Source organism: Felis catus, chromosome C1 (genome assembly GCF_018350175.1).
Source record: "Felis catus isolate Fca126 chromosome C1, F.catus_Fca126_mat1.0, whole genome shotgun sequence".
Taxonomy (NCBI): domain Eukaryota; kingdom Metazoa; phylum Chordata; class Mammalia; order Carnivora; family Felidae; genus Felis; species Felis catus.
Window position 1 is genome coordinate 66,225,510 of NC_058375.1, and position 72,089 is coordinate 66,297,598.

General features: G+C 36.0%; 2 long non-coding RNA genes across 3 annotated transcripts; both read left to right on the plus strand.

Annotated features, from left to right (window-relative positions):
• The first annotated feature begins 212 nt into the window (after nt 1-212).
• LOC102899341 lies at nt 213-17,023 on the plus strand. The gene is made up of 3 exons (XR_006584420.1): nt 213-498; nt 1,478-1,632; nt 16,813-17,023. It is a non-coding gene; the product is annotated as an uncharacterized LOC102899341 (long non-coding RNA).
• A 2,880-nt stretch (nt 17,024-19,903) lies between these two features.
• On the plus strand, nt 19,904-52,676 carry LOC123379664. 2 transcript variants are annotated; one of them, XR_006584421.1, is made up of 5 exons: nt 19,904-20,015; nt 35,294-35,427; nt 37,993-38,074; nt 44,284-44,409; nt 52,141-52,676. It is a non-coding gene; the product is annotated as an uncharacterized LOC123379664 (long non-coding RNA). The 2 variants fall into 2 exon arrangements; XR_006584422.1 differs by having other exon boundaries at nt 35,294-35,404.
• Nucleotides 52,677-72,089: the final 19,413 nt, after the last annotated feature.

Sequence of the window (72,089 nt, forward strand, 5' to 3'; positions counted from 1 at the left end):
TATTCATTCATTAATTCTCCAGCCAACATTACTGAGTGTCTACTATTTGCCATATTCTCTGTAACACTGGAGATTCAAAATTACAGCATGACAAGCAGAAATATCCCTAACTCATCCTATAGGCTGATTCTGGATTTCTTGGACAATGAGCTAGCTGGGACTTGAAGATGCTCCTCTACTTTCTTCATCAGAAGGGGCCGTATCTAATTTGGCTTCCCATGGGGCCACAGGGTGCCCAAGTACTTTCCCAAACAACTCTTGTCAACAGTTGATATCAGAATTCTGACCTCTGTCAACCAAATTAACTGAAAATTCCTTCCTCTACAACTGACAAGGTTATTGTCCTACTCCTCACTACCAAAAGGGAAAGCAGGGCCCTCCCTACTGGGTCTGTACTTCATGCATAGCAGAGAGACCGGGACCAGCCGTCCCCTCTTGGAGGGGATGTGTGCCTTCTTGGTTATTGCTGAGCATGGGCTTCTGAGTTTACCTAAATAGGTACTGTTCAGGACACGCTGTGTCCTGGGTTTGGATTCCAGTGAAGGGGATTTGGCCCTCCATTCTCCCTTATGTTTTTTTAGAGTTTGTTTATTTATTTATTTATTTATTTATTTATTTATTTATTTAGTGAGAGAGAGAGCATGAGCAGGGAGTGGCAGAGAGAGAAAGGAGAGAGAGAGAGAGAGAGAGAGAGAGAGAGAGAATCCCAAGTAGGCTCCTCACAGTTCAGCACTAACCCTAATGCAGGGCTCAAACCTATGTACCACGAGATCATGACCTGAGCTGAAACCAAGAGTCAGATGCTTAACTGACTGAGCCACACACATAGTCCTGTTATCCCTTCTTATAGATAACCTGAAGAAAATAGCTTTTTCACAGGGAGGAAGACTCCTGGAAGCCAAGTAATCTGAATTTAGGTACTAGCTGCCTAACATCGGGGGTTGTAGGGCTTTTCGGAGCTTGTTAACTCCTCTAGGTGGCTGGGGTGGGAGAGAAAACTGCCTTCTGATGGGAGAAGAAGAATCCTTAATTCAAAGTCGCTTGCTAGGTATCCCAAAATGAATCCTCAGGGTAACTTTCAGGCAGTCCTGATCTTCTTACCACAAAACTAGACATGACATGTTACTGACCTCAGTAATTCATTAAGCAGGGATAAACCAACCATTTTAATACAAATAAATAACTGTCAGTATGGTACAAAGAATGTAGACTGCCATGAGGGTGTGGCAGGGACTGCTGGTTGCTTCCCTAACAAATATATTTTCCATCTTTCCTAATAATAGTAGCCTTTACTTGAAGCTGTGAACTTAGCCTACCAACATAAAAATTGCATTTTCTGATCGACCTTACAAGTGGTTCTGCTGAGACTAAGTTCTGGCTATTGGGGTATAAGCAGAGCTCTGGATTTTGCTTTTAAAGCCTTGTTTAAATAGCCTATTTTTTTTTTCTCCCTGCTTCTTCTTTCCTGTTACTTAAGACACTGTGCTTAAATCGGAACTCTAGCAGTTATCCATCAGGAGAAAAAGTTGCAGCCTGGGGATGGTGGAGTGATAAAACAGAGTCATCCCTGAGGACCGTAAAGCCAAAACCACCTGGGAGAACTGGCAAAATTGGCCATGCCTAGCCTTTAAGGTGAGAACAATTACCTCCTATCTTAAGTGAGCAATTGTTGTTTTGGGGATTTACTCTTAAGCATAATGTTTTTAGAACTATCGATGTTGGATTTGAGGGAGCTGAACATGAGGACAGTTTTGGCACATCAGATTAAAGGCGTGGCTACCAGGGCATCTGCAAGTGTATTCTTTGTACCTACGTAATGCTGGGCCTCCCCCTAATTTGCTTTTGCATCTAGTTGGTAATGATCAGAGACTGCCAACAAAGGAAGTCAGAGGCTCAGGTAGGAGTTAACATTAGGATAAGACAGGGGGCCCTGAACCACAGTTTAGGGAATTACATACCATACCACACACACACACACACACGCACACACACACACACATATGAATATATACATATATATGTATATGTGTATATGTATGTGTGTGTGCATGTATATTTCTATAGACACAAATAAAGCAACTTTTTGAAAGTATAACTTCTTTTCATAGCTAAATACAACAAAAATACTTAATATTAGAATCTTTACTTTCATGTTATTTTTTTTTTCACTAATTTATTGAGTCCAGAAATTAAAACAAAGTTAGGGTACATACGTATTTTTTCAATATTTATTATGAGATAATAACTTCAACATTAGATGTCTCTTTATCTTAATTCTTTGAGTATGTTGGGTTTATTATAATAGATCTTCAAGTTGTAAATTAAACTAAAGAGATCCTCCTTGATTAAAATATGAATGCTACACAAAAGTACCTCATTGTGGCAAGTGCAAATCCAAGTGATTTAACTGCTTGTGACTATCCTTTGAGTGCTTCGCTTAGTCTATTAAAAATAATGACAAACCTTCAAGATTTCAAAGAAATCCTTAAGGACTTTGTTTAATCAAAGGGTTACTGAAACATTTCTGGAGAGTCGACATGGTGGCTTTTATAGATTATGAAGACGGTCATTAAAAAATAAGATGGTATTTATCAGAGTAACATGAGAAAAAGCATCCCAGCATGCTGTAAGTGATAATGGGAATGTTTATTAATTTGTAACTATCACACGGTGTTTTGTAACACAATCCTGGGCTTTGAGTGAAGCAAATGTGGCTTATTGATAAAGTCTTTTGGTTTCTAAGTGGTTGACATCTTAAGTGAAATACTTAGAACTAATAGCTTTATTAGTAAAATTGTCAGTTCTGGTTTTCCTCTCAAATGCAATTATTAGATAATATTAGCTTACTGATATTGATAGATTTTCATACAAAAGTAAAAAAAAAATGGTAACATTTAGATATTTATAAGAGGTCTCTGCAGTTCTTATCAAGTACATTAAATCTTTTGTTATACTTAACATTTATTTTGCGTTATCATAATGAGCTTTTTTAAATAATTTTTTTAATGTTTATTTACTTTTGAGAGAAAGAGACAGAGCACAAGTGGGAGAGGGGCAGAGAGAGAAAGGACACAGAAGCTGAAACAGGCTCCAGGCTCTGAGCTGTCAGGCACAGAGCCCTATGTGGGGCTCGAACTCAAACCATAAGATCATGACCCGAGCCAAAGTCAGACACCCAGGCACCCCATAATGAGCTTTAAGAAAATTCACGTTAGAAATGTGTTGATATTGATAAGGTTGATCAAAAATTAAATTTAGGGGACAACATGAAGAAAAATCTGAGGTATACTTTTCAGTTATAAACAAACTAGAGACTCAGTATAGTGGTTTAATAGGAAACATAGTAAGAATAATCTAAAAGTCCTGGGACACCTGCGTGGCTCAGTCGGTTGAGCGTCCGACTTCAGCCTAGGTCATGATCTCACAGCTCATGAGTTCAAGCCCTGCGTCGGGCTCTGTGTTGACAGCTCAGAGCCTGGAGCCTGCTTTGGATTCTCTGTCTCCCTTTCTTTCTGCCCCTAACCCACTCGCATCCTGTCTCTGTCTCTCTCAAAAATAAATAAACATTAACAAAAAATTAAAAGTCTTTCCACATTATGAGTGCACATTTGTGATGAGGGATACCATTTCTTGTGTGCTTTCTGATTGTTTATGGAATTTAATTTCTTCATTCTCTATGTCTTGACTTTATTTCTCTACTTTGATTCTTACCCTACTTTGATTCTTTATTTATATAGAATGTGCCACATTAGACACTAAGTTCCCTCCAGGACAAACCCTGTCTTGTGCAGCTATAGATAAGTAACTTTGAGTCCTATTGTATGCATACTCGTTGTTGCCCATTATTAAAATCTATTATGGGAATATTGCTACAGCAACAATGCTTAGGATGCCTTGACACAGGTGGCCTAGTACTACAATTAGTTCAACAAACAAACAAAAACAAAACAAAACACTTAGGCTGATCTGGACAGCAATCTCTCAGTGTTTATAAGCAGCTTTGAAAGCATTCTCATTTTTTACTAAGTAGTTCCCATTCTTGACATAGATTCTAAAATAAAAATAAACACCCTTAGATTTTGACAAGGTTTACACACTGAGGAATTTACACCCACTTTGTAGCATTCAAATATTGCAATCAATTTAAATACTCAACAGAAAGGAAATAATTAAAGAAATCACACCACAACTAGTCAATGTTATTTTATACATTCATATGAAATTGGTGATAGTAATAGAGTAAAATGGATATTTTGGGTTTTTTTGTTTTGGTTATTTCAAGATGCTGATATACGTGCTAGTTTTTATTAAAACATAGTTTTGAATTCATAAAAAAATGAGAGTAAATATGTGATACATTTCAAATACAATAAATTATAGCTATATTGTAAGTCAGGGAGTAGAATTGTAAATTTAAATTTCCCACTCAAATATTAATTAACATAATAAAATATTTTTGGTGAGTCAAAGAAGAATATAAAGAAAAGATTTAATTCTAAAATATTTAAAGGAAAATGATATTGGATCTCTTTTTTTTTTAACGTTTATTTATTTTTGAGACAGAGAGGGACAGAGCATGAATGGCGGAGGGGCAGAGAGAGAGGGAGACAGAATCGGAAGCAGGCTCCAGGCTCTGAGCCATCAGCCCAGAGCCCGATGCAGGGCTCAAACTCACGGACCGTGAGATTGTGACCTGAGCTGAAGTCGGACGCTTAACCGACTGAGCCACCCAGGTGCCCCTTGGATCTCTTTTTTAAAAGCACTATTCTAAAAAAAGTGTAATATCATCAATGTTAACTCACGAGTATATTTTTGTGTAGATTGTTCCCTGTTGCTGTAAATGTGCATTTTGACTCTATACAAGTCAAGAGAATGATGCAGAGACAGGCTATAAAATAACTCCAAATACTTTATTCTAAATCTTTCATCTTTACATAATAGATCCCTTAGTTGATAACTTTGAAAAAATCATTTAAAATAAGATTTTAAAGGGTCTTTTTTTTCTGGCTCTGCAAACTTTTTACTGATGGCAAGCTGTATATTTTGTTTTTGTTACATGAACAGTTTCCTGGTTTGTCTTTTTATACATTTTATCATGAGTAAATGGAAGTTTTGAAGCAGCCTTAACTATATAACAATTTCCATATTGTTATGTTTGTATTCCATTTATTTGGAATGTTTTTGAAGTAGAGTAAAAATTATTTTTGAAAAGAGTTGCAAAACATAATACATTTGCCTATTTAGATTCATGGGCACAGAACTGGCTAGGCTTATAGAATAGTAATTGATTTGTCTTTTCACATCAATAGTATAATAAAGTCAGTGATTTTCACCAGAATAAAGTAATGATACAGATTTCAGATTTTTAAAATGCTAGCATGATGACATAATGCTAAAAAACAGACCAGTGTTTAATTTTTAAAAATAGCCTTGAATACTGAAATAACTGAACACAAGAGTATTGCAAACCGTATTTTAAATGTTATCTATAAAGACTGTTCAATGACATAGAGGATTAATATGATATAATTACAAGTAAAGAACAGAAGGATACAAAATTTGCAAACACAATAGTATTAACAATAATGAGTACTATGTAGTAAATGTTTCTCATGCACCAGCCATTCGAAAGCACTTAGTGGATATAAATTCATGTACATTTTGAGATAACTCCATGAGCCAAATGCATTACCATTTTAGAAATAAAGATCTGAGGCTTAGCAAAAATAGAATGTGTCCAATTTCATCTATTGGTGATTGGTGGAGTCTGGATCACATCTGATAGCCCATGGTTTCACCTGTCATTATCAGTGTTGTTTTGCAGGCAACCCCTAAGAGATTCATTTAGCAGTGCAAACTCAGTATGTGGACACACACTTGTAAACGCTCACATAACTTTGTATATCTCAGTATGTAGTTTTCAAGAGTGCTATATACTAACTTAAGTCATCATTTTTAGCCTGTGTCCTAATTGGGTATTGCATTTTGGAGAAGTAGATCCTCCTCTTCCTGTCAGAGCAACAGGAAAACAAACTTCCTCTTGTCAGAAGTGGCCTTAAGAACTAGCCAAATATCTTAGTCAGTTTTTGTCAGAAAAACATGAATGCCAATTATGGAAAAATTGGAGTTGTTTTTATGCAAAATCACCTGGTATTCTAACAGATAAAACTAAACTGTGTTCAACTTAACTTTTTACTTACTCGGAGGTCTGTTTTCTGACTAACATCCTAGCTGACTCACAAGAATATCACTGTTGAAAATCAAACGTGTTACAGGAAACAAATTGCTTAGTGGATAGAGGTCAGAAATGAGTATATCTGGAGTTGCATTCTAAGGAAATTCCTGGCCCTATCCTCAATACTATTACTGCACAACCCCATAGAGGCAAAATCATGGCAGAATTTTAGATATTCGTAGTAAAACATTTGCTTCTTCATGTCTTGAATATTTATTGAACACCTATGCAAGGTAATAATGATATAACGGCAAACAAGAGGATGAAGCTTATCTATGTCTTTGTTGTTTATTCTTTCCATGTTTAGACTGTATCACCAGCACCTAGAACTACTTTCTTAGATATGCCATTTGAATGTCTAAAAAAAACTTCCTCTCTTCTCTTCCTCTGTCTCTCAAACAAAAAAAATCCGAAACTGTTTCTGCTTCCACATTTGATTTAAGGACAATTCCATCCTAACTGTTACTTGAGGCACAAGCCTTAAGATCACCCTTGACTCCTCTCTCTCTCACCCAACATATAACCCTTCAGCAAATTCTGTGAGCTTTACATTCAGAATCCATTTAGAATTATTTTACTTCTCACTGCCACCACCAACTTGACTGTGGTCCAAGCCACCATCATCTCTTTCCTGGATTTCTCCATAAAAATGGGCTTTCTTTACTGGACTTTCAATTCTCACCTTTTGTGCTCGCATAATCTGTACCCAATACAGCATACAGAGTGATCTTTTAAAAATGTTACTTGAATAATGACACTCCTCAACTCAAAACCATCTAATGGCAATCTGTGTTCATTCAGAATCAAAGCCAAAGTCCTTCTACTGACCCACAGGCCTCATATATCTGCTCTCCTTTTTATCTAATGTTACCTTCTATCATTTCTTTCTCCCTCTTCACTATTCATTTCAACTGTAGTAGCACTGGCCCCATTGAGGAATTTATTCTGACAGTCTCCCATCTGAAAATGTTTTCCTCCTGGTTTTCACATGGCTTTGTCTATCTCTGAGCACTGACATATTGCTTTTGCACTTCAGGTTATTTGCTGAAATGTTACCTTATAAGTGAGACCCTTCTCTGAACCGCAGTCCTAAATTTACCACTCGTTTCTCCCCATTCTCTTCTTTATTTTTTCTCAACAGCACTTGCACCCATTTGAGAAACTTTATATTTAATTATTTATTTTGTTTATATATTATTTTCCTGATGTATTTTAGGAGCCATGGGAATAGAAACTTTGGTCTAATTGGAACTCTTGACTGTTGGACCCACTGCATGTAGGACAGCACCTGCTCTTTAACCAACGTTCAGTAATATTAATTGAATGGTTGAATCAATTAACCAATCATTAAATCCATCAAATCGGAATAGTAAATGAATATAGACCCTGCGAATGAATAAGAGAGACAAGATTATTGCTTTCTGGAGTTCACAGTCTAGGAGGAGAGATCATTAAACAAGCATCTATATGTAGTATATGTATACAGACTCACATATATAAAAGCATGAAGCAGATCCATAGAAAATTGAGCATGTTAGGGGCGCCTGGGTGGCTCGGTCAGTTAAGTGACTGACTTCGGCTCAGGTCATGATCTCGCGGTCCGTGAGTTCGAGCCCCGCGTCGGGCTCTGTGCTGACAGCTCAGAGCCTGGAGCCTGTTTCAGATTCTGTGTCTCTCTCTCTCTGACCCTCCTCCATTCATGCTCTGTCTCTCTCTGTCTCAAAAATAAATAAACGTTAAAAAAAAAAAAAGAAAATTGAGCATGTTAGTTGCCCTGCCAGGGCTGCCTGCTATAGATTTCTTTGTATTAGGGACCAAGGCACTTTCTGAAAGAGCACCTCACCTAAAAAAGCAGGGCATCAGGCAGATAAATACTCGTCATTAAGAAAGTTATGAAACAGTCCCCAAGACCACGCTCATTTCTGACATTACCTGCAGATTTCAGGGGTTCCCTAGATCACCCTCAGATTTGATAATTCACTAAAAAGATTCACAGAACTCCCTGAAAGCTGTTAAACTCACAGTTAGAGTTTGCGAAGGATACAGATTAGAATCAGCCAATGGGAAGAGAACTGTGAGGTTGAGTCTAGGAGAGATTCCTCTTTGGAGTTTCTAGTTGTCTTCTCCCAATGCAGTCATGGATAGTGTCAACCCTTCCTAGCAATGGTATGAAGATATGCAGAGTGTAGCCAAACAGGAAAGTTCCCACAAGCCTTCGTGTCCAGAAGATTTATTGATGTTCAGTCATGTAGAGATGGTTGGCTACCTGCGTGACTGAATTTACTCTCCAGTCTCTTTGGTTGTCACACCGATTCCGCATAACCCGAAGTCCATACCATACATCACATTGTTATCATAGACTGTTTGATGTGGTCGAAAGCCTTCACATAAAAAACACAACACAACACAAGGAAACAAAATGAAACAAAACAAAATTTCGTCACGCAAGAAATTCCAAGATCTAGGGGTCTACCTCTTTGGAACCAAGGACAAAGGCCAGACTTCTCTTTCAGTCAGGTAAAAAATCTTTACATATACACAAAGCTCCACTTGTATAAGGGAAATTTTCTTCTGAGTATAGCGTTTTTTTTTTTTCTGTTTTTCAGATATTTTTCCTAGTCCAGTGCCTGTGCCTACCCAGAACCTTGACCATTTTCTATAAATGCAACTCTCTTTATTTGGCAGCTTCTTTTAATATCACTATATTCTCATGTAAGAATGGGAGCAGTCATGTTGCTATAAACCCTGTCATCCTGACCATAGTTGAGTGGAGGGTAATATCCAATTAAAGACCTTTCTCAGGACTTTTAAAATTGGAATAAAAAGGAAAGCTTGAACCTCCCCAAGTTTCAAGGCAAAAGATATAAACCATAGGACTTCTGGTCAACAGACAATTCTAGTGGACGTAGGCTCTGGAGCAAAGTTATGTAGATATAACTTATGACTTTGCTATTATAAGCTAAGCAATTGTTCCCAGGCCTCATTTTTTCATCTTTAAAATTAAATAATGATAATATATTGCTTCTAAGATTGTAACAAGTATTATATGTATTATATGCAAGAGAATTAGCACTTTCAATAAGTCCTTTGTGTTAGCTATTGTTATTGTTGCCAGGAAAGATATGTGTTTACTAGAGGAAAATAAAGGAAGCATTCTCTCACAGAAAAAATGAAATACAAATAATTTTACAGATGAGTTTTATCAAATTTTCAAGAAATATATCATTTTAAGTAATCTTATACAAAGATTTAGAGAATAGAGAATAAAGAGGCAGCCTATTCTATAAGCCCTATATAACATTAGTACCAAAACTAAGCAAGGATAGTATGAAAACATGGTAACAGTCTAATACACCAATAAAAAAAAAAAAAAAAAAGACCAGTTTGGGTTTAGCCCAAGAATAAAACTTCAGAAAATCTTTAAGTGAATTTACCATATTAGCTGGCTAGAAAAAGAAACTAACACAGTGTAGCCAATAGATATAGAAAATAGCCATTTGCTAAAACTCAATACTCATTCCTGTTTTTTTAAAAAAATGTATAATAGAATAAAATATTCATATTATAGCAAATATCATTGTTGTGGCAAAAAGTATAAAATTAGGGGGAAAAAAGACAAAAAATGACTTATTATCACTTCTTCCAAACATTATACTGAAAGCCTGGCCAACAAAATAAGAAAAAGAAATATAATCTATTAGGACTGAAAAGAATAGGCAAAGCTGCTATTATACACATTATTTTATAACATATACATTGTTAGAAATAGTAAGAAAGATTGACAAAGTGGCTAAATATGGGATCAATATATAAAAATTGATTGCAGTTTGCTCCAATTAAAAATACCATTTACACTATCAACAAAAAAAAACCCAATCCACTTTAAAATATATCATAAATTATGGGGCGCCTGGGTGGCGCAGTCAGTTAAGCGTCCGACTTCAGCCAGGTCACGATCTCGCGGTCCGTGAGTTCGAGCCCCGCGTCAGGCTCTGGGCTGATGGCTCAGAGCCTGGAGCCTGTTTCCGATTCTGTGTCTCCCTCTCTCTCTGCCCCTCCCCCATTCATGCTCTGTCTCTCTCTGTCCCCAAAAAAATAAATAAACGTTGAAGAAAAAAAAATTTAAAATATATCATAAATTATGAAATTTTAATGTAAGTAAAAATTTTAATGTAATGTAAGTCTTTATGGAAAATTTAAATAGAATGATGTAATTCTGTCACTTCTCCTTAAAAATGATCTATACGTGTCTCCTGGGTGGCTCAGTCGGGTGAATGTTGGACTTCAGCTCAGGTCATGATCTTGGGGTTTGTGAGTTCAAGCCCTGCATAGGGCTTTGTGCTGACAGCTCAGAGCCTGGAGCCTGCTTCGCATTCTGAATCTTCCTCTCTCTTTGCTCCTATTCCACTCTTGCTCTCTCTCTCTCCCTCTCTCTCTAAAATAAACATTAAAAAAATGGACTATAGACTCAATTAAATTGGACACAAAATCTCAAGAGAGTTTTCAAAAACCAAAAATAAAATAGTCTCCGCTCTACTGGGACGCAATATAGATTAGCAGCAAGTAAGCTTAGCAATATCAAGTATTCGTGGGGTGTAGATCAAGTTACCTTTTATATTTTAGTGTATCCACTTAGGAAGAAAAAAATCTACCCTTTATCAATTGTATTCCTAGATGTATAATTAGAGAAACTCTTGTAAATAAACCCTGGGAGACAGAAACAAAAATGTACATAGTTTGTAATACTAAAAACAAGCAAAAACCAAAATACTAGAAACAACCTACCTGAATATAGGGAAGATAACTGATAACTAAGACGAAGTTTATCCCCATAATGGAATATTTTTCAGTAATAAAAATTAATGAAACAAAAAGTGAAATACATTGATAAGTTTTAGAAATGTAATGAGGAGAGAAAAAAAAAAGTCACGGTAATTGACATAAAGTATGATGCCATTTTTTTGTAAATACCCCCCAAATATGAACTTCCTGTGCAAGGATAGTGCTAAAACCATAAAAAAATGAGGGAATCATACTAAAAAAATTCAGGATAGTGTTTACTTCCAAATGAGAGATAAAAATAAGACATGCAGAAGGAACCGACAATATATATGTTGTGGTAGCTAGTTTATTCTTATGCTTTACAGCTTGTATATGCTTACACATGGTCTTTCATCTGTTTCAAATATTTCTTATTTAAAATAATGAATAAAAATTAAACAAAAAGAATGAAGTAGTATGTGAATAATGCTTGCTACAAATAAAAGAGGGTCTATACTCTAGAACTATTAAAATCGTATCACGTATACTCTAGAACTATTAAAATAGTATCACGTAACTTATTTTTCCTATGCTGTTGACCCATGATGTTCTCCCTCTCTTTAAAACTCTTAAAGCATTTATCATGGTTATATCCACTTAGCAGGCAGCCAGTGAATATTAAATGGTGGCAATTATGACGTTTATGCTTATGTTAGTTTCTGTTGTATTCTTTGGGCTGATGTTACCTGAACAATTTGTTTCCTCATTTAACTATCCTGGTGAGGTTGAATTGCAATGAGCCACACTGTTTTTCAGTCCATGTCAATACAAGTTCCATGATTAATTACACATAAAGAAGAACTTGCTTTTAGTTCAATAAATTACACATCTGACCTTTTTATTAAGAGTCCATATATTCTTTAAGTTAAGCACCTTTAAACTAAGAATTACAGTGTGCTTTATGAGTATTAACTCATTGGTTCCCATAACATTTCAAGAGAGGTTGTTAAAATTACGATCCTGAAATAACTTTAAAAATGTTCATTTTTATGAATGTGTATAACGGAAGGAGATTAGTGGTCAGTTGTTACAGGTGTATTTTCAGGTATTTTTAAAAATGTGTTATTAACCCTTACAAATACTTTGTATTCAGTTAAACAAAGCAGTCTTAACATTTCTTGACAAATCTTGAAATTTTATGAGTTTATGATAAGAAACGTTAGAAAACACCATCACAGTTTACTTCAATACTCAAAAATAAAATACTGAAATACTTACCTCTACAGGCAAGAGGGACCACACTCCTAGGCTAATTGCCAACATGTTTCTTCCTCTGTGTCATACATTCACACTTACTGTTTAAAAGTATGGGCTTTGTGTTCAGAAAGCATGAGTTTGAATCTCACTTTTGCTACTTACAAATAATTGATCTTGGGTAGCTCGGTCTGGGTTCTATTGGGAAGTACAAAGATCAGCTTCAGAGTTCTGTATTAGCCTCATAGTTTTGCTATGATGATTAAATGAGATAATACATATGAAGCACACTTACTGCATGTAGCAATTTTCAATAAATGGGAGCAATTTACAATCATTATTTTATAATAGACTGGCAAATATTATTGTGAAATTCTTCCAGCTGGCCTTCTGTTGATAATTGTTTTGATTAATAAGAAAATGGAGAAGTAATTTTAGATATAAAAATCTATCCTCCAGAATGAAATAAAATTTATCTCAAAGATTGTATTTAGGACCAACACTAGATAAAATTGTGAAATAGGCAAATTGGGTCTCTATTCTAACTTTGCTTTCAGTCTTGCCATTCTTTTGATTTGTACCATTGACCAGGCCCTTGCTTCTAGTCCTCTTCCAAACATCAGCTACCCTTCTCTACATTTGGCACATTGTTACATCGTGCAATAATGCACATAGCATGTATTCTTACATTAGCTAATAATAGCTGAGCCTGTGCAAGTATATTTAAGCTTTTGTATCAAGACATAAAGGAGTGAATCACTTAGGGTGAAATTATAGGACTAAATAGATCAGTAAAGGATAGATTCTCACTTTGAGCTGCCTGTTCTATTTCCTGACTTTGGTGAGTAGCTAGGGCATATTTATCTGTACCTATGTTTGATGTTTGGAATCTCTTGGCCACTTAGTAAAGCTGTCAAAGTTATTCTGTCTGCAAATGCAAATGTAAGTGAGTAAGCTTTGGACTGTGTTCAGTTCCACTGACTCCCAATTTTTTTCCTATTTCTTCTTTTTACAAAAATTTAAAAACGTTTTATTTATTCTTGAGAGAGAGAGAGAGAGAGAGAGAGAGACAGAGAGAGAGAGGGAGATAATGAGCAGGGGAGGAGCAGAGAGAGAGAGAGAGAGAGAGAGAGAGAGAAAGAATCCGAAGCCGGTTCCAGGCTCTGAGCTGTCACACAGAGCCCAACACGGGGTTCAATCTCACAAGCCATGAGATCATGACCTGAGCCAAAGTTGGAGGCTCAACTGACTGAGCCACCCTGGTGCCCCTTTTCCTATTTCTTGTTAAAATGGCACCAAAACCGTGGCGACTCATAGCACTGGATCTTCTCAAAGTAACATGAGCCGCAGACTAGAAGAGGAAATGTCTGTCTTTGTGTGCCCATTTTTGTGTTTCTCCTAAACTTTTCCAGAACCCTGCTGCGTATGGATTCCCCCTTAATGTTGTACAGAATCGCTTCACACTGCCATTCCTGAAGGGATGCTGTTCAGAGGAATGAAGTCTCCCTTCCACCTTGGGCAGAGGCAGGGCTGGCTACCACTAGGGGGAGCCTTTTATGCCCACCTTCTTGTCTCCCCATTCCCCGCCCTTGGCAGGATTCTCAAAGGATTTCTCACAGACTCAGGTGCTTAATTCATGTTTCTGTCATGGCATGTTAAACATATTTTTATCATACCATGTCTACGTTGTATTCAAATTGAATATTAACAGTCTTGTCAACACAGCATGGGCTCCTGAGAGCATGGGCTGTGTCTGTCTTATTACTGCACCTCCAGAGGAGGCTTTTCATGTCTAATGAAGTGAGTGAAAGACTGAGGGAGTGAATGTTTCCCCCTGACCAAAGCATGTTTCCATTCTGGAATTTTGTCATTTATCAGAGTTTTTTGTGCATATTTATCTCTAGAGCTCCTCTTGAACACATGCAGCCTTAAAATAACTCTTTCTGAACGTCAACAGCTTCTGATAAGAACAATGAAATGAAATAAAATTGAATTAGTAGAAAATTCTCTGCTGTTTAAGCATTTGGATCTTGAATTTAGACTTGTATTTATTTGTAAAACGTTTGAGCAGAACCCACTAGTGACACAGGCAGTCTGGGAGAATCAGTGCTTCCCAGAAAATCAGCCAAGTACTCCCCCAAAATGTAGATGTATAAATGCAGACCGAAAAATGCAGGCGATTACTGACTAAATCAGAGTTAAATTTCCTTCTTCCCTAAGTTTTACCCGATGTATTCTGATAACTGTGTATTTTTTCACTTCTTCATCTTTTAAGTGATAGTTTAATTTCAAAATATTAAAATCCGTAATGAAATGCTTACTAGTTTTGTAGTCATAATTTCAAACTTGCTGACTTCCTTTGCGATATATACTGTAGTTCAAATGTTTCCTCTTAAATTGCTATCTAGTTCCTGATAAATTGCTGTGATAAAAGTGCTTGGTCTGGTGGGAAGAAGTGACTATTCGTTTTGCTAATGTACCTCACATCTGTCATTTTCACTCCTAAAATACTTTGTTACACTACAGAATATAAAGCTTATAGAGTAGGCCTATGAAGTATGTTTTCATTTGAAGAGTCACTATCTATGATGTAATTTGGAATACTGGAATGATTAGATCAGTCTTTTTTCTTTTCTATCACCACTAAGGAATAAGCTTGCTAAGTATAGAAATGTCAACTTTCATATTCCTTGATAAAATGAGCACTATTTCCAGGATTTATTTTAGACCCAGATTGCAAGGGTGGGGATTGATTCTTAGTGCCCATTTATATACAGTTCAGTAATTCTTTGTGGTTGATAAGCACTACTTATTTTCTATGAACTTAGAAAAAGTGCATTTGCAGAAGGAAAAAATGTCAGGAAATGTGGGTGGTACCCTGTTAATTCAATTAATTTAAGACTGAGAGTATATAAAAGAAGGAAGCAGATATCAACTTTTGAAAAAGGAATCTACAGTACTTGGCATGGTGCTCATAAATAATAGGTATTCAAGTTCCTTTTTAGTAAGTGAATGTTGAGAAATGGATGGTATAAAATGTGTTTTTTTTTTTCCAAAAGAAAGCTTTGCTCAGCATATTAAAAATATTTGGCAGGGAAATTCAGAAAAGAATATCTTTGCGAACAAAATATATTCTCTTTTAATCTTTCTTTTTATCAAATGACTCAGCCAAAGGAAAAGATCTAAATAAGATGTCGAGTATAGAGACATGAGTACAGTAAATCATCTTAATACTTTCAGCAAAGTATACATTTATAGTACTTAACCTAGGAAATATAACTAAATCAAGATGGAAGCATTTTAGAAATTATGTGAAGGCTGACTGGGACTAAAGACATTGAAATATATATCTATTTAAATATACATGTAAAAGTATTTTTGTCTTTATATCCCACTGAGAAATTGCGATTTAGGCCAGATTCTACCCAGTCCGAAGTTTGAATGGTTGATGAGCCATCTTCATGAGGTACATAATAATAACCCAATATGTATGTATGTATGTATGTGTGGGTGTTTTATAATATATAGACTGCTGGTTTTGAAAGTGGGATGTTGATACTTATACTATGAGGCATTTTAGGAAATAAAAACAGGGACTAATCAGATCTGACAAACATTTAACCAAGAAACAAAAGTAATCAAGAATTCATTCTGAAACAAGATTTTACATAATATATCATCGTTAATTATAAATCACACCCAACCATATAGATGCTCTGAAGTCACATCAGTAAGGAAGCAGTAAGATATTATTCTTTACATCTTTGTTTTGTCTTTATTTTATTTTATTTTTAAGTAAAAGAGAAGAGAGAGTGAGACAGAATCAGAAGCAGGCTTGTGCTGTCAGCGCAGAGCCTGACACAGGGCTCAAACCCACGAACCACAAGATCATGACCTGAGCTGAAATCAAGAGTCAAAAGCTTAACCGACTGAGTCACCCAGGTGCCCCTGTTTAGTCTTTTAAAGTCTACTTTTGTACATGTTTATGTTATATTTAAGAGATTAATCCTGCATGGTATTATATACAAATATACATATATGGCAGAATACTAAAAGAATGTAACGGATATGTGACTCTAATGACAGAATTTTGGAGGCAACTGATAGACTATAGAGGTTTGATGGAGCTTCAGAACCTGGGAGGGTTTAAGAAGAGAAGTCAGGGAGCTTCAAAACTTCCTGAAATTGTATGCAAATCTAAGCGCATGTGCTGACCCATAAAGAGAGCCTGCAGAGCTGTCGTGACATTATCATGGAAAACAGTGACTCATTTTCACTTAAAAACAGCCACATGTTATCAATCCCTTATAGATTTGGAGTGAAAAATATTTAAATATATTGGGAACTAATATTTGGTATATATTAAGATGTTTGAATAAATTTTTAATAAATTGGATTCATTGCAAAATAAATAAGGCTTCATAGAATGATATAGGTTGCAAATATATATAATTATACCAACTGGTGGAAATGCATCAAATAACAGGTGTGACAACTGATAGCTAAAATGATATTTAATAGAAATTCATATGGTAGAATTTCATTTTTTCTTTTCCATTTAGTCATCAAAACTACATGATAGACAGTATAAAATGAAAACAGATGAAATGAATTTCCACATGGGTTCTGCCAAGTTTCATCTTCTCAGTGAGTCCTGAGGAAGTCCAGAATCCATTCCCGCAAGTATGACTGGAATCTGCAGAATCTGTGAATTACTTCTTCATTCTGCCAACTGACAAACTGCTAAATGTGCAGGAACACGAGGCAATGGAAGGCAAGTTAGTTTATTAGGGTATCAGGATTGTTTTCCTTCCTCACCTCTCCCCTGCCTTTCCATTTCCCTTCCTTATCTCCTTGCAGGTCGCCCACTCTCCCTCCCTTTCAGTTTGCTTTGTAGTTTAAAAAGTTATAGTACTTTCAAAAGCTATGACCATGATATTTTATTTTCACAAATTGTGTAAGAAAAGGACACATTAAAATGCAATACATTGCTCACTATGTTCTGAGTTAAGAGACAATTTCACTGTACTAAAATAAAGAATGGAGTCCACCCAGGAGAAAGTTTTAAAGTTGCACTGGAAAAAATGAATTCTTAGCCAGTCATAGTCTCTCCTCAGTCTATATGCTAATAACCTTTGGCAGTTATATACTGTTACTTCCTGTCACTCAATCGAAAACAAAAATTTACAAGTTATCATAAACTTTCTAATTGAGCTTATTGAAAGAAGCAAATAGTTTTCACTGTGTCTTAATTTGTGGGACCCATTAGCTACCTGCATTACATTGTAATATATTATTTTTCACAGGAAATCAGTAATAGGGCTTAAAGAAAATTTTCAAGAGTTAGCATTCAAATGTCTTTGACATATAAATGATACACAGTTGCTATCACTGTATTTCAAGTTTTATAAACTGCATGAAACTAATGACATATTATAAAACATGGAAATTTAGAAATAGAACTGTCATGATTATAAAATATTATGCATTTATCTTAAGGCAACTTCAAGAAATGATTACTTTTGTGAATCAAATAAATACTAATGTGAGATATCTAAAGGCAATTGGTATTAATAGTATTGACAGCATAAGTTCCTTTCTATTAAGTGAACTGATTGGCTTTAAAATAAAATATGAATATAATTAAAGCTGATTCTAATCAACTCTAGAGGTTTTATAATTAGAACATGATTTACAAATATTTGAACTGAGAGAAAAATGAATACTTTTGAATATTATAATAATTATATGTATTTTTCAATTCTGATATACTTTTAAAATGCAATACAATGTACTAAAGAGAAGTGTCTAATACCTAAAAATTGAAACAATCATTTCCCCACTATTTGCTAAAATATTTAATGAAGAATAAACAAACAAGGTTAGTTTTCCTGCTTTTATGTATTAATTTTAGAGATTAGAATATTTCAACCTTTGTGTATTTTAGTCTATCCCTTAACTCATGGGAAATTTTATTGTTAATAGATACCAAAATGCTCTATGATCAATGATTTTTTTTCATTTTTGAGAGAATCTTTTCTAAGAATCCTGAAAGACTCCTTCTCTTGCAATGAAAAAAAATCTGTATTCTAGCCCCAGTTGGGCATCTTATGTTTCTATCCACGGCACATTATGCAACTTCACTTAGCCTTTGTTTTCTTACCTGTAAAATGGGGATTGTACAGTCTGTCTTGGCTCCCTCATAGCTTTTTTTTGAGGAGGTGGAAGGTAGGGATCATTTGCAATGATGGATATGAAACAATGTTTGACTTAAAAAGTACAATCTACCATCTGCATTGCTATGTTATTAGTGATTTATAAAACTATGGATTTCTGATTGTGACAGCGAATGTGGAAGCTTATTGTTGGATACATATTTGGGGACCTAAAATCCAATCCATTTATTTTCCAGACCAAGAGAAACTGACTCCATGATTTGTTGAGTGACTAGATCTTAAAATCCTTTACTTCGCTCACTTTATTATGACATATCAACTTTGTTAATTCCTTATTTTATTATTATCAACAGACTTCCATTAAGGTTCAGTTCTCTGATAAATCTAGACGTTTTATCTGGCTTATGCAGGGTGGTTTAACTACCCAAAATGCATTAAGATGGGATGAAAGTGTATCTGTTAAATCGGGGTTAAATTTGGGGTTAAATGGGGTTAAATTACCCACAAACACTAATCATCACCATCCGCAGAGTAATCTATTATATTCATATAGAGCTTTATTTGGCAGTGTACTTTACAACTTGAGTCAATCCTCACAAAAATGGTACAAGATAGAAATTTTGGAGAGTGCCAATGTTTTGTCCAAAATTCTTCATGCAGCAAAATTGTTTTTTGTTTGTTTGTTTGATGTTAAATTTACTGATCTCCAACAACACAATAAATTAGAAGCTGAGTAGTTTCAAAGTAAATTAATTTAAAATATTGAAATATCATTTTATAGGTATACTGCAGTATAATTAAAATATGACTTATTCCTGTCCAGAATCTAATAGTGTCTTGTCTAAATGAATTTCCTAGAAGTTGTTCTTAGATGTGCTTAGCTCCTGCATATTCTCAGTTCTATCATGCCATGTTGGACCTTAAATTAGGTAGTTCCTAAAGAAAATTTTGGCACAGATATGACACTCTAAAAATGAAGGTACTGTTTGGACACCAGAGAAACTTAATTTTGGAAAAGGCTAAGAACTTGACTCTTTCTGCTTTTATTCTTTTATTAAATTTAATACAAATTTCATCCTATCAGATAGGCTGGGTGGACTTCTCTACTGTTGCATTTGAATTAAAAAAATTTTTTTAATGTTTACTATTTTTGAAAGAAAGAGAGAGAGACAGGGACAGAGACCAAGCAGGGAAGGCGCAGAGAGAGAGGGAGGCACAGAATCCGAAGCAGGCTCCAGGCTCTGAGCTGTCAGCACAGAGCCTGACGCGGGTCTCAAACCCAGGAACCCTGAGATCATGACCTGAGCTGAAGTCAGATGCTTAATCGACTGAGCCATCCAGGAGCCCCATCTACTGTTGCATTCGAATGATGTTTTATGAAATGTTAGCTTGAGAGCAAGTGGAGTGTTGTTATGGGAATTATATTAGTTCTTTTTGTGATTTATTAAAACAACTGAAAATTTTTCCTGCCCACTTTAAGGTACACAGCATTTGTGGATTTTTGCTACCAGGAATGGTTTTGACTGTGTAATAAGAGATATACAGTTGCTCTCCTCTATCCATGGGGAAAAGTGCCAAACAAATGACAGGTATGACACTAAATAAATATTCACAGCATTTGAATCCTAAATGATTTATTTTTGAGTAGCAATCGAGTTATGTTGTCAAAAGAAATGTCATTCTGCGATGATGAATTCTTAATCTTTGAGTTTTTCCTAAACCCTTTCCTTTTCAATCTGAATTTTAACTTAAAGAGATTTTTGAATGCGAATAAAAATGTGTCCAAATTTATTATCGGGGTCTACGTTTTACACATGATTTTCTGAGCATAAGTTGTTTTTAGAGATCAAAATGATGGTGGAAAATAATTTTCTCTTACCTATTGCATAGCGAAGTAAAAATAAGATTATTTGTTATGACAAAATACCAGCAAGTGTAATCTCATAACATTACATTGTATTTAACTGCTTTGTTTAACTGTGAGTAAGTTTTGGGGCTATGTATAAAATAATTGCTTAATTAATTCTTTAAAAGGCAAAGCAATCTTTTTGTAAAAACAGCCCTTTCTAGATTTTTTACATGAATTTGATCATGACTCTAATCATTTCATAAAAAAACTTTTTAAATTTTTTTTAATGTTTATTTATTTTTGAGAGAGAGACAGAGAGACAGAGAGACAGCGTGCACAAGTCGGGGAGGGGCAGAGGGAGGGAGACACAGAATCTGAAGCAGCCTCCAGGCTCTGAGCTGTCTGTCAGCACAGAGCCTGCGGCAGGGCTCCAACCCCTGGACCAGGAGATCCTGACCTGAGCCGAAGTCGGACATCTAACAGACTGAGCCACCCAGGCATCCCCATAAAAAACTATTTGATGTAGTGGACATTTTAAAAATCGAGTGTGATAATTTTATGAGGAACTATTTCATATTTATCTGTTTAAGGAATCAGATATATTTCTGATAATAAGTGATTTGCTTTCACGCTGTATGCGGTAAAAACAAAATGCTATGTTTTTATCATGTGCCTTGGTTATAGACTATGAGTTTGCTTTGTTTTGCTTTAATAATACCGAGTTTCCTGTCAGCTGCTGAAGAATGAAACGAAACATTTTTAGAGTGGTATAACATTTAGGTGTTCTTTATTAAAAGACACTGCTGTTCCTCAAAGTTTCAATACTTTCAAAAGAAATCAACACAATATATTTTTGTAGACATTAAATACAATCTCTGAGTGAGCAAGAAAATGCTGCATATGGCAGTGTCTTAAATGGGAAACTCTCTTGCTGTCGTGTTTCTAAAAAGGAGTCGCAGCTTGCATTTAAAAGTCTCTTCAGACAGCTGCGGATATTTTCAGAAATATATCATTCTTACAGTTCTGAGAAAGTGTTGTTACTAGTTCTTTGGAAGAGCTACCATCCCAAATCTAAATGACTCGTGTAGAACACACACACATACACACACACACACACACAAAATTTAAAATCTTTAAATGATGATTATCATCAAAAAGTATGTTCAGGAAAAGCTATTGTCGGGTTATAAAAAACTCATGATCTTTTCTCTGGAATAAAGTCTAGAAAGATAAAAAACGATCTAACAACTTTAAAACATTTCAAGAAGCAGCAAGGGCAGACTATGTTACAATTTTTGTTAAAGTTTATAACAAGAACAAAGACAGATGGTGTAATTTACTATATAATTATAATAACTTATGCTTATATGATCCATTATGGTTTCCCTGCTTTGTTTCCCAATTAGGCATCTCATAGCAGTGCTGTAAAACAGTGCAGGGAATTTTTTGCCTTTTTCAGATGAGGAAACTATGTTCAAAACTTTGCCTAAGGGTTAAGCTGGAACTTAAACCCAAATCAGAGCTGAGTATTTTTTTTTTCCTCATAGTACACTCACACACATTATTCTGTTCTTAATTTTGCTTTCAAGTGCCTTTCATGGAGAATGAGCATGCGCAATGGCCCGAGGTCCAGCTGGTAGTCTGCTCATTGAACACACCTGTGCTTGATCTCAGGGTCCTCATTTGTAAAAGAGAGGCTTGAATTTCACACTCTTCTTTAGCTACTCCCCACTCTCCCATCTAAATGTGAAAATGATTTTCAACCCAGAAGGCACACGACATTTATGATCAAGGGACATTGTAGATATGAGATATAGAGGAGTCTCTGAGATTTTCTAAGGGCCTTATGTAAATAACGGAATAACAGAGGTGCAAAGTCATGACTGCCTGATAATTCTTTCAAAACTCTTGGAGAATGAAAGTTTCAAAATACTGAGGAAAAATGACCTCATGGCCAAAAGGAGATTTAGAAAACTCTAATTTGGTTGATTCTGAGAAAAATTGCTAGAGAGTTAATGTTTGTGAGCGTTTAGAAAATAAGGTAGTGATAAGAGGGGCAAGCATGGTCTTTACCAGTAGGCATGTTAAATTAACTTTTAAAAATTACAATACGAGACTGGCAGATTAGTTTATGTGTGTGTGTGTCACCATGGAATAACTTTCTTGATGTCCTGTGGTCAAGATGAAGAAATCAATGCAGGCTAGATCAAATTCACGTTAGGTTGACTTTTAGGAGAATAAGCAGCCCTAAAGTGTATTGACTGACAGTTCAAATTAGCCTGGTAAGAGATCTCTAATCTAATTGACCATATGCTATAGTTAACTTTTGTTTGTTTGTTTGTTTTAGTATATATTTTTACCCGTTACTTAGAGATCGGTTTTAATATTGGTATTACGTCTTTCAAAAATTCAGTCTTATATTTGACCTTCTGTTTAATGAAGAAACAATCTTTTACAATATTGGTCGATACACCTTGGGCATCCCAATGAGTAGTTTTTGTTACTGAATCAGTATTTTCTCTTTAAAACATCCAACGAATTGTGCCTCCTACATTTATTGCCTTGATGTGGCTTGGTGTCAGAAGATCCCTGAGAGATCTTTGATGAATATTGCTAAATCTTTCTAGGGTGTAAATGTGTTGTCACAGCCATGACTTTAATTTGGTAGTAAATTTACTGTTCCTCTCCAAAGCAAACGGACAAAACATTCCATTTATTTGACTAAATGGAGATAATTTCCTTTCTCTTCTCTCAAAATACCTGCTTTTGATTTTTTCCATTAAATAGTTACTTAATTTTTTTAATGTTTATTTATTTTTGAGAGGGGAGAGGGGCAGAGAGAGGGGGACACAGAATCTGAAGCAGACTTCAGGCTCCAGGCCATCAGCACAGTGCCTGACCCAGGGCCCAAACCCACAAGCCATGAAACGGATGCTTAACCGACTGAACCACCTACGTGCCCCTAAATAGTCCTTTAATTTTAACAGCCTTTCCATATGGAGTTGTATTTTACATATTTTAATTGCATGACTGAAGGATTAAAATTTGGGTGTAGACTTTCAGAAGAAAAGCAGTATGCACAGGCTATCTGGAGTGTTTCAGGAGAGCAGTATTAGATGTACCCCAAAACAAAAGTTTTCAACCGATGGAGAATTTGACTTTTGCAATATTATACCTGGCATTGGAAACTTTATTTCTCACCAAGCCAGCATATATTACTTTTAAAGATATTTGTATGAATGTTTTACTGATGTGTCTTTATGAAGAAAAGAGTCAATAGCTACATTAATGCTAAGCTCACTTGAATGTCCCATTGCCTACCCTACTTTGTAATTTGTAGTATGGAGCCCAAACAACAGTAATCTGCAGTGAAGACAGTCGTTTAAGATATTTTTAAAAGTAATAAATAACAAAGAAACTAATTTTAAAAGCGAAATGTGAAGTTTACTCATCTGGCAAAACTTGTGCAACCTAGAGATTTCAATTTGACATCAACTTTGTCGCTGGGGATTAACCATGAATCTTTAAGTAAGTTAATACGAAGTGTATGTTGTTTGTGAAATATCCTTTATGTGCAAAGGTATAAAAGCACAAAATAAGTATTACTTCTAGTTTATATTACCATATCTTTCGTTGTATGCGCTTCTATTTTAAGTGGCTGATCAAAATTAATGTGGTTCTTCTACCCAATGGCATTTATTTTGGTTATAAGATTAGAAATGTAAATTTGCAATAAAAGAAGAAAATAGGAAGCTGGTTTTAATGAATATTTTACACATGACTAATTAACAGAATCCCCTACAGGAATTTGGAAGTAATAAGGAATTGACTGAAAATAAATTAAAAATTAATAAAGGAGTCTCCAAACAACTTTGTTTATGAACATTTAACAGTTGCTTTCTTAGTTATGAATATTTCAAGCTGTTTTGTTATTCAGCATGTATTATTCTTGTAGAGTTCATAATTTTAGAGGTGATTAGACAAAAAGGGAGTAACACACAAAACAAAATGTCTTAAAATGATAAAAACCCACCTTGGGAAAACTTGCTAATGGAAAAATAATGGCTTAATATTCATGATTTTGGTCTAACAATACCTGCAAAATGGGAGTCTGATTCCATATAAGGATCATAAACCTTGAAAGGAGTAAAGGAAAACCCAGCAGTTTGATTTCCATGAACAATGTAATTGCTTTTGGAGAAGAAACTTTTGAGCAGAAGAAAATGCTTCTTTTTGCCAAACATTTTGAAAATTAGTTTAAATGATAGGATTCATTCTTGCGTGTAAATTGTTGAGAACGTCTTTCAAGAAGGTATATCATCAAATCATCTTTCTTCAGGTATATTTAGTCTGAATTTATTTAGGTAGCTAAATATTTATGGACACCTCCCCTCAGTGTTGGCAAACTAAAAGCATAAATTGAAGAACTTTAGCTACAATATATCAAAAGACACATTTTTAAGCAACTTCAATTTATTCCCAAAATTGAAAGGGAAGAATCAAACAGAATAAGTGGCAATGATTCCTTCTACTTATTGTCTCTTGATGGAAACAACACTGAAGGACTTTCAATTGTTCTCTGTACATAAAGGGTGGAATATGTTTGGAAAACATGCTGCGTAAAATAAATGTGAAATACACCTTTCAGATATACACAAATTATCAGTTGTATTCAGATGAACAGATAACATTTTGAATGGTTGAATTAACACACATGATAATAGATTCAAGTATTGAGTAAAAAAGAAGCAGTTATGAAGTTACCTCAAGGATAAGTCATCAATCTCTTGCAATATTAAAATCTCTTAATATAGTTTAAAAATTAGTAGATGTACTAGAAATATTTCATAGGAGAAAATAGACATATGAGACTGTTGTAGCCCTGAGAGCATTTCAAGAGAAAAGAAAATTCTATTACTAGAGTTAGATATATCAATATTCTTTAACATTCTTCCAACCCTGAAATTCATTAATAAAAATACCTTTTTTGGTTATAATATTACTTTTAACAAGAAAAAAATGTTTCCTACGTCTCCTACAAATTCCAGAACCAATTTCATTATAAATGCTCTTATGTAAAGTGTTCTCATTACCATTAGTTCAACTATCAATCTATCTACAAGATAAACATTTCACTTCAAAGAGAAAAAAGAAAGCTTTCTACTTCGTATTGGTGATCAAAATCTGAACCACTGATACCTTGCATATTTCTTACTGTAATTTGGGATTTCAACTATAGAGCGATTTTCTTCTGAAAGATAAAGAAGCAGAAAGACTTAAGTCAGCATGATGTTGTGCTTCACATGAATAGATTGCATTTGATCAGAAATGGAAATGTTGAAGGGACAGAGAGGAGAAAACCAAGAGAAACAAAAAAAGTGGTATGAGAGAGGGAGGGAAGCAGGAAGGAATCCTGCCTTTACCTACTGGGAATTAGATGTTGTATGTATTATATGCCAAGATACTTGGAAATAAAGGATCCGTAATACTACATAATTGTACTTTGCTTAGCCTTCTTCCTTTAGTCAAAACAGAATACAGCAGGAGGAGCACTGTGTTTTCCCTGGTGATCTCCTCATTGTACTCCTTTACTTCTCCTTCTTTTCTTTTTTTCCTCTTTCACTCCTCCCCCTCTTCCTGCATTTTTCCTTTCCCTCCCCCCTCTCCTCCCTCCTCTTCGTCCACACCTTCCTCCTTCTTCTTCCTCTTCTTTCTCTCTCATTCTTTTCCTTTCCCCTCTCACCGTCATTCTCCTTATATTTTCTCTGGCATATTCCTCAAACTCAGAGAAGTAGAATTTATGATTAAAACTCTAGAATAAATTTTGTATTTTGAAATGAGCAGGCAACAATTATAGGCTCTAAATAATATTACTATTAAGAATTGTTTTTCTCTCCATCTTTAAATAAAAGGCCAAGACATCTTACTTTAGTTTTGATCTTGTCATATGCAAAAAATTTAACTTCATCAGAATATCAGTTACCCATGAATGAAATTCACTAAATAAAATTTGCTTCAAGAATATAGATGGTTGCAACCGAGTCATTTAAATACTTGTACTAAATTTGAGTTCAGATATTCATTTTGTTGCAAAAACAGTTAATGATATAAGAATGTATTCACCTGCCAACTTTTTTATTAGCTATAGGACCAGACATTCCATTTTTATCATTTATGAAGTTTGGGATATTGAAAGAAACCTAGTCTTCAGTAGCAGATACATAATGTAATCTAAAGTAGAAAAGAAAACAACTTGAAACTCTGGAATTGCAATTTTATTTGTCATTGCTGTCACTTTCACGTTATTCCTTCCTTGAAAATGTATACAGCTCAGTGAGAGAGGGAATGGAACACTCAGGTTTATGATTTTCTGAACTCCTAAGCCAACAACAAGCAAATACAGACATGCAATTAAAGTTATATTTATTTCAAAAGATGAAAATTAAAGATAACTTCTGATTCTAGAATGAGCCAAGGTCTATACAATACCTTGTGGGTGTAACTCTTCATTCTTGTAACTGTTTCAGGGAGTCAGTATCATGGTGGGCAAGTAGCTTCTTCCTGAGTGTTTTAATGATACCCTCATGCCCTGAAAGAATTAATGATCCTTTTCAGTTAACAATATATCAGGGACTCTAGTGAAAGAATGGTCCAAACACGGGCTCAGTAGTCAGGAAACCTGATTTAGTTTTAACACCACTTCTAATGTGATTCTCCAACTCTGAGTAGCTCAGTTAAGTGATAGTATCTTAGTTCCTTAGTCCTCTCACAAGAAAAACAGTTGCCTGGATGATTTAAAATAACATCATTCATGGGGCACCTGAGTGTCTCAGTCACTAAACATCTGCCTTTGGCTTAGGTCATGATCTCACAGTTCATGGGTTCGAGCCCCCAGTCAGGCTCAGCACAGAGCCTGCTTTGGATCCTCTCTCTCTCTCTCTCTCTCTCTCTCTCTCTCTCTCTCCCTCTGCCCCTCCCCTGCTCTCTCTCTTTCTCTCTTTCAAAACAAAAATAATATCCTTCAATAATTATTGTTTACTAATGAGACATAAAAAGGATTGTGTCAATTTTGTGTGATTTTTCTGTAAAGAAACTACTGGAGAATTCCCCATGAACCAATGGGAACTGCTCTGTTTATTGACTTGAAATTTCCTTTCTAGGTGGTGAGAATTGGGTACGTGACCATGACTGCTTATGCTAGTGTCAAATGGACTGATAAAGAGTTGAACAATGAATGATTTTACTTTGCTTCCAACAATATCAAAGGCCAAGAAATACAAAACTAACTATTTTCCAGGCAGCATACGTCCGGAAGGATGGCATTTGATAACAGGTGCTAGAAATGATTGGAGATCATCATGTGGAAGCTTGCCCATTCTGCTTGTAGGTGCCTGTTCCTAAAAAGCCACTACATTCCTCACCTATACTTGTTTATGATACTCTTTTCAAAAGTATTTGAACACCTTCCAACTAATCTATTTATAGGCAGATATTTACTATATTTAGCAGGTATTTACACGTTTATTTCATTTTAAAGCCCAGTAAAGAAGTAGCCTAGTCTTCTTAATTTGCATATAACAGACACTTATGAAATGCCGTATTTTAGAAGTTAAAGTATGAGGCTTTAGAAAGCCAATAACAATCATCTTTCATTCATGTATAGTATTACAGAAGCTAAGTAAACAAATGACTTTCCTCATCTCAAAAATACTTATGTATGTGATACATAGTGGAATTTTTGGCATATGGGACGTGTTCAAAATTATGTTGCTTCTTACATTTTTGTTTTTTGTGAGGGTTGGGGGTAGTAAGAAGAAAATGGTGCTGTGATTGGAATTATTAGCTCTACAGAAAAGATGGTGGACTTCAAGTATTAGAATTCTTTCAAACCAAAGCAAAGTGATGACAGGAAATCCTTCCAGTCTGATTCTACATGGTACTTCTTGGGATTACAAAATTTAAATAATCATTGACACAGTTAGCTGAAAATAGCACAGTCATTTTGTGACAATTTCAGACAGGAAGTATTTGCGCTGGATAAGTCAAAGTTACTATTTATTTATTTATTTTTTCAACGTTTATTTATTTTTGGGACAGAGAGAGACAGAGCATGAATGGGGGAGGGGCAGAGAGAGAGGGAGACACAGAATCGGAAACAGGCTCCAGGCTCTGAGCCATCAGCCCAGAGCCCGACGCGGGGCTCGAACTCACGGACCGCGAGATCGTGACCTGGCTGAAGTCGGATGCTTAACCGACTGCGCCACCCAGGCGCCCCTCAAAGTACTATTTAATCCAACTTCTTTCACTAAGAAATTACCAGATTAATCTAACATCCTTTCACTAAGAAAATATTTATAACTTATTCTATGGCCATGCAGGAGTGAACAAGACAGTCAGAACTTCTGCTCCCCTGGAGCTCATTTTCTAGTAAGAGAGACAGTAGATAAATAAACCAATAAATCCATTAATAAAGGCAGCGAAGAAAATAAAACACAAGGTGTGCATGGAAGTTTGACAGGTGTTGCTAGTTGCTTATTCACTCTTCCTTCATTGCTAACACAATATCACTGCTCTTCAAGGTGGCAAGAATTTTACCTGTTTTTTTTTTTTTTAATTTTTTTTCAATGTTTTTTATTTTATTTTTGGGACAGAGAGAGACAGAGCATGAGCGGGGGAGGGGCAGAGAGAGAGGGAGACACAGAATCGGAAACAGGCTCCAGGCTCTGAGCCATCAGCCCAGAGCCTGATGCGGGGCTCGAACTCACGGACCGCGAGATCGTGACCTGGCTGAAGTCGGACGCTTAACCGACTGCGCCACCCAGGCGCCCCGAATTTTACCTGTTTAGGCATCCTTTGCAGCTAACGGTAGTCATGACACCATTCTGAATAATAAGATTTAGAAAGACTTCTGAAATTTCTGGGACATTTTTGCTTTCCTTATTCAGGTGTGCGCCCTCCTCTGCCATTTACTTCTTCGCTGGAATGCAAAAGTGATGGCTGGCACTAGAGAAGCCACACTGTGACCATGTGAGAAAGACAGGACAGTGTCCTGAATTAACTTTACCAATTGCCTACCTATTTCTTATGCATGAGAAAAATAAAGTATTAATTCAATTAAGCTACTCTTTGAATTTTCTGTTGGTTGTGGACAAATGTGAATCATACTTTACACAGAAATGATGGGGGATGATTAATATATACTGGATAGTTTAGGGAGGCATCACTGATACATTAACATGACAAGAAGTGGCGATGGCCATAAAAAAATGAAATATATGAAAAAACATTCTAGGCAGAGGGAAGACTGAGCATTAGATCACATGTCAATCTTGAGCTTGACCGGTGTTGCCAAAGTGTCATGAATTATGATGAAATTCTCTGTGACTATGAGGTAAGTGGTTAAAGGACACTGCCTAGTAAGTGCTTGGATAGAAATCGGGTTTGAGAAGGAGGTATGTAAAGCAATGATATGGAGAGGGAAGATACATGGAAAAAGAGAGTAGTTATTTCTTTAGAGAAATATTGCCTTGAGTGGTCAGCCAAGCCACAGATCAGAAGCTGATGAGCTTATCCTTTACCACATGCATAAGGAGTGTAAACTACCAATTATCCTTCTACTTATGAACTGGTGATGTATTTCTTTTCATGTAAGCAGGCAGACAATATTTAATTTATTTTCTTTCTTCCAGAAATATATTATTTCCTATTTGAAAGTGGCCTACATATTAGGAATTTCATGTTTAAAAGCATATTATATTTATGTCCATTTATGAATACGAACAAATCTTATATCAGAAATCTACAAGTGAAGGTTAATATCTGAAATTCAAAAATCAAACCGGTATCTAAAAGTCTACTTGCAAGTGAAGCTACTGATACTACCTTGTCCAGGTTTAAACTCTTACACTTTATACTCGTGTGACTATATTCTTGTTAAACTGGGTCTACATATTTTGGATTCAGAGAAACGTGAATTTACAGAAAAACAAACACAAGTACTGGAGGGAATACCCAATTTGATATCAAGAAATCTAGATCTGCTAATGTGGAAAAAATGGCAAGCTTCTGTTGGGGGGATTCATGGATTACAGCAATTAACCCGATCTTATTGAAACTTTGGAGCTACAAAACAGAATATAATTGGGGCGCCTGAGTGGCTCAGTCTGTTAAGCATCCAACTGCAGCTCAGGTCATGATCTTACAGTCTGTGGGTTCAAGCCCAGCGTCAGGCTCTGTGCTGGCAGCTCAGAGCCTGGAGCCCGCTTCAGATTCTGTGTCTCCCTCTCTCTCTGTCACTCAAAAATAGAAGTGACTGTCACTCTCACACTCTGTCTCTCCGTCTCTCAAAAATAAATAAATGTTTAAAAATTAAAACAAAAACAAAACCATCATCAAAGAGATCTAGATTTTAAAACAAGTCATTGTATGCTTTTTCAGGAACACTTGTGAAACTCTGTTGAATTGCTAAACCTTGTAACCATTCATTTACTATAATTATTAGTTGGTGTCTTTGCAAATTTAAATGTTATATATTATTGTTCTGCTTTTAATATGAAAGTCTACTCCTTTTCCATTTCCTGAAGTAAAGCCGTTAAATACCCTTTCCCAAATGATTTATAAATGCAATTTGTTTTTAAATAAAAGTACCGTGGTACAATGATACAAATTATTATCACTAAAGCTTTTAATTAAAACCTAAAATATGTGTGTCACTGTTAAAGAAATTAAAATTTCCAGAGCCTTAATAAGAAAAGCTATTTGTTAAGGGGTCCTGAAGCAATTGTGCTTTTGAAGATAAGACCTAAAACGGCTTCAGCCTGGCTTTTTTTTTTTTTCTTTCCTTTTTCTATTTAGCTTCTGAATCTTGCTTCCATGGAAATTTTTTCTATTCTTTGTGTGGAAAAGCACCAAGGATGTATCTGCCTGGAAGGGAGGACCTTTTACAGAAACTTAGGAACAAGGGTTCAGATGAAAATGTGGAGAGTTGCCCCAGAAACTCTGGCAGCAATTCCAAAAAGACATGATTTTTTAAAAAAAAAGAATCTTAAGGGATTTATCTTGAGGGATTTCATGCATTAAACTGTAGTATAAAAGGAACGATTTTGTACAAACTCATCAGGGTGCAGTGTAACCAGCAGTATTAATAGGGACTTGATGCTACAAGAACCTGCAGGTAGTGGATGAACAGCTGGGGAACAGTTTGACTCACAGATGCTTCCACGTTGGTAGGGGCCTGTGGTGAAATTCGTGGATGTTTTACAAATAACAAATCCATTGCCATTCCAGCTGTGCGTTCTCAAGCTGCAGATAATGGTGGAGGGTCCTTATGCCAAGTGCCCCAGAACTAAAACAGAATGGCTTGTATAACACAGAGCCCGTGCCGGATAATAACTTTTCCTCAAGAGTCAGATCATTCATCTGTCAATATTGAAAGCCAAGGTTCTCATTTAACATCATAGTGAAATGGCAGACTACCTGGGATGCAAATAGGAACCTTTTCCTTTACTTGAGTTTCTGCCTTACCCTTCGTATTTATCAGGTGTGATTCCTGAATATTTAAATATACAGAGATCCCCAGTCCTCTCTAGGCTCATCCCTTGGCAATTTGTTAAGGCTTAGGGTCTCAGCATAGATTTTCTTCACTGAATAAAGCTGTGTGGAAACGTGGACTATGCCAGTTAAGTGAGTCCGGCAAGAAATAACCAAGCAGTATGAAAACCATTATAATGTTAAGGTTCTGGCGGCAATTTTGAATTATTCATTACCCTTCCCCCCTTTACCCAGCCGACATATGGTGCTGTGTGGGTGTTACTTTTATTAAGAACCGGAAAATTTTACTAAAATACAAAGCTTGCTTTTGGTTTTAAATCCTTTGCAAGTATCTAATCTAACTTTAAAAATATGCCTAGTACATTATCAAAAGTTTAAGATATCTCATTGCTATATATCATTAGGAAATTTTGGATTATTTCTTCTATAGAAAGGCAAGAAAAAGAAGAAGTTGGGTATCTGGAAAGGTTGCGTTGAGTCAGTGACTTGTAAAGCAAAATGCTTCTACAAAATATCATTAATTTTGAAAGACTAATGTTTATGTTCATTCTCATGAAGAATATTCAAATGCGACAAACTATAAAGGTGATGATGGCTTTTAAATGCCATGAATAATTTTAAGAGCATATCCTATTGTTTCCTGCAAGTGAACTTGCAAAAATTTATTTCTTGATGAAGCATTTATTACTTTAGTTTTACCCATGTACTTACAGGTGTGTTAATCAATGGATGTTATTACATGTATCCAGGAAGGCGATTCAATCATTTGAGGGTGACTTATTTTACTTGGGGTTAATTTGTAGGCAGCTCTGGAGCTATATGGCTTTAAGGAGTTACTGAAGGTGACAAAATGAAAATTAACAGCTTTAGCTCTGTATGGCTATGTTACATAGCTGAAATGGAACAAAGTGGAAATAAGAGGTTATTGCAATCCCCAAGATGGACTTGGCTTGAGGCATGTCAATGTGCTTTGGGTTTTAGTGTCACTGCTGGCGGCTACTTTTATGCAAGCAGATCACAGAAAACCTGTGAACCTAAAACATGTGAGTAAAATGATTTTCCTGGAAGGAATTGTTGATGATTGGCTGCATCTGGCAATTAATTATGCATTAGCATTTTAAAGTGCAAGTGCTTTGCCCATTTCAGGAGAGATATAGATATAAATACCGATGATATAGATATAGGTATATAGATTAGATATACACATAGATATAGATACAGAAGTAATTTGTCTCTCACTGTCATTTTGTAGTTATTCCCATTTTACAGTTGAGGACGTTTGTGGTTCAGAAGAGTTAAGGGACCTACTTACATTCCTTGTTTCTTCTCAGGCATAGAAATAGAATGATGAATGTCAGGGCCATTGCGATGATCCAAGCTAGAAGTAACGAGACCTTGAGCAATGAGTGTGTTGCAGAAGACAAAAGATAGTGCCCACATAAAAAAAAAAAAATGCAAGCTTTCGGATTGATTGGAGGAGTGGAGTGGATAAGGATGAAAAAGACTGATATTTCAAGTCATTGACTATGGTTATAGAAACATAGGGAACTTTTTTAGCTTAACTGTTTGCTTTGGGATGAATTAGACTTACGGAGGAATTGCAAAATAGTGCCAAGTTTCTGTATTCCCTTCACTTCGCTTCCTGTAATTAACATCTCACATAGTGCATTATCAAAATTAAGAAATTTTTATTGTTGCAATACTACTAAGGAAACTATAAATACCATTCACAAATGTACATAAGTGATAATCACAGTTAATTATTTGAATAAGTATTTATCCCCATTTTATTATTTTTGTTTACATTAAAATAAAACACGAACGAATGCTTAGCAGACTGTAGACATAAGACAACAGTTTGCTATTGATTGGATCTTACCGAGGAACACTCCATTTTTAAAATCTGAAGTCATTATGGAGAGAATACCACGGTGACTCATTTTCTGGTCCTGTGATCTGATGTATTCAGCTTATTACATTTGATTGCAATGTTGGATACTGTGACCAGTACAGCTCTGCTCAAGTCCATCTTTTCAGAAAGTTTGACAATTCGTTTAGAAGAATTATTTCAGACTTCTGCTTCTAGCCGAGATTCAGTCACAGTGGCCAGGTTTACCCTTTTGCCTGAAATAACCGAAAATGGGATAAAATATACGAAACGTTGCTTTTCAAGACACTGTGTTTCAGGAGAAGACGTGTTGATCTTGCTAGAGAACTGATGGCAGTATGGGCCGGCCAAGCAGGGAGCTCAGCTTTCATCATCTGCCTGGCGAATGCAGTGGTGTTCCAGTTTCCCTACGAGGATGGTGTTAGGGGGTCTAGAGGTCAGCTGAGCCTCCATGGCACACCCACAAGCAAAGAGCCTGAAGGAGGTGGTGTTTGTATAACTGGTCACCATTAGAATTTACATCCTTCTCCTCCATAGTAATGGGAAGAAGAGCCTCCACCCTACATGGCATCAATGAAATGAAACAAAGTGGTGGAAGTAGGTGCTAAGAAGTGGCTCATGTTTTCCCCGCCCCTGGTGTCATTAAGGCCCACGGGAGAGCTGAACTTCCATGTCCAGCAGGCAATGGTGGGATACCATGAGAAAGTGGTTTGAAGCAGGGCGGGCCACACACTCCTGATTTGACACACAGCTCCCCCATCTCCAGCGTGGTTGCCGAGCACCCGCCTCAGGAGGCGCCAGGAGGTAGCAGGGGCAAGACTGGTTGACACTCCACTCGCCCCGCTTCCCCTCTCCTGGTTTCTGGTGGTGGGGGTGATGGTGGGGAGGGCCAGTAAAGAGTTTGAGCTTCTCCAAATTGTACCAAGAAAGCACGTTTTGGGCTTGAGTCCTTCACTTCCCACTTTCTTGGTGACAGCTGAGGTCAGGGGAAAGCTGATCTACCCCTCTGCTCAGAGGTAATGAGGCGGTGTGAACGGATGTCCTATATTTAATGGGAACATAGGGCAGGGTCAAGGGGAGGCTAACCTTACACCCTCGCTGTCTGCAATGAGCAGTGGGAGTCAGCACCCCGCTGGCACGGGAGGAATGCCGACCAGGCATGTGAGAAGATGGTCATACACACCCAAGTGGCCTCGTGTGACACCTCACCTGGGGACTGCCTACTAAAGAAAGTTAAGTAAGATTCACAGTCTCGTAGCGTAATATCAAATGTATCTAGTCAATAGGAAAACAATAACTCTTCTTCATAGTAAGAACGAGGAAAATCCCCCCATGAGAAAGCATAATCAACAGATGCCAACACGGAGATAAATCAGATGTTGATATTATCTGACAGGATTTGTAAGCAGCCATTGAAAGATGCTTCAGCAAGCAATTACAAATCCTTATGAGCAAATGAAAAAATATGAAAAATATCAGCCAAGACATCATCCCTAGGTATTTATTCAAGCATATATCCATAGGAAGGTTTGTTCAAGAATGTTTATAGCAGCTTTTTTATTTTTATTTTATTTTTGTAGGTTCAGATGTCCTACAACAAGTGAAAAGATAACAGATTTTGGAATATTCATACAAAGGAATACCGCTTAACAATAAAAGAGAACGAGCTATCGACGTGTGCAGTAACACAGGTGAATCAAATTGATGCAACCAAGTGAGTGAAAAAAGAGTACATATTGTATGACTACTTTCTTTTGAGAGAAAGAGAAAGAGAGACAGAATTTCTAGCAGACTCCATGCTCCATATGGAGCCTGACACAGGGCTCGATCCCACAACCCTGGGATCATGAGCTGAGTCAAGATCAAGAGTCAGATGCTAAACCGATTGGGCCAACCAGGCATCACTGTATTATTACTTTTATATAAGACTTTAGGAGATGCAAAGTAACGTGTGGTGTCAAAAAGCAGGTTAGTGATTGCATGAGGACTGGAAGGGGCAGGAGATAGGAGGGAGTGGTGACAAAAGAGCAGGAAGAAACCTGGGTGCTGATATGTTGAACGTTCAGTATCTTGGTGGTTTCTCAGAAATATGTATATATATATATATTCTTCCATATATCTATATATTCCTCCATATATATCTATCTATATATATATAGATATATATAGATATATATAGATATATGGAGAGAGAGGGGGGAGAGAGAGAGAGAGAGAGAGAGAGAGAGAGATTAAATTGTAACTTTAAGTATGCTCACTGTTTATTTCAAATTTACCTCAATAAAACTTTTTATTATGGAGACAACTCTGCAAACTTCTTGCTTTGGGTTACTTATACGTAAAAAGAGAAAAAAAGAAAGGAAATTGACCAGATTGTATGTTATTATCTCCCTGTATAGATTAGAATCAGTAGGATCACTGAATCCTGCAAGGAAAAATTGCATGTCAACATTGCAAAGGTCACAAGAAATATTATCTGTTAGGGAACCAGAGCACCTCCTTCTCTTCCTGTGGTCACATGTGTCACACTGTGCCCCAGATAACATATCTATAATATTAACAAACAAGACAGTAATTTTATACTCTGTTACCATCTGCCATGTTAAATAGTGGGTAGATTGCATTAAAAGATGTGTTCTGGGCATCTGAAACATTGTATCCAAATAAGCACATGACTTCAGTTTAAGAGTTAAATTTTCCTTTTTGATAATTTAAAATATTACATGACAAAAAACATAAAACAGCTATTAAACATGTAGAACATTTAGGATTTAAAATGTCAAAGGGAGAATACTTAGCATTTATTGAGGGTTTTCTTTGTGCTGAGTTTGTGCTAGGAACGTCATATATATCATTTTATGTGTCTCACACAGAAATATAAAGTAGATAATATTATTGCTTACTGCAAAAAGCTGAGAACAAGACAGATGAATACTTCAGTCAAATTAATAGCGATAGATTAAAAATTTTTTTTTCAAGGCCTTTTTTTTTTCAAAATTTATCTATCCTCCTCATAGATTTCCATTTTGTCAATAGTTTCTGTGAATGGTGCATATAAAGGAATATTTCACAGAATATATATGTATTTCAATATATGTATATTCCATAGTCAATTTAAATATTTATTTTATAATAATATCTGTGAATTTTCTTAATTTAACTACATTTAATATACACTCAAGCTTATCTAATCACCTCTTACATATAAAAAGTAAACTGATAGGTTTAATAGAAATTTTACCTATAATCCTGTCAAAAACATTTAAATGACTCAGAGGTTGAGCTGAAAACAAAACAAAAAGCAAAACCCCACATATCTTCCTTTCATATTCCAAACATTTAACTTTATAAATAACAAAAATGCAGAGGATAAATAGGAAATCATGCAGATGGAAGGAAGCATCTAACTCCCTCTCTTCCTCCTTTCCTTTCTTTCCCTCTCTTTAAAACACAAGCAAGTGGGGGGTCTGTGTGGCTCAGTCTGTTGAACATGACATCTTCAGCCTAAGTGGTGATCTCATGGTTTCTGAGTTTGTGAGTTTGAGACATGGAGCCCTCCATCGAGCTCTCTATCAGAGCGAAGCCTGCTCGGGATCCTCTTTCTCTCTCCTCTCCTCCTCCAATTGCGCTCTCTCAAAAATAAATATATATAAAAAAAATAAAACACAAGCAAGTGGACAGGAGAGAAAAGGAAACCAATTCCTCAAAATCACCACAATTTCTGAGAAAGTCTGAAGGATCAAGATTAGTGTCTCATAAACCACAGCTCACATTTATGGAGATTCCTTTGAGATTCTCTTAATGTAGAAAAACACTTTGGTTGGAATATTGTCTTTGTAGTGCTAAAACACAGGAAGTACCCCAAATCATTTTTGAAGCTTTTAAAGTTTTTATCTCAAAAATCAACTATTTAAAGCTATAAAAAAAAAGAAAACAAAAACCAAAACAAACAAATGAATACTAGCCCCAGGGAGATGAGAGTTTTTACAGTTCCTATAGGCTTCATGATAGCATTAGAAAGGTTTCATTATGAATGTTGGATTATGAAACTAAAACAAAAGTAAAAACCTTATGGGTTCTTGTGGTGTCTGGATTTTCTCTTAAGTCGAAATTGGGATAGGCATGAAATATTTACTGTGAAACAAAACAGAAACAATAAAAAATACGTTCTTTTTAACCAATTTGAATTTTGGAATTGTTTTAACCAAATTTGGTATTCCTTATTTCAGGTTTAATAAGCAATGAATATACAATGTGAAACTTTTATATTTGATTATAGGACACTATGGAAATATCAAACCCTGGAGAACAGAGTGAGAGGGTAAGAATGAGGAAGAAAAGATTCCTAGAGGAATTACCAGGTGATTCTTAAATAAGAGTTAGCTATGTTCCCCAAGGAGGAGAGGAATCCAAGTGCGGGGCGGCCGGTGGGGGGAAGGCACATGAAAGGGAAGGTCTTTATACGAATATTTGTGTAGCATGGTTGAAGGGGAGGACGAAAGTGGAGAATAGGGGAGGACAACAAAAATATAGGACAATATTTTGAGGACAGTTAAATCGTTCGTTGAAAAGCTTTTGGCAGAACCTTAATTTGACCAGCTGTGTGTTTGGGGGGAAAATATCTATTTGAGGGACAGATTTGAGACAAAAAGACCAGACAAGTTCTGAAAATACTTCAAGACAGATTGAGTGCGTTGGGTTTTGCAAATAGAGAGGAGGAAAAGTGTTTAAGAAGCAGAATCTCCATAACCTGATGACTGTGGATAAGCAGAGGGAGAGAAGGGGGCAGTGTAGAATAATTCCCTGAATGACTGAGGATAAGTAGGTAGACAGTCATTGCCCAGATTCTCAAGAAGGTTTTGGGGAGAGATGAAAAAGCTGAGTCTTGGATATTTTAAGTTTGATGTGCCTATATGAATATAAGCAAGTGTCTGGAAGGCCCTGAATACAGTTTATGGTATGATAGGAAATAGGATAAAAGGGGTGAAACAAGAAAACAAAATGAAGCAGACATATTCTTACTTTCATGCAATTCCCAATCTATGGGAAAATACAGGGCAAGCAATTATGAAAATTAGTACAAGTGCCATGCTATTGTTATAGAAGGAAGTGGGCTATGTAATAGAGGTTCTATTGGGTAGAGTTAACTTAGCCTGAGGCACGGGTCTCAGGACTCTTCACTGTAAAAGTTATACTGAATTTGGCCTTGGAAGTGAATGGAGGTTGACAAGGTGATGAAGGATATGGGGATAACGTTGCACAGAGGTAGAAGAAACTTTGACATGTTGCGTACAAAATAAAGATGGATGGACTGACTAATCACTCTGGTCTCATAGAAACATGGACTAAGTTCTATGAACTAGTAGAAAACTTTGAGGGAATTCAAGAAGAAAGTGACATAATATAGAGGTTTAGAGCTCAAAAATATTAATTAACAATCCAAAGTCATGTGTAGATGGGTGAGATTAAATTGCTAGAAAATATTTCCAGAACAGTAGGGTAAGAATCCCTTTTTTTATGTGAAAAGGAGAGGGTTATCTAATTTGCTTTGAGATGTAATGCTATGAGATGATAAAATCCAAGAGGAATATCAATAATAAACATATTAAATATTAATATATAAAATATCAATATTAATAACTACATGTGTTAATAGTGATAATTAATATTTATTGAATATAGAAAATTATGTTAAGATCTTGGTCCCATTATTTAATGATGATAACTTAGGTAAATTCTTTAAGCTGCTAAAGTTTAGTTATTTTGGGGCACCTGGGTGGTTCAGTCGGTTGGGCGTCCGACCTCAGCTCAGGTGATGATCCCATAGTCTGTGAGTTCGAGTCCCGCATCGGGCTCTGTGGTGACAGCTCAGAGCCAGGAGCCTGCTTCAGATTCTGTGTCTGCCCCTCCCCTGCTCATGCTCTGTCTCTCTCTGTCTCAAAAATAAATAAAAACATTAAAAAAATTTTTAAGTTTAGTTATTTTAATTTTCACAACGGGGATATTAAAAGTAGCTTTGCCATGTGGTTGTGTGAAGTTAAACTCTGTATATAATACTTAAAAAGTTCTTAGAAAGTGCCTGTTAACACAGGCAGTGCTCAGTATATGTTCTCTACTATTATTTTTAATATACACATATCCCTCAGAGAAGTTTACACATTAAACTATCATTCAATATCACTTAATGTAAACCAGTGTATCAGATGACTTCCCACCCTGAAATAAGATGAGAAGCAGAATCTTATGTATTGCTAAGAAGATGGAGTTAGTTAGCATTTGCTTCCTGTGTTGTCACCTGACTCGGCACATTAGTCCCACCCGGTTCAGTGTTACAGTGAAATCCACACCATACATAGACATGAAGAGCTTACACACGGAAGGAGTCTATATACCATGGAATCAAAGTTACCACCTGCTTCTCTGCAGCAGGGTACTTAACTTTTTTTTCTGGAAATATCCTCATTGATACCTGAGAAAATCAAAGAGGGAGGGGTGGAGTTTAATATTTATCTAACTCAGAGTTCAGAAAGATTTAAAGAGACTAGAGTCCATGGAGTATATCCATAGAGCCTATTATTGGTCACATAGATATTTTTTCATATTTAATCCAGACAACAATCCCTAAAGGTGGATATTATCGTCCTCAATTATTCCCAATGAATCAGTGTCTCAGAAAGGAAAAAAAGTAGTTTCCCAGTACCACACCACTTAATTATTCCAAGATATTGGATTTAAATCCAGTTTCTAAGGCCTCCTAGTAAAGTGCACATGTATACCTTTCATGTCTGGTTTCTTCTGGTTCCCATGCTGTCTAGTCTCCTTTTCCATGCCACATTAACATATACCTGATGCTGTCTTGATTCTTAATCCCTCCCAGGAGTACTACCACCATTAGAGTGTGTTTATGTGCATGTGTGGGGTGGGGAGGGGGGTGGTAAGGGGCAGGCTTTACCAAAGTTCAAAGGTTTGCAGGTGTTTCAATAAAGTATGCTAAGATGATACCATTTTCAAATGTTCCTCAGCCATTTCCCCAACCAGCAACTTGTCACTAATGTGCCTTGACTTGGTTCCTGGCTCTTCTTTTTCAGTCTCACTTTTCAGCACCTTCCCTGGTCCTGATTTTCCAAAGTTTTTACCAACAGGGCAATTCAGCTTTGATTTTTCTTTTTCTTCTCTCTCCCCACCCCCAGAATATTGAAGCCATGTCCATCATGGTTTTTTAGAAAAGTTATATTCTCAAGAGGGATTTGTCTTTTTCTCTTTCAGACATATATAAAGCATTTAACTGAGCACAGAATAAGAGCTTGATTCTCTGTAGCTTTAAAAATTGCAGGGAAGGAGCTTAGGAATATTGACTACCCTAATAATGTGTAATTCCAATCCTTCTACCCCTACCTCAACCACTTTTTCTCCTACATAAGAATACATGAAAAAGTGACAGTGACCTTGTTATAGGGAAAAGTTTTAAGGGGCTCTAATTTACTCTTTAAAAAGTTAATTATGTGAAAAATTGAAGGTAGTCTTTTGGGCACTTTCTCAAGAGATTAGAATATCTGATACTTGAATAAGTACTTTGAAATGTAAAGACAATTTTCACATCTATTGCCATCTGTGAACTTTAGCCATTATTATCTCCAGTTGATTTTAATACCAAGGTAGAATGAGGTGCTCATGATTGAACAGCTGGTAAGCAATGGAGAAGGGTCAGGACCCATGCCTCTGCCTCCGGGTTAGGTATTCTTTCTTCCCCATAATGTGGACCCAGTCGATGTTGGATGAAGTAGATTGTTGCAAATTTTCAATAAAATAATTTGTAGAAGTGTATAGCATAGTCTTTAACCCAAGAAGAATTTAATATATGATATTTTTACTCCATTTCTGTGAGGCTCTGTATTTAAAGGGTAAGATTGATGTTGTGTTGACTACATACATGGGTGTTTGAGAAAACTGCTGCTAACTGATTGATCAAAAGCTGGACTCAACGTTTCAAATTTTCAAGGGATTACCATGAGGAAAGTTTGTAAAGAAAGAGTGTCACCCTTAGAAACAAAACAGATGTTTAACAGCACTTTCAGCACAAAGCCAGAAGGAAAAAGGGAGAAAAGCAAAAGGGAAAGGAGGCAGACAGTCAGGGAGACAAAGGAAGGGCCAGGGAATCTTTTGGACAGGATATGGGAGCGAGAGGAATAAGACTGAAGGTATGAATGCTGAAGTTAACAGGGATATTCAGCAGGCAAATGGAGGCCACGTGGAACACTTGTTAGGTAAATGTAAACAAAATGAAGCGTAGACAGTTGCGAGGCTCTTGATCCATATTTACCTTGTGCTCTCTGTTGTATCCAGTATCTGCTTTCCCCCTATGGCTCCACAGATAATGTGGCGTGATTACCATGGGTAATTCATTATCTATACTTCAGTAACTTCTGAGATAGTTTTGAGAAGTGACCTTCCAAGTGGAACTGATTTTAAAACAATTTAAATAAATCTCCTAGGATTCCACTTTTCAACAGTCACAAATACTTAGAGGTTTCATCTGTTATTCTATAAATTCATTGCAACCCAACCTTCCCCTTCCAAGAGAGTTCCTAAACACTGACACTCTACAGTAATGACTACTTATGAAATTCTGATTGAGAGATAAAATTGCCATCAGAAGCGTACTACTTGGTTACCAGACTTAAGGGTATTTAAAATGTTTTCATTTATGTTGCTCACCCAACCAAATACATTCGCATGGGTTCTAGAAAGACTCTCTGTAGCTGAAAGAATACCCAGGCAGGGTTTTGCTGCTAATAAAATATGTAAGGAATATCCCAGAAAGACTAACATTAAAGAGGTATAAAATGTAGGCTTTTCTAATACAATGACCTAATATGTTCCTATTACAAGTCTTCCTATTATTTAAACAGCTGAACTGGCAGCTTTAAGACCCTTTAAAAGTTAATAGTGGAATTTCAGTGAGACTCTTAAGTCCATATGTGTTTTAATGGATGTTTTAATTACAGAATTTTATACTTGTTCTTATATGTGTCTAGAATTATATGTTTATAACTGATCATATAAGTTACATTATTGTAAATCCTTATGTTTAACTTTTTGTGATTGAAATAGCATTGTATTTCACCTTTGTTATTTTTCAGGATGTCTGTAATCTTTCCAGTTGTACAATATACAATATTTTCACAGCTTTCTGAACTCACATAAAAAGAGTCCTTCCGAACACTATGAGGAAAGTGACTTGCCAACAAATCGTTTTAAATTAAAATGGTTACTTCTCTTTCTTTTATGGACTCATGCTTTCCTTTTAGTGTATTTTGGCTCGCAAGAGAAAAGAAAGAAATCTATTTTAGAAATGCCTCAGCCACTTTATCTGAGTTTCTCAGCAAATATTCATGTGATATCTACTGAGCATAAAGCTATGTTTTCAGATCCTATTGACTTTAACAAAGTTGTTTTAGATTAGTTACAGTTTCTGAACTTTTCATTTTCTAATTTTGTTTTTTTAGGGTTAGATTTAAATAGCATACATAATCATACTATTAGAGGTATATGAAAAATCTACAAGTAATTTTTTTTTTATTTTTCCCTCTCTCTCCCTTTCTTCCTTCCTTTCTCCCTTCTTTCTTTCCTCTACTCCTTTCTTCCTTTCTGCTTAGCTTAAAATAACAGTTAATAACATCAACCCTATTATCTGAAGTTTTATTTATCCAAATATCTGCAGTTTGAATCAGGCACTTAATGGCACCATCTCCGATCAATCTCCGGAAAACCTGAACCCTGTAACTGCCACAGAATAATAGATAAAAAAGGGAATTTTAGCATCAAAAACTGTAAAACAAATATTTCTTTTGAAAAGATAGGCTCAGTCTATGAATTCTGATTATGATGCTTATTATGAAAGACATTTAATAAGCCATGATCTGGTGTCAATATAATTATAGGCATCATGCATCGGAAAAGCTGGGGTAAAAAGCCTTTTCAAGTATTTTAACTACATAAAAACAAGTATTGTAAGTGAATGTGGTCAGTTGCTGTATTTTGAAACTGTACAAAATGCATTTTAACATATGTATGAAATACAAACTATGTCTTTTTAATCATATAGGTCAAGGGCTAGAAACAATCTCTCATATAAGGAGAAACCAAAAGCTGTGATGATGAAGTACTTACACGTTTGAAACCTCATCTTACAGTATGAAACTGTGAAAAATTAAGAATATGTCCAAATTACCTTAAGTAAACTTGAAATCTAGTAATTGAGATTTAAGGCTTGATATACTTGAAGCCAGAGATGCATCTAGTTGGATTTATCATCCTCCAACGGAAAAAAAATTTTAAAAGAAACAACTCAGACTTCTAATCACGAACATGCCAGCAATAATGATAATTCCACAGAGATCACTGGGCTCTGGGTTCCATTTCCCGAGAAATGATGTAACTGTCATACATCGGTGTGCCAAGGAAAAGGAGTCAGTGGAGGGGCCTGGGAGATGTTGATGAAGAAGGTGCTGACTTAAACCTTATCAGCTTCTAAAGATTGTTTGGCCTGTTGTTCTGGTTCCTTCCTCAGGAAGCTGAGATGTGCATGGCTGCTTCTTAGATGAGTCATCACCAAACTGTGTTGTCCTGTGGTAAGGAAGAAGCCTATGTCAGGAAATCTGGGACATTCGATGACACTCTTGCATGTCTATGGCTGGTAAGCACAGTTGATTCGGTTCTATACATAATGAGGCTGAGGTCAGGGGCTTGAGCCCCATATAGGCCAGTTAACTTTTTTTTTTTTTTTTCTGTACAGTGATCACAGACTGCATACTGAACCATGGCCAGCCAGGTGTCTTACACGTATAAACCACTCATAAGAGGCTGGAAAAGTTACTATATTCACAATAATAAAACAAAATTCCTCTTAGTTCTGGAAAAACAACTCAAGCACATTTGTCATCACTTTGTTAGCACCAATTTCATTTATTAGGTCAATCTGATCAGGCTGCTTAGAAAATTAAAGTCATTTTTCAAATGGAATTATCATTTCAATAAAATAAATATTCTTAAAATCATGCTGTTAAACTTGTTCTCAAAATAGTGACTTGTGGCCCTAAATTTCAGGGAAAGTTATGATAATAACTAATGCTTTCTCCACATAAACTGCTCCTTTAAATTGGATACAATTAATTACTAAAAGACTAAAATATTGACATCAAAACCACCGATGACCATTAGAAATAGTTGAGACACCCCTGGCAGGATTGCAATGCTGGTAAAATTCCATTATTGAAATGTACTAAAATGTTGGATTTATCTCAGGTGAGATTATGTAGTAGACACATGTTATGTAAATAATGCTTGTATTTTACTTTGGGACATCACTCCTTCACTCTTAGTCCACGTCTTTATGTAGGATGACTTCACTTCTGAAATCTAGGAGAAGCCACAGGATTCATGCCTGGCCATTGAAGTACTACCAGTAACGTGTTTTGAGAATTATTGGAAAAGAGGGATTTTCCACTGCCTTGGTTACTAAGTAGCAGCATGGAATTTGGGAACTTCCGGGGCCACTAGAAAGAAAGTACCTACCTGACAATGAAGGTAACATGGAGCAAAGAAAGCATGGCCGTGGTGGGGGACAGATAGGGTGGGGCAAAAACAAAAACAAAAGAGTCCTGATGAGTGTTGAGTCCCTGAATACAACCATACCTGAAGGTAAACTGTAGGACTTCAGGGTTTTATGAAGTCAATAATTCCTATTCTCTTTTTGTGCTTGACTCTATTTGATTATATTTCTACAACTTTCCAACTTCAAATAGCTAATTAATAGAAATAAGAATTCAGAACTTTTAGCTAATCTAATAGATGTTTATTGAACTCCTACTTAGGGCTTTAGACTTAATCGCTCAGCTCTGATTTTATATAATCTAATAGAATACTGTTTTCATGTTCTATATGATGTAAATTATAGTGATGCATAAAAAAAGTGTGCGTTTGTAAAAAATGTTACATTTGTTTAAATAGGATAAAAAGTAACATCTCCAGGCAAAAGGAACATGCACATTAGTTTTCCTTCTGTTCTTGCAACAATAGGTGTGTCATTTTTGTTTACAGACCTAAAATGCTAATAAAGGCAAATCGGTTTCTTAAAATTAAAATGTAAAATTACACATGAATATTGAAATGATGCGGCTGGAGGGCTGGATGCTTTGTAGAAAAGATCCTTTGTAGCATTTAGTAGCATTTAGTCTGCCATGTCAGCCAAGCTTGAATGAAGCAGCAAGTTCAGCGAACTCAGTCACATGCAATATCATCTTTTGCAAACATATTACGTATCATCACTGATACCTTTTATATTCTACTGATGTTTATTATGTTGCATGAATGGATTGGCTAGTTCATAGAGACAGAGGGCAACACTGTAGAAAATAACATTCTTATTTAAAAACAAATAACAAATAACATAATGTCCTCAGTGTGGTTAAATCACACAATGTCAACATTATCTGTAAATTATAATGGCTCACTAATGTTGAAGACATCAGGATGAGATATCAAAGCCATCTCACATTTGAACCAGGAATACAGCTATTCTCATTAAGAAGCATCAACATCCAAATGACTTTGAAAAAAGAAGCATCCATTCTAGTTTCTCTCCCCTTTCTACACTGACTTTCTAAAACACATCAAATTTGTTGAAATCCACAAAAAATTTGAGAGATGAGGTACAGAGCAAAAGGGCGAATGGCTAGAATAAAAGTGAGAATCGAGCATACTTTTGATATTGCCCTTTGCATTGTTATTCTTTCCTCAATTTCTCCTATGAATGAGAACTCTTAATAGAAAATAAAGTGACTTTTTTTGTCTCTTCCTTCCATCTTTCACATTATGACATTATGTCACATTTCCTTTCAAACTTTCCCTGTCAACTTGAATAGTTAGTAATTCAGAAGGTTCTTTTATGTGACTGCTGGTGGGGGGAGTGAGGTCATAATTCAGATGTTATGTTTTCCTTTGGGTCAGTGCACAAATTTCTTTCCTATCTAACAAACAAATGATGACTCTAGATCAGAAGGATCAAGATCAAACTCAAACACCCTAAATGGATGGGTTTCCTTTTTCATCTAACAAAAGAGGAAATGCCACTTCCCCACCCCTTCCTCTGAAAATGCATGGCCCACTCCTTTCCTCCCTGGAGCTGGAGAGAACAGGGGGACAGAACAGATAGCTCATCTATTTGGTCGTGGTGTTTTATGCACCTAAATTAACATGCTTCTTGGGCTTACTGATAACCCTTCAAGGAAGATGTAAATCTATTTCCTCAAGGTCCTAATTGGGAGTTTTTTGTCTAGAATAAATCTGGAAGTCCTAATGACAAGAAGAAATTCCTCATGTACAAACAAATAAAACACTACCACAACAACAAAATCTTAGAAATAGAATGAACTTGTGTCCAATTATCAAGACAAAAAAAATGTGTGTGTTTGTGTGTGTGTATGTGTGTGTGTGTGTGTGTGTGTCTGTGTGTGTGAGAGAGAGAGAGAGAGAGGGAAACAGAGAGAGAGAGAGAGAGAAAGTCTTGATTCTTTGTATCTCTTGATAGATGGATGACGTTTGCCTAGGACAACCATCATGGTATTACAAAACTGTCTCGACAATGTCATATATTGCTAACTTCTTGTTTCTTTTTGTTTAGACACAGTAATAATTAGCTTAAATACAAACTCTAGTCCTCATGTTGAATTTTCTCTGCTTTGTTTCAGGATAGTATGAGCATGACTGTAAGAATGACAGCTCATTATTTCATGTGAAAGCCTTCTTATTTCTTTAAACACCAACCATCATCCCCACAAAAATAAAAACTAAACTACACTGAAAGCAATTCAATGAACAAAGGGTAGACATCTCTGATGCACGGTTTAGAAATAGAAACCAATTTGAAATTACGCAAATCTGAAGTTGGCTCATAGTTTCTCCATTTATTGAATGTGTGAACACAGTTCTTCTTTTCTAAGAAGGAAGAAAAGACACCATGGGTATTCAATGAGGTGCAGTTATTAAACCCTGTGGCTCATATTGCACACATGCAAAATATGTTAGTTCTTTCCAATTTAATTCGAAAAGATTTTTGAAAGTTTCCTTCATGCCAGACACAAAGCTGAGCCGTGTGGATAAGATGGGTGGGAATGTGGTCCGAGTGACAGGTCTCTGCAGAGCCTGGCCAGGGGGGCACCACCAGCTACCTGGACACAACAGCCTGCTCTTTCTCAGAGCCCTCTTTCTCTTCTAAGTGAAGACTTTCCTCAAGCCTCTGTCCTCTACCCTATTCTCTCTCACATTTTTTCCTTCTCTGGTAAACTTATTCATTCTAATCTCAGCTCTGTGAAGCTAATTTCCAAACCCAAACTGGAGTTTTCTCCAACTCTCGAAACCAACTCCATGAGATTACAGATCTGTAATTGGAAATATAGAAATAGGAATTCATCTTCTTTTCTGCCCAGAGCAGTTCCTTCTGATATCGAGGTTTTTGTTAATGACTATCGCTTGCAGGCCACTCTCCCAATTAGGAGGTTATAAGAAGTGAGAGAAGTATGGTGCAGTGATTAAGAGCAAGGTTTATGGGGGAAGGCTGCCCAGGTCCAACCGAGCTCTGTCATTGGAATAATAAAGTGCCTTAACACCTTAGCCTCATGTTGCTGCTGTACAGACGAAATTTTACAGTTAATAATACTGTGTCGTCTATTTGAAAGTGGCTAAGAGAGTGGATCTTAAAAGTCTCATTGCATACAAAAAATTAAGACCGTTTATGGTGATGGGTGTTATTACGATGCGCATTTTGCAACACATACAAATATTTAATCATTATGCTCTACACCTGAAACTATACGATGGTAACTGTCAAGTATATCTCAATAAAAATAAGAACATTTTATAACATGCGTACGGTTCTTAGGATAGTGCGTGGCATATGGCTAGCACTGTAAAGGCAGTTTATGTTGCAGCAAACGCTTTTATTTGCTGCTGTATAAGTATACACTCAGGATTTGTGCCAGGATGGAATTAGGCTCCTTTCCCCTGTGTTTCCGCCTGTCCGATCACCTGATAATCATGAAACTCTAATCATCATTCTCCAAAATCTACCAATCTGCTGACAACTATTTCCAATAGATAGATAAGGCTTTTTCTTCTTTACCCTTAACATATTTAATAATTTCTGTGCTTTCTGCTTCATAGTAACACTGTTTGTATGCTAATCTTATCCATTTTAATTAGTAAGATATTAAGATCAAGAAACTCTTCTTTACCCACTTTTGAATCATCAAAATATATATTTTTTGAATCTTCAGAACAAAAGATCCTTCACTGCAGGGATTGGATTGTAAAATTACTTTGAACTGAATGAAAAATATTACTCTACAAAATGTTAGAATGGAATCACATGTCACTAAGTTGTATACTGGATGTCCTGCAATTTCTTTCAGTTGTAGCTGCATAATTTGTATGAAAAAAAAGCTATTTGGGATTTTACTATGTTATTGTGAGCAAATTCCACTTACCTGAGAACGTATTGTGAATGGACACAATGAATAATTGAGGTAAAGTCCCAGGACACTCATGTGGAGGAGTTGATGAATTACTTAACCCATCAATTTTACAATTTTACAGCCCTTCCCCGCCCCCCCCCCCCAGAATAAGACTACTAATAACAACTGGTGACTGGACTTTATTGATTAAGGAATTTAAGTGCATATTTAGGAGAGAGATCTTAAGATGACTGATGTTCTTTGCTTGGTGTGACCTTTATAATGTGAAGTTTTTTCTTCTTAAAAGTTAATACAGGATTGTTAGGGCAGGGGACATTGCAGGATATGTTCTGCACTCAGTGTAACATTAGGAAGGATGATAGAGTCGCCGATAGGAGGAGACAGAGGCATGAACCCAAATCTGGCAGAGAAACAACTTTTCTGGGGTTGGGACATAGGGTATGAGCACTAAGCTTTCACTAACACTTCCACTTGGGCTTGTATGTCTTAAGAGATCTTAGTAGGCAAATCGGGAGGAAAAAGCTACTGATTTTGTAGCCTACTGAGCTTCCTTGTCAGTTTCCAACCGTTCCTTATCCTATGTTGGAAGCATGTGGTGTTTTCTGCCTGGGGCCACAGCTAAGTTCTCCATTTATTATTTCACTAATTCCTTTTCCCAATATATTTTAAGCACCCACATCGTTCATACATAACAGTAGGTACTAGGGGTAGAATGATTAATGAGATAGGGTCCCTGCCCTCACAGACTCAGAGACAGGATTAATTTTAATTAATTAATTAAAGACAAGATTAATTTCAATACTCTGAGATAGTCTCCCTCCTATTTCCAAAGTAATTATACTTTTCATTCATCCAGAAATGTGAAAACTGACAAGTCTTGCTTTATGAGTGAGATTCATGGTTCTGCAGATGTTGTGCTGGCCTTTAGCTCTAGACTTCACGACTATTGTTTAGTTTTGTTGGATTTTGGAAAATGTCTTATATCGTCTCATTTTCCATTAACGGTTTTTAAACCCGATAGCTTCTGCAAACCAATAATATCATGTCAGCATTCAAATATTTACTCAAAAACTCTATTTAATCACAAGAGCACTGAATCCTTTATTTTTCTTCTACTTGGGTGTATCTCAGGATCTACCTGTGAAAATGAGATCTTGGTGCAAGCACTGGAAAATTTTGAAATCATATTTAGTCTCAACTTTTGTGGAGATGCCCCTCCTTTGATAAAAGGCAGCTGTTTGGGTACAGGAACTGATTATTCTTGAAGTCGTTCTTAATAGCTTCCTAGTTATTTTGCTGACATTTGTCAAAGGCTATACAAATTTAGCTTTCTTGGAACAGGGATGGAAGAAATGTTATAATAGTAGATTTCCTGAAAGCACCATGGAATTTATCTTGATGCTATAATGGACACTTGGTAGCCACAGATGTGGTCACACAAATCTTTTGTACCAATGATTCAATCTGTATCTTTGTTTGAGCAATAATATCCAGAAATCCAGAAGATGAAGCAGAGAAGTTATACTTCAACAAAATGGAAGAAGCAGAAAAAATCAAAAGTATAGTTGCTGAGCTGTTTAGAGGGAAGTTGAAAAAAACGCCTAGCCTTATTTACCACACCGTCAAAACAAACAGTTGAAAAAGACCATAATTTAGCCAAAATAGTCATGTCTGATACAGTATCTGCACAGTGTAGTGTAAGTAGCATAAAAATTAAAGTGGAACCGAATCAGGTTTAAATTCCTGTTTTGCCATAGCGCTACTTTTGTGGGACCTTACTTACCAACCTTCACTTTCCTCAGCTGTAAAGTTAGACTATATAATACTTACTTGTTACAAGACTTAAGTAAAACTAAGTATGTAATATATGGATCATAGCATCCGATGCACTCGATAAACAAATGTAGTCCTCCCTGGAAAAAATATATATCAACCAATTATAAAGAAAATTTTCCAAAATATTTTTTTTCTATTGAGATAAGTACAATTGTTGTTTGTGAAGAAATAGTTTTTAAAAACTCTGCCAAATAATTGAGGAGAATGGTCTTTCTAATTCATTTCTAACTCTGTTCACAATTGGATTTCTGAGCAGCAACATGACATTTATTCTATTTTCCTCCGCATTGGAATAAGCACACTTTAAAATGTATCCTATTGATCAGGAATCGTCTTGACTCCCATGAGCAATCTTTTCACAGCTGTGTCTATGTAAGTAAACAACACAAAGAATTATGAAATCCCTTCAGTTATTAGAGTACATGCAAGAGTTCCCTGGCTTCCATTTTGAACTAATATGCATCAATGGTGCATACAGGAAGAGCATCCAGGTTAAATATAGCTGTCTGTTAAACAGCTCTCCTGAAGAATTGAACACTTGTGGTTAATGGTGACCCTCCCTGCACTTTGCTATTGGGTGTGACTTTCAGTGAAACTTCATATCCAATAAGATCTCCCTGGGGAAATCAGTTCTGAACATTGGAACTCTGCCCTCAGCTAGATGGGGCCATGTTTACAGATACACTCTATCAAGGCTCTCCCAATGGTAACCCCTATTTGATAAAGTTGAAGAGATATGTCCTTAGATTGCTCAGTCTGGAGAGCAAAAGAAGAAAATTATAGTCTGTATTTGTTATATTGGGGAAAAGTACACATATGTGCCTCATGTCATGCAATCTTGGCAAGAAATCTTTTACAAAGGCTTCACTAGAGATATATAAATATGTCTATTCACATTTGTCATGTTAGAATAGTTTTGAAATTGCATCATGTACCTCTGGGTTGAAGAATCATTATTGGAATCTTCATGATGGTAAGTGTTTATATAGCCCTTACTATATGACAGACACTGAATATACAAAGCTCTTTACAAATGTTAATTCATTTAATTCTCTCTCCAGCTTTATGATCAGTTTCATCAATTATGAAGGAAATGTCAGCTGGGACCCAGAGGAGGAGCCATCTCAAGGTCATTGAACAAGTGTGGTTCCGCCTTGTCCTTAATTGTTTTTCTACATCAAACCATCTTTTCAAAAAGTTACTTGATTCTAAAGTTGAAAATGAAAATGTTAAATAAAACCTTCTCCTAATTTAGCAGAAAAATGTTGTACCCAGAAAGTTCCTTTTGTATTTATTCCACTATTTTATCAGACATGTTGAAAGACCAGATAGCTGGGTTTTTTTAGCGGGGGAGAATTAGAGAAAGGGCATATTTGTCACCTTCCTAGTTACATACAGTTTGCAGATTGGTTGCCAACATTTTAAATCTTCCCCAAATTACTTAATAGTAAAGAAGGAATTTTATCGAATATTAGGACATGGCAGCATCTGTAGACACAGTGTTTTTTTTTTGTTTGTTTGTTTTTTTCTGTTCAGGACATAGTGATTCAGTTTGTTTTCCATATATACATGAAATAACGGATCACATAGGTGGGAACTTAACCCAGAAGTGCTATAAGAAAATACACTGTCAACTAATAGAAAATATGTCTGCAATCCTTGAAGGATGTGATGACAGACTGGAAGCATTTCTGTGGACATAGCAGTATCTATTTATTCTATTTTCATAATAGAACAGGGTCTTTTGGCTTAGAGTACACTTTAAGAGGTAAGGAGAGAATATATTTTGGAAGGAGAATGGATGTAAATGTTTTCAGAGAACATGAAGAAAGAGAAAATGACTCGCAATGTGACAAAGCAGGTATGGGAGAATTTTAGACAGTATCAACCAAAGGTTAGCGTCTCTCAAAGTCTTTCTACCGGGACACAGATCCAAATACATGTTTTATGTTGTAATGTTGAGTTTGATGAAGGTCAGAGCTATGTCGTAGCCATGGTCTACAATGCTAAAAATGACGTCTCTATTATTTTCATCCTCATGTTACCTTTGAAAAATATTCCTGCAAATACCTAAAAGTCATACATGTCATCTACATTTTTTTCATTTTTAAATACTTATTTCTCCCTAACATTTTAGGCATTCTGGTCTCCTGCTCCATATGCCATTCTGAGACTCCCCACACCAGAACAAATTTTTGGTTTTACTTTATTTCCTCTGATGGGAATATTTTTATGCATTTTTTATGTTGGAAATTGTAATTCATTTTCACTTCCATTAACGATTTTCAGAGAATTAATTTAGGGTCTGTTCCTAGGTGGGACTTTCAACTGGTCTTTGCAGTTAATTTGAGTTATTTTTTTTTCTTGCAAAATTGGGATTTCCCTTTTAAAAGATAAAATGTAGTAACAGAACTGGGGGAAAAGCGAGTTTCACCGAAGACATGTTCCTGTTTGTGCATACACTCCAGGACAGTATTTCAAATATTGCATTTCTAAGCATATTTCATATTTTTAAGGAATTGCTCTTTCTCATAAATAAAAGATTAATTCATTTAATTTTACTGTTGTATGTACATGTTTCAGAACCAGTTTTTTTGTCATTCTAAATCTTTCTGTTTTCCAACAAATTACATGCCATGGAGTATAATTTCTGTTGCTACTGTATACCACATCATCCCACACTGACATATCACTGCAATGAAAGGTAAACTTACAAATGCATGCTAATTTAAAGATGCAATGAATGTTTTATAGACTCTTAAGTGTTTTCTGTTCTGGTTTTCATATAAAAATTATATAAATGAAGGAAATAATTTTTGAATACTTGGCTTACAATTTTCATCTTTATGTGTATAAATGTTCCTTTTTTATTTTTTTCTTTCAGTGGTTGGAGAATAACTTCTCCAAATGCACAACCTTATTATTATTATTTACTATTATTTACTTATTATTTATTATTTACTATTATTATCATTTACTATTATTATAGTAAAAAAGATATGCTTAAAATACAACATGATTATTACGTAGTTTGATCTCCATGATAAATATGCAGCAGGTAATTAAGTATAATAAAAATAATTTTGGAGAATTTTAAAAGGCAATTTCCATACAAATTTGATGGTCCATTTAATTTAAGGAGCTGTGGGTTATGAGAAGTTCCATCACGTATGACACAGGGCCATAGAATATTGACCAGTTTGAACAATAATAATGGTAAAAGGTGAAAGAATTTGATTCCGAAGAGAGAGTGGCCATAATAATAGTATCAGGATGAGTAAATTCAAACCAAGTTATTTTCTTAAATCTTACCTACAATTCATTTTTTTAAAAGTTTATTTATTTAAGTAATCTCTGTGCTCACCATGGTGCTTGAACTCATGACCCTGAGGTCAAAAGCTGCACGTTCTACCAACTGAGGCAGTCACGAGCCCCTACAATTCATTTTTAAATTAATTTATTTAACAATCATTATTGAACCCCTGCTAGGTTTTAAACACTGTGCTAAGAGACAGTGCTAACTAGAACAAACACATTATCTGCCCTCATAGAACTTATAACCTGGACTACTATAATTTCTGAGCCATGATATTTCTGGACTTCCTAAATACCTATAAATTCACTGTGCTAGAGTGCATCGGGGAAATAAAAATGTTCCTGGGACAATTTAATTAAAGCTGGGAAAGTAGAGAGCCAAGATTTATGAGCAGAAACACAATGTGCCAATGCATATTCTGGAAGACTCCGTAAGTCTAAAATCAGCCATCTCTGGGACAAGCAAACTCAGAGTAATTTCCACAGGACCTATGTGTTAGGAGCTTCTGATATTATCTTAAAACAACAGTCATAATTTGAAGAGGAGCTGAAAGAAAAGAGAGTAGTTGAATAATCTGACATAAAAAAAGGAAAGAACAACAAGAATAAAGCTCTAAAACTTGTAGACAACCAGTTCATAACTATCCATTTCACTCCTTTATGCATGTGCATCAGAAAGAGTATAACACTACTAGGTATTTGCCCAAGGGATACAGGTGTGCTGTTTCGAAGGGGTACATGCACCCCAATGTTTATAGCAATGCTACTGACAGTAGCCAAAGTATGGAAAGAGCCCAAATGTCCATCGACGGATGAATGGATAAAGAAGATGTGGTATGTATACATAATGGAGTAATACTCAGCAATCAAAAAGAATGAAATCTTGCCATTTGCAACTATGTGGATGTAATTAGAAGGTATGACGCTAAGCAAAATTAGTCAGAGAAAATTAGGTATCATATGATTTCACTCATGTGAGGAATTTAAGATATAAAACAGATGAACATAAGGGAAGGGAAGCAAAAATAATATAAAAACTGGGAGGGGGACAAAACATAACAGACACTTAAATATAGAGAACAGAGGGTTGCTGGAGGGGTTGTGGGAGGGGGGATGGGCTAAGTGGGCAAGGGGAATAAAAGAATCTACTCCTGAAACCATCGTTGCACTATATGTGAATTAACTTGGATGTAAATTAAAAAAAATAATTAAATAAAAAAAAAAGAAGATGAACTTGGGAAAAAAAAAGAAAGAGTGCAACAGTTCAGAGATGCTCTTTTACAATGATTTAACTTTGTTGTTGTAATCGTTTAGAATGATGCTTTGGCCATAGTAGCCAAAATCACACACAAGTAATGTGACTGACTCAGAGCAGTGGTTCTTAACTGGATGTACAATTCCTTAGAGGTCCTTTGAGAAGTGTGTTAGGACATTTTGATGTTACGGTAAGTGGAAAGACACTGCTATCATTTGGTAGGTAATTGTCAGGGATGCCAGATGCTCTGGATATGTATGGAAAAGTCCTGTAAAATGACTGGTTGAATGTCCCTGTCTGACTTTCTTTAATGCCCTCTGAGTACCCATGTAAGTGAAAGACCTGTTTATAAATAACCAAGCCTGGTAAAATCAAGTGTTTTTATGAAGAGTTTTTGTCACAGATTTTTCCAGTATTGCAAGTGTTGTTTAAACTGAGGAAAGATTGTACTTTGTTTTGCTAAGAATTATGCCAAGAGTGATTCACTGTTTCTCAAAATCACATCACTGATGGCATTGTGTTTCTCTGGTTTTTGAGGCAACAATACAACAAAATGAATCGATTTTCAGTTTCATCAGTAGCATTTGAAGTGATGATACCTATAGGAAGGAGCATTTACCTATTCTATTGTGGTTGCTTGCATAGTCATGTCTAAAATTTACATATTGAATGTATATTTTGTTATAAATTAATTTACTTTTCTTCACTGATATACTTAATGATTGATGTTTTTGAATTGTGTGCTGATAGATGATATTAACTGTGAATTTTTTATTGGGAGAATTAAAGTGACATTATAAAAATATTTGTCATATAAGAGAAGAATTGAATTGATCAGAGAGAGAACCAATGGCCTGTAGTCTTGCTAGTTCTGGATAATAGAAGTTTCTAAGAACAATTCTGTCTGTAACATATTTTTTTTCTGCAGCATCATATGTTCCAGACTTTTCTTGTCTCTAAGTTTCAGTTGTGTGTTTGTGTGTGTGTGTGTGTGTATTTCCAATGATAAAAGTCAGTGAGGCAATTCTTGAAGATTTCAATAATTTAATTTATTGTATTCACTAGTTGTTTTGACTTTGTTGTCTTTAAAAATAAATGGATAAAAATACCAAAATACATTAGATAAAATATAGAACATTTTATTGATTGATATATTCTTAATCTTTTAGATAATTTAAGAACACCATTAGATACTTAGGTTTGTTGACTAGTTCCATCAGGAAATGATGATGCCGGGAAAATCAGAAACCTGATTATTAACCAGAAATATGATCACTCAGGTCATTCAGTAAGTAGCCATTTAAAGTTTGCTTTATAAAAAAAATACTCCATCAGAAAATCACCATCCTTTAACTCTCTGATTATATTGTCATGTTGTTATAAACAGCTCTGCAAAAATTCTAAATTTAAATGTTTGCAGTGATATGAAAAACTCTACACATGCATTTATGTTTTCAATTCCTGTAATAGTTTTCCAAATGAAAACAGAGGCAATAAAACCAGCCATAGGTTGTTGTGAAGCAATCATTACAGAACTATGGAAAATTGATTATATAGAACATCAAAACATTTTAGAATTGACTTTATAAGAAAAATCTTATTAAAAACCACTATTGACAAAAAGGGAAATGTGAAAACAATGGGAATATATGTGACTACTAGTGAAATAGAAAATGGAATATAAATGTCATATTAAAATGTGAACAAATAAAATGCAATATTACTTGTTTATATTACTATGAGTGTCTTAATGGAGAGAAAAATCTTGAAATGGCAAGGAGATGAACTGGACGCCTCAGATTCATTTTCGGTGACTATTAATGAATAATTACGTTCCATTTCAGAACCACATCTTTCCCAATACTTGCACGTGATGTGCCCTTTCTCCAGTAAGTTATTTCCCAGCAACACTGTGTGTTCATCAAGCCTCAAGAAAAAATCTCAAGAATAACAGACTTCAAATTCATAGACATCAGTCTGACAAACCATAGAACCTAGCAAAAACCCAAATTGCTTGAAAAACCAGTCCTAAAGTCAAGAGAGAGCTCCTTTATTTTCAGACATCTTCAGTCTTTGCCTTTAGAGTGTTTTATTTGTCCTTATATGAATCTTTGTGTAATGTTCTTGACCATTTTTAATCAATAGTTGTTACCTTCAGTGTTTAACCAATATTATTCAAACCCCTGTCTAGAATTTAGCCTTTAAGAAAAAAAGGAAATTCTGCAATATGCAACCACATGGATGAATCTTGAGGACGTGAGGCTGAGTGAAACAAGCCAGTCACAAAAGGACAAATACAGAATGATTCCACTTATATGCTTTATCTGCAATAGTCAAACTCCTAGAAGCAAAGAATTGAAAGTGATTGCCAGGTGCTGGGGTAAGGGCAAACTGTGGAAATCTACGGTTATAAAATTTCAGTTACGCAAGATGAATAAGTTCTAAAGTTTTGCTATTCAACATTGTGTCTATAGATAACAATACTGTATCATACACTGAAAAATCTGTTAAGAGGGTAAATCTCATGTTAAGTGTTATTACTACAATAAAAAATAAAATTCCATTACCACTTACATTTCAATAGAAGCTCCTTAAAAATAAACATTCAAGCTTGTTCTTTGGTCAACCCAAGAGGAACGTATCAGCAGAAAATCCTGTTAATAAGTAACAATTGCGGTAATGCATCCTGAATAAGGTATCATCATCAACAACAATAATAAAATAATACATAGTAAAGAGAAAGCAAGCTTTCGGTCTTGGAATACTTTATAATCTAGTAGCTCCTGATTGTGCTTTTACATGACTAAAGTAAAATGATTCAAGCAATAATTCAAATAATATTCAAATATTATTCAAATAATTCAAATATTATTTGAACACTTTGTGTTCTGGTAAATATTTTTGTGTTTTGTAGTAGCGTATGATAGAGAAATTTCCAAGTCAGGCTTAGTTTGTTGACTTGGAAAATATTAAAAATGCTTTGGAGATTAAAAACATAATTTACTAGGTTCTGTTGTTGTAATTTCTCTATTGTATTGATTGTAGTAATTATGGATTCTAAGAAAAAATATTCATGGGAAAGTTTTTTCTATCTCCCCATGTAAATGCTCACCATCCCTCTCCCTTACCTGTTTTCCATCAACTCTAGTCATCCCTACCGCCACGTTCGTATACCCAGCCACGTATCTCAATTTAATCCTCAGAGAAATTAAAAAAAAAAAGTGGTGGCAGAAATACTAAAGTAAAAAGGACGGGATATTTCCAGAGCAGACCTCTCTTCCCGATGTTCTGCAACCTGAATTTAAGGTCGCGATCCCAGCGGGAGTTCGGGGGACTCAAATGCTCCTAACTGTGTTTGAGCAATCGATGGTGACCAAACAGCTGCTTTGTTTGCCCACATTTTCTCCTGCACTGGGACCCAATTGCTCTCTCCTTAGGTCGGAAGGGAAACTCTGATTGATCTCATTGGGAGGTTTGCCAGGGAAAGGACAATAGTATCGGGCTCCTGACATCAAACTAATTTTTTACAGAATAGCTGCGAATCAGATTACATCCTTAGCAGCATACTGGAGACTAGAGAGAAAATAAAAACAAGGTGGGTACATATTTGAGAAGAATGATGTTCTATGCAATTAATTCATTGCTGTAAAAAGGAGATCCTACTTTGCAGTGCCCCAAAATAAGTGTGTTAAGAAAGTGAAAAGTTCCGACAATTTAATACTTGAACTATTTCATATTTAAAAACTCATTAAGGTTTTTGAGACAATGTTATTTAGAGGAGTAAGGATGTGTATGTGTGTGTCCCAGACGTGGTTAGAAAGTTACACTTTTCACATTGGAACTGTGGATCTATGAACATCCCCTTCCTTGGTCTCTACCAGGAAAGTGTTCCCCTCTCCCACTGCTGTTGGCCATTATTTGGTAGAGTTGATTCCACCCTGAAAAACCTCTTGTTTTTAGCCCATGACGCCTCATACTGTGCTGTTGCTCTTATGACGTGGTTGAGAGGAATAATGAGGAAGGAGGCTGCCAGGCCCCACAACTGCAATAATGCTTGACATTTATTTGGCCCCAATAAATGTATCAGGACTATTAATGGCTGTTGGGATATTTTCTTGTTCGGAAATTAACATGAAAGAGTGCAGAAATAACTTTTTATTCTCCTAAGAATCAATGTTTCAGACTACATGAGGTTCTTTAAATTTTGTCCTTGCAGATACATGCTCACATAATCTTATGCAAATACAACAATTATAGTGAATTATATACATGCTTGGAACTTTGGAAAAGGAGTGTTTTGTTTCGTTTTGTTTTCTATTTCATCTCTTTTCTCTTCTCCTCTTTTCTATATCACCTCTGACCCACTACCACAACTCATGTTCATAAGTTTATGTTCCTGCAGGCTTATAAAATAACAAAAGAGGTCTACCGAACATCTATCTATCTATCTATCTATCTATCTATCATCTATCATAATCATAGTAATCATCTACGTGCGATCATGTAAAGGAGTTATTTTTGTCATTATTTTACAGAAATGAGATCTCATACAAACTTTTCAGTATCCTATTCTCTTCTCTCAGTGCTAGTGTGAAATTTGCCATTTCAAACAACACCACGGGGGAGGAAGACTAAGTATAAAGGCAGAGTAGCCCCGCAGAGGAAAGCACTCATCTACTCTTTTCCACTGGTGTCCTTGGCAGGAGACTCAGGGTCATTTGAGACTATTCTAATTAGGAAATTTGGCTCTAAGGTATCTACTACTCACAGTGCTATTTGGGGACTGAGCTCACTGTCTCATTTAAAAGTACAGAAACCAGTTAATCTTGTTTTGAGTATACTTTCCTCAAAATGCCCAGGTCCTGGTGGTTGGACTGTCCCTCGCAGCAGAACCCTTGTCCTCTCTTCCTGGGCTTGCACGCTATGCAGGACATTGGCAGACCTCTTTTGTAATAACCACTTTGGAGGAAGAGGTTTAATTAACATAATGCAGCCTGGCAGTAGTAGGTAGCATATGGAAAGCTGAAAATTCCCACGAAGCCCAGACTGTTACATGTCCTCAGCCTCACTCATGATCAGCGCAGGGGCCGGGAAAGATCCTTCTGTCTGAAACTGCAGGGTGCCCTGTCTCACGCCTGCTTTCAGTGCTGTGAAAACCATACTTCTGGCAATCTGGCCTCTCCCTGGGTTCTTTGCCCCCATCCTGTAATGGGTTTTCTTCTCTTTGATGCACTCTCAGCAGAATAATCCAATCCCTCAATTACCCTGAAGTTGGAAACACACATCACTGCTCTCCTTTCCTCTTTCATGTGTCTTTCTCAAGTGGAAAAACTGCAGCAACAACAAAAACCTTATTGGAAGACACCAGGAAGCCTTCTGCAGTTTTCATTTACTACACTTTTTTACTCCCTCTTAGCAATAGGACCAACAAGGTCTCTACAATGATCACTTTACAATGAGATATATTATATCCATCTCTTTTCTATTAAACAAATGGTTTGATCTTGTACAAATACGAGAAGATGGTATTAGAAGGGCTAAAAATAACCATTCTCCCAATGTTTTCAGACATCAGTAAAAGAAGACAATGCAAATTTAGAATGAGAACATAGAGATGCTATAATAGAGTGTCACTGAAAGATCAGAATTGATGGGGAGAATTAGGACCCATTTCCTTCAAAGGGAAGGTTGCATTTCAAGAGAGGTTAATAAAATCAGAAGACACTATTAAAATAATACCCAAAACATCCAAGCATTGGTGGGAAAATGACTCGACTCTCTCAAGATTATTAAGCAGCGTTTTATTGCTAATTGTAACACAGGGACCTTAGTGCCTGCTCTAAGGACATGGGTATCCCACAGTGAAAATGACAGCAACCCAGATTTTTCCCCTTCTTTCTTAGATTTAAAGATTTTGGATTATGAAGTCTTTCTTTTTCACCTTTATTTTATTATTTTTTATTTTTTAGGTTTATTTATTTATTTTTGAGAGAAAGAGACAGAGAGAGCAGGGGAGGGACAGAAAGAGGGAGAGAGAGAATCCCAAGCAGACTCCGCACAGTCAGCACAGACCTCGATGTGAGGCTCAAACTCATAAATGGTGAGATCATGAACTGAGCCCAAACCAATAGTCAGACGCTTAACTGACTGAGCCACCCAGGCGCCCCTCTCTTTGTCATCTTTAAAGCAAACTAGTCCCTTTTCACTACAGGTCACACTACTGTGTGTTCACAGCCTGATCTATTTTGCACAATTGGAAGATAATTCTCATTTAAGCTATATGGTACTCCAGTGCTTTACAGGGGGTTACACTAGACCTGGGGATTACATGGGTCTGTTTTGTCGAAATGTGATGGCTCCATACACACCCACTCAGATGCATTTGTACATAGTTTATCTGGCAGACGCCTCTACAAAGTCTAATAGTAATCCTTGATGATTCCTTAAAATCCCTTCTTTTCCTTCCAAATATATTTTTTTCTTTTCAATCTATAGATATTTTAAATAATTTCATTTCCTTATTTATTTTCAACCTTCCCTCCTAGTTAATCAAATTCTGAAAATTAAGTGAACAAGGGTGGAAATAGCAGACTGCATCTGATTTTATTAAGTAATTTAATTAGAGTTTTTAAAGATTGATTATCTTTGTTGAAATGCTGAGAACAACTCGGTGATATAAGAAGGTGCAGAATTAAAATATCTCCTGTGGTAGATTGTAAAATATAATCGCAAATTCTCCCCATTCCAGTCCACCCCTCTGAGTATGCACTCATCTTAGGACTCGCCTTGACCTGTAGAGTCTGGTGGATGTGAACCATGTGACTTAAGATCCAGCACTCCAAGTCATTTTGTAGCTCCCGCTGTTGCCCTTTTCCATGGCTGGCTTCTTGGGGATGCAGCCTGTGCAGTCTCATGGGGGCCCTGATGAAAAGGGCCCACACTTAGTTTAATACTCTGCTGCTCTCATCTTTAAACTCTTAATAATTTTTTAAAAAGGGGCCCCATATTTTCACTTTGTCTGGACCCAAGAAATTCTGTAGCCAGCCTAGCTTATGTGAGGCTCTAAGATGACCATAGTCTGAAGAAATCAATGGAGTCTCCTTGAAGGACCACCTGGAGAGAAAGACTCAACCAGCCACTGATTGACTCACAGTTGAATGTAAATGCAGGAGTGAGTCCAGGTGAGACCAACAGAAAAATTGTTCAGGCAACCTGTTTGGTTATGAGAAATAATAAATTAAGGTTGTATTAAGCCAGTAAGTTTGGAGTGGTTTGTCACATAACTGAGTCTCAAATACTCAGAATAGGAACATCCATAATTTTAGAAAAATAAATTTGTATTACATACAGAGACAATTTTTTCACCGCATTAAATCCTTAGATTCTGTTTTGCTAATAAATATTAATGCATTAATTATGAAAGCATATTACACAATAAGTGGTTGCTTTAAGTTTAGTTTTTAAATGGAGAATACATAGAGACTAAGAATATGTAAACTTCTACTTGGGACCTATGGCCAATTATTTGCAATATGATTCAGACATATTATTATATTGAAATTTGCAGGTAACACCTATTTATAGTGTTGTTTATATAGATTTTTTAGATATAAAGTTTATGGAACTAGAGGTTCAAATAGTACCAGGAAAAAAATCTTTATAAAATATTATTTAATAGCTGTTATTATGAGAGAAATGGGATTGCTCTAAAATTGAGATAATTTTGATATGTGGGTGATCTGGCTGTGACATCTGTCACCCCACTGGCCACCAGGATTGATTGGGTTGATCTGGCTGGCTAAGTGGTGTCACCTGTCTCCCTCAATGCTCCATGTACCTCCCTCCTAGAGCTGTGGGCCCAGCGGAAAAGGGCGACCTTTCCCCACAAAGGAGGGCCATTCTTCAGTCAAGGGTATACAAGTAGCTGTGCTCCCTGCCAGAGCCTCCAAACAAGTTCTGAAGGTCCGTTTGTAGGAGACTGTTGGGTAGTCAAGCTACCAAGACTCCAGCCACATCCAAATGGGGCAGTGAACATGGCAGTCTGCTTTTCCTTAAAAAACAAAAAACAAAAAACAAAAAACTATATAAAATTGTGATAATATAAAAAGAACAAAAATCAAAAATGAAACAGATGGACATAGCTCTGAAACTGAGTCAAAGCAGAGTGTAGCAAGTTGACACAAGCGTTATTCAAGTAGTGTAAAATCTAAATATGTATAAACCGTTTTTATCAAAAAGGGAGTACATCGTTGTTGTTTTTTAAACGTTTTCTAAGGAAATTCTTGATAATTAATGCAAACTTCTTCCTCGGTTCTTATGAATCCTCAAGTCTTAATTTTTTTTAATGTCTATTTTTGAGAGACAGAATGCAAGTGGGGGAGAGGCAGAAAAAGAGGGAGACACAGAATCCGAAGCAGGCTCCAGGCTCTGAGCTGGCAGCACAGAGCCTGACGTGGGGCTCGAACTCTTGAACTGTGAGATCGTGACCTCAGCCAAAGTTGGACACTTAACTGTCTGGTCATCCAGGCACTCCTGAATCCTCAAGTCTTAAAAATGATATTGCAGTGATGGAAATAACTGTTGCTACAATTAAAAATAAGGATGGTTAAATTAGATCAGTCTTTGGTTTGTTAAAAAAATAATTATGAGTCTGAATCCTTTCCAATAGTGTTATCTTGAGACAAAAGAGGTAATCTATACTATTCATTAATATAGGGCTGTCTAGACATTTTAGATTTTCGCATGTTTGAAAAATCAAACTCCTCTTAATCGTGAATGAAATGGAGTGCAAATATTTTCAATGTAAGTATTTTGGTATTAAGATAAGTCAACAATTTGCAGCACAGGCATTATCAGGAGCACAGGTCAAAAAATTTCATTTGAATATATTGCCTTTAATGTTCCTGAGTTTATTGGAATAACAGCCTTCCTCAGTACACATGAATTGCTTTGTAAAAATAACATATTTGTTTCTACTTAGGAGAAGAATCTCTTAGAATCACTAAGAGATATTTTGAAATGTTTAATGTAGTTTTATTTATAGTTCTTTACTACTATCCATTTAAGAGGCCTTTGTTACATACACTTAAAAATCTCAATAATGCCTTCTTAGTACCGGATGTTAACTAATCTCACATAAATACTTCCCCATATTCTAATACACACCTAGAGCCATAATCCCAGGCCAAGATGAAAAAGTGAAATGCTAAGGAGTTTGTTTTGATTCTTCTAAATTGTGAGCAAATAATGCAAATTGCTTTTCAGGATTGATAGCTCATTGAATAAGTCTATACAAAACAGTTATATATTATTTAAAAACATTTCTTAATGCTTCTGGTGTTTGAAACCAATCTATGTTTATATGAACTTTGCTAGTTTTGCAGAGTTGTGAAGTATGGAATATGTCAACATAAATAGTATTACATTTGGTGTTTGTTAGCTGAATACATGAGACAAATTCTGAAGCGTGAATAAAATACATGCTGGTGTAAGGACTTTTCATTGCTTTAGTAACTCAGAACTGTAGGATATAAAATTTAAAACGAAATTCCTATATCTGGCCAGTATACAAAATGGTGTCCAATGGCCTAAAATGATAACATAATATCCATAGAGAGGAAAATGCTTTAATAAATTGTAGCATAGCCGCATAAAGTAATGTGAGGCAATAGTGAAAATGATTGAAATGGAGCAATGTGTTTTAAAATGGTAAAAACTAAAAATAAATAATGCTGAATATAAAAACACATTGTAGATGATAAAGAATGTTATCATCACATAAAAATTTTTAAAATGGAAAACACTGCTACATTTTGTTTACAGAAAAATACTTTTATAGTAGAATTATGAAAATGCATAAGGATAATAAAAAATGAGGTTGTTGTTGTCTCTGGAGTATAGCAAAGAAGGAATTTGATGGTAAGTTACACACAGAGGCTTCAAAGGTATTTGGAATGTTTATTTCTTATTTGGAGAGATATACAGCTCTTAATTTTAAGATACCCAATACTTTTATGTTTGCCTGAAATATTTTATAAAATGTTTTAAAGATAATGTATCAAATATCTACTGCCTAAAACAATAACAACTCTAGATCCCCATGTCTTAAAACAATAAGCATTGACTAAATGTACAAATGCAGGACATCATTACTATTTGGCTCATCAACGCAATTTTCAGATCCTAGCTGGTCACATTAAGTGTTTGGGGATGAGCTTGATATTAACCGGGATAGGCTGGTCTCAGTTTGTAAGACTAGGGGGACTTAACTATCCTCCATGTATCTTTGATCTTACTGAGCAGGTCATCAGGGTGATGACAGAAGTTCAAGAGAGAGAAAACAGGAGCCCACTAGGTCTCTTGAGTTTTGGGCTCACAATTCTGTTGGTCAAAATAGGTCACATGGATGAGCCAAGAGTCAGAGAGAAAGATGGCCACAAACGTATGTGCCAAAGAGTGTGAATCCAGAGAGATGAAGAATTTGAGCCATTATTCAAGGTCCCAGTCTGCTTTTAATGCCACAATTATTCATATTTGTCCCTGATACAAAATATACTTGCCCCTCACCAATCCCACATAAACTTCAACTCCAGGATCCTGTGGTCTATATCAATTTGAATGCAGTTATTTTTTTTAAACATTTATTTATTTTTGAGAATAGAGCACATTCAGGGGAGGGGAAGAGAGAGAAGGAGACACAGAATCTGAAGCAGGCTCCAGGCTCCCAGCTGTCAGCACAGAGACTGATGTGGGGCTCGAACTCAGGAACCATGAGACCAAGACCTGAACTGAAGTTGGACACTTAACCTACTGAGCCACCCAGGTACCCCTGAATGTAATTACTTTAAATTTGGAGTCCTATGAAACAAAGAAGACAAGTTTTCTTTTTCACTAACATCCAACATACAGTGATCAAACAGAAGCAGGGTGATAACAATAAATACTACTATTTGAAAAGACCAAGAATCTGAGGCTCTTTAGAAGTCACTCATCTGGATTTTTAATGACAGAGAACAAACTGAGGGTTGATAGAAGGGAGGTGGGACATTGCTGTGTTGAGCACTTGGTGTTATATGTAACTGATGAATCACTAAGTTCTACTCCTGAAACCAACATTACACTATATGTTAACTAACCAGAATGTAAATTAAAAATTTGACGAAAAAAGAAAAGAAGTCACTTATCTCAAAATCCAGAAATTGAAGTCTGTAACGATAACCAGGTCCTCTATCCTGGGGCTGGAGAATTTGCTTTGGTCCAATTCTGATATCTAAGAAAAGTTTTTCAATCTATTATTCTCTACAGCTTTTAGTTCTGCTCTTTAGAGTATCTTTCATTTCCCGCGAGGTCCTTTGGAACTTCTAAAGACATCATTGGAAAGTTTGCTCTGTGAAGATTATTCAAAACTTGTTTTCTAATTATATAAATTTAGGGCTTTAAAGATCTATCTACATTTTGCAAAATCTCAGTCCAGTTTTGATCAGCTGGGTTATTCTTTTGCCAATACATCTCTCTCAAAAATGTTGAATGCGTTTTAAATATTTGATCCAGTACACCTTAGGATTCAAAGCCACACTCCCTATTCTGTTGTAGACTTGTATCTCTTTCTAGACTCAATTATCTGGCCCTTCTAGCTTCCCTCTACTTGTACACCTCCAGCACCACTCTGAGCTCGTCTCTTGATGATGGGACATTTTCATATGTACAGCAGCTATTGTTTTCAACTTTTTGACTGGAAATCTCTGTGTTTGAGGTTAAATATTTATTAGCTACACTTCTAATCTTGTAAGTTAATGCAGGTAAGAGTTTTGCAACTACATAATACGTCACCATATTTTAGTTTTCTTTGGCAGCTCCCTTTCCATTTTTCCAACCTCCTTTTAAAGTCTTTTTGTTGTACTTACAGCCCCCACCTGCCACTCTGTCCCTAAACCCGTGTCACATATTTTAGATTTTTGCTGTAGTGTCACCCTGCTCTTTGTATCAATTTCCATGTCAGTTATTCTTACTACAATAACACTCCATGGGCAAACATTCCAAAAGTAAGTGACAGATAAGAATCTTACTATTTAGCTGAATAGGCTGTGTGCCAGCAATTTAGATTTGACTCAGCTTGGGGTTCTTTGGATTTCAGACTCATTACCATGTCCAAGGGTGTGCTGACTACTGTGGGTTAATCTAGGCTGGCTCTAGCTGGAATGACTTGGGCAATTCAGCTATGTTCCACATGTCATTCTCCAGCAAGCTAATCTGAGCATGTTTTTTATGGCAGTGACAGAAGTACAAGTGTTCAAAGACTCATGCGACCCAGAGAGAACTGACACACTGTCATTTCCAATTTTATTGGCCAAGACCAAGTAATTATAAAGTAGCTATGAAGTTACTTGGCAAAAGCAAGGACTTGGGAAAGGTAAATTTTGGCGATGTTTGTGCATTCCATCACACATAACAGAATCTTATCATCAAAACCAGTTTATAGATTTACCGTGACAGTGCTTATGTGAATTACTTTTGTAGTGGGGAAAACTTGCCCAGATTTAATTTTAAACAGAGCCATTACACTCACTCCTACCTAACATTTTATCTTCCAAAAGAATTATGTGTACTTCAGAACAGAACCATAACTGTACACACTTGAAACATTTAGATAGTTATTATTTTAAACATGCATTTGTAGACTAGTTACTTTACAACTCAAAAAACTTCCTCATGAAAAGCAATGATATGAATCTTAAACACAACAAAATTATTTCTTGGAGAATTAACTGCTGGTTTCAAAGCAGCCTTCACATAAAAGACACCCAAAAGCCCATATCAAAATATGCTTTTTATGAAAGTGGTTCTGTGTTGTAGAAATGTGTGGTACATTATAAATGGCTGCCAAGCCATTTACTACTCCTCTCATTAAAAGATGGAGTGTGGTTTTCATCACCTTAAATCTAGTTTTTAGTGACTTCTTGGACCGATCGAAAGAAATAAAAGCGACATTCGGGAATTTTTAAGACTATGCTATTGGAAGCCTTCAATTTCCATACAAGTCTTCTATAACCTGAAGCCCTAAGACACTATGCAAAATGTCCTTCTGTACTAAACTAGATAGACCACTTGTAGGCACTTCAGTGGATAGTCCCAGCAGAGGTCAACCTTCTAAACATCCTTGTGAAGGCTTCAGACATGTGTTTATCCATATTTGACAATCTATACCACCCTCTGCCAGCTGAATACCACCACATAAACTCAAGCAATGTAAGAAGAATTTTCTGGGTCCTGATCTAATTCCTGACCCACAAAACCATGAGACATAATAAAGTGATTATTGTTTTAATCTGCTAATTTGGTGTTATTTGCTTTGCAGGAATAGCTAACTAAAACACAATTTGACAGTAGGAAGTAGGAAACTGAGCACAGGTAAGAGGTGGAAGCTGGAAAAAATCTGAGGACATTTTCTGAAAGTTGGAAGAGCCTTGAAAAGACTATTAGTGAGGGATTGAAGAACCATAAGTAAAACATTTAGAGGTTAAAGCAAAAATCACACCTTTTATATAGTGGCAAAAGTTTAGCAGCTCTGTTATCTACAGTATGATGGAAAATAGGAAGGTCACCAAATGAAGTCATCGATCTCACTGGAGAGATTTCCAGGCAGAATATAGAAAGTGCCAATTGACTCTTTACAGATCCTTAAGATAAAATATGAAAAGAGAAATAAACTATAGATAAAATATTTCAGTCTTCCAGCAGAATTTAGAGGAAACATAAAGGAGACAGGACATGCTAGACGTGAAATTAAAACTGTTTCTGGGCACCTGGATGGCTCAGTTGGTTAAGCCTCCGACTTTGGCCCAGGTCATGATCTCACGGCTGCTGGTGGGTTTGAGCTCTGCGTAGGGCTCTGTGCTGACAGCTCAGAGCCTGGAGCCTGCCTCCCCTGCATGCACTCTGTCTCTCTCTCTCTCTCTGTCTAAGATAAATTAACATTTAAAAAATTAAAAATAAAATTGTTTCTCATCCTCTCTTTCTTTTAGTAAAATATTCTCAAAGTATAATGTGGTCTTGGACAAAGAAAAACATGAGAGTTTGGACAAGAACCTCTTTATAAGTCCTCACAATATTTAAGTTTATGATTTTTAGACCCTCTCTTTTAGACAAAAGGATTTCTAGTAAATTTAAAGATGTTATTTCACAATGGTCTCCCAGGTAGCCAGTGATGGAGAGGGACTGGTCTCAAGGCAATATGTGGGTGTATTTTTTTTATTGAGTTCCAATAAAGCATGTAGAACACACACAAAAATTTTAAGAGCATTATACGACCAGCTTAGACTAAAGGAGAAACTGATAGTACAATAAGAAAAGTGGCTTTAGGACTCCAAACTTCTGCAAAAACAAAGCAGGATGAAAAGGCTACATAAGTGTCAGATACTGGCCATTTCTTATAGAAAAGGAAGGGTGAATCAAGGGCTTGACGAATAACCCAGAGAGCAGAACCAAAGGATCACTTCTAAGTTCTAGTAGGAGGTCCCTAACAGATGAATTGTCAACATGTGCCCAAATGTATTTCAGAATTTCTATGAACCATACGACTGTTCTCCCTCTGCCCCCAAGAAAGGGGGTGTCTATTTTAAGCAACCTACAATAGCATAGGATGTGCTATCTCATCAATGTTTGGTGGACGTGTGTGAGAGACTGTTAGATAACTTATCTCATTATTTCATAAGGTTTCAGAATGAATGGAAGCCTATGAGGCCATGTGCTAGGGAAGGCACACCCAGGGAGCCTCATCCACAACTGAGGCTCATTTAGATGACAGGATCCTTGAACCTGAGCATGATACCCTAATTTGATAACACTTTAGGAAGTCTTTGGAGGGCATGAGTGCATTTTGGTATTTAAAGAAATGTAAATGATTTGTAATTAGAGCTGGGACTATGGCAAATTATTGGACACTTCCCTCGCGGGTGTGCCATGTATTTCCTTTCCACTGAATCTGGGCAGCTTCTGAGTGATAGATTATGGTGGAAGTGACATTGTGCCAGTTTCAGTTCTGAGTCTTAGAGGACTGGCATCTTCTACTCTCTGTCTCTTGTAATGCTCTCTCTGTGGAATGTCAATCATTACATAAGATGTCCAATTACTCTACCATGAGAACACCCAGGTAAGCCATTTTAAGAGGCTGTATTGGAAAATATGGATTATCATAACCCGGTTTTTCAAAGACTCCCAGCCCAGGCACCAAAAAGTGAATAAGGAAGTCTTTAGGTAAGTCTGTTCTTAGGTCCTGCCTGAGTGTCATAGCATGACAGATATTGAATGAGAAACACATAACTGGGGCCAGTAAATCTATAGAGTCATGAGAACTAATAATTTTATCTCTATCTATCTATCTATCTATCTATCATCTATCTATGTATCTATCATTAGCGTGAGCAGAGGAGAGGCAATGAGAAAAGAAGACACAGAATTCAAAGCAAGTTCTAAGCTCTGAGCTGTCAGCACAGAGTCCGAAAAAGGGACCCTGAGATCATGACCTGAGCCTAAGTTGGAAGCTTAACTGACAGAGCCACCCAGGCATCACACGCTTCCCTGCCTTTTTCTTTTCTTTTGTTTTCTTTTCTTTTGTTTTCTTTTCTTTTGTTTTCTTTTCTTTTCTTTTCTTTTGAGAGAGAGATAGAGAGCAAGCAGCGGAGGGGCAAGGGGAAAGGGAGACAGAATCCTAAGCAGACTCTGTGCTGTCAGCCCAAAGCCAGATGCAGAGCTCAAACTCATCAATCTTGGAATCATGACCTGAGCTGAAATCAAGAGTCAAATGCTTAACCAACTGAGCCACCGAGGTGCCCTTCAAAATAAATAAACTTAAAAAAATGTTATTCAAAAAACTGACGTGGAGCAGAAAAATCATGCAGTTAAGCCTTGTTCAAATTGCTGAATCATCAAAAATATAATACAATCAATTATGTTTGTCAACCTTTAAATGAGGTAATTTTTAAGTAATAGGTAACTGATACAGAATGTAAATTATACAAAAGAATAAGTCAATTCAAACCAGAATATATGTTTCAAGATGAAATAAGAAAATGAAACCAACTCCAGGAAATTATAAATTTTTCCAACAGATCCTTGTAGATATCACTATGTGATGAAAAAATAGAGAAAGATAGAATCACATGTTATTTAGTGAAGTTTCTCCTCTTCAAAAAAAAAAAGAAATATTGCATTATATTTCACAGCCATTTTGGCCTGAAGCTCTTAACTCTACAAGTTTTCTTTAACATAAATCGTCTCAACTTAATTCCCTGGGCACGGGCTGTCTACAGGACCACTGAATTATAAAATTAGCACATTCAAAACCCTAATACACATTCCATTACATTAAATCTTCATGTCCAGTATAACCAAGAGCAAGAATATCCTGCTCAAAGTCCTCCACAATTAAACCAGATAGCTCTC